General features: G+C 49.9%; 2 protein-coding genes and 1 long non-coding RNA gene across 10 annotated transcripts in view; 1 reads left to right on the top strand and 2 right to left on the bottom strand.

The window, feature by feature from the left end:
* Positions 1-2,679: 2,679 nt before the first annotated feature.
* On the top strand, positions 2,680-27,582 carry Mmp17 (matrix metallopeptidase 17). 2 transcript variants are annotated; one of them, NM_001105925.1, is given in 10 exon segments: positions 2,680-2,958; positions 12,576-12,708; positions 12,992-13,121; positions 13,450-13,733; positions 14,335-14,511; positions 16,460-16,559; positions 20,956-21,038; positions 21,126-21,278; positions 24,933-25,190; positions 25,672-27,582. In NM_001105925.1, coding segments are annotated over 10 exon segments (1,764 nt in total). In that variant the 5' UTR covers positions 2,680-2,802; the 3' UTR covers positions 25,962-27,582.
* On the bottom strand, positions 22,932-24,797 carry LOC120095935 (uncharacterized). Of its 2 annotated transcripts, none has more exons than XR_015634779.1 (3): positions 24,645-24,797; positions 24,285-24,428; positions 22,932-23,073 (listed from the first exon to the last, which is right to left on the bottom strand). It is a non-coding gene; the product is annotated as an uncharacterized LOC120095935 (long non-coding RNA). The 2 variants fall into 2 exon arrangements; XR_015634780.1 differs by having other exon boundaries at positions 22,941-23,073; positions 24,285-24,424.
* Positions 27,583-61,054: 33,472 nt separating the features above from the next.
* Positions 61,055-62,745, bottom strand: part of Zfp11 (zinc finger protein 11) — a 12,786-nt gene continuing 11,095 nt past the window's right edge. For all 6 annotated transcript variants that reach the window (XM_087577470.1, XM_087577472.1, XM_087577473.1 and 3 more), the window contains 1 exon segment: positions 61,055-62,745. This exon segment is cut by the window's right edge. In XM_087577470.1, the coding sequence (XP_087433596.1) occupies positions 61,981-62,745 (765 nt within the window). In that variant the 3' untranslated portion in view covers positions 61,055-61,980.

The raw sequence follows: 62,745 nt of genomic DNA, 5'->3' as shown, positions 1-62,745 counted from the left end.
TAGAGAAGGACAGAAAGAAAGAGAGCCTGGCCAGGAACACGTGAGAACAGAGAGAGAGAGAGAGAGAGAGAGAGAGAGAGAGAGAGAGAGAGAGAGGAAAAAGAGGAGGAGGAGGAAGAGGAAGGGGAGGAGGAGGAGGAGTTAGAAGCAGGGAGAGAGAGAGCGAAGAGGGCTGGAGTATTTCTCTTATATCCTGCCAGGTGATGACGCCCAGGTGATGACCTAATCTGTTGCTAGGTCCTCGGGAGGAGTCTAGCGAAACTGTCTGTAAGCCAACCAACTCTCCTGTGGCATCTCTCCTGTTCTTTTGTTTGCTTGCTTGGAATTTTGTTAAAAACATTTTCAAAACTCTATAGCCAACTTGGCCTGCAGTTCCCCATCCTCCTGCCTCCCTCTGCCTCCTCAAAATGCTGGGATTTCAAACCCCTGCTACTGTGCTCTGCTTTGATCAAAACACTTGACAGCGGGTGTGGGGGTCACCCAGACAAGCCCCAGCGAGCTCCATCTCAAGGGATTTAACTCCGTTATAACTACAAGGACTCCTGTCCAAGCTGGCCGTGGGAGAACACAGCTGAATCCCAGCACTCAGGGGCTGAGGCAGGACACAATTCTAAACAAACAGAAAAGAGATTACTGTCCAACTTAAGAGTTTATCTGTAGTGTCAAGTAGACGCTTGCCATACTGTATGAGACCTGGAAGAAACTCCCAGAGCCAGACAGGCAAGGGCAGGACACCTTGGGAGACGTACCAATTAGAGTTGACACTGTCCTGAGGACAAGTGTCTGAAACCAGAGCCCTAGAGCCATCCATGCCTGAAGCCGTTTGGGGTTGTTGTTGTTGTTGTTTTGAGGTTTTTTTTTTTTGTTGTTGTTGTTGTGTTTTTGGGTTTTTTGGGGGAGTGTTTTGGGATTTTTTTTTTGTTTTGTTTTTTTGGTTTTGTTTTTTGCCCCATTTGTTCTGTATTTCTCTGAGGTTCCTTCCCACACAGGGACAGCATTCAGGAGAGGCCCAGAGACCTTAGCACAGACAGAAGATGAGGCCACCCGAGCTCGGAAGCTGATCTCAGAGTGCCTACAGATGCAGTGTTCCCTCTCTTCTAGCATGTGAGCATCGAGCTTCTCAATAGGGACTGAGCTTTCTTCTAATGCCTCGTGATACTAATGTCACGAGTTAATACTGTAAACCTGACAGGATCTAGGATCACCTAGGAGACAAGCCTCCCAGCACACCTGTGAGAGATTATCTAGATTAGGTTAGCCTCTGGGCAGGCCTTGATGGGATTATCCAGATGAGGCTATTGAGGTAGGAAGACCCAATTTTTAACCACGGGTTGATAGGGAGTCTGTCCCACTTAGCTAAGCACTGCGATGTTAGTCTCGTGGATGGATGGCTGGTCACTCTCTGGACCCTCCAAGGCCTTCTTGTGTCAAAGTTCTAAAACCCCAACACACACACGCAAGCACGCACACACAGTGTCTGTGCTGGACCGAGCTCCAGTTGTTAGTACAAGCACATGCCGAATCTAACTTTCTCCCCAACCCACCCAGACCCTGACAGCATCAGGGACCAGATAGGCATCAGCTGGGAGTTGAGGGAGGGAACTCTGCCTTCAAAGCAGGAAGCCACCCTCCTCTTTATGGACATCACCTGAACTTCAGTTTCCCTGTGCAAAATCAATAAATAAGACTGTAATCCAAACGACACCAAGTGTCTAGAGAGAGACTCATGGGGAAGGGGTTGGAGACCAAGCCGCTCCTCAAGGTGATGGGAGGCTAAACTGGGACCCGGTGGAGCGTGGGAATGGGGTGGGGGTGGCGCTGGTTTTGAACTCCGCCCCCTGACCCAGCCAGTTTCCAATCCATCACCCCACGTTGAGCCCTGCGTAGGGATTATTTTCTCTGGACCTCAGTTTCTTTGTGTACAAATTGGAAACTATGGTTTCCACCTCTTAAGGGTTGTGAAAAAGAAATTTTCATCTGTAAAGTGCCGAGCGGGTGCCAGATCCCAGCTAATGTTTGCTATTCATAGCTTCCCTTTCTGTCGCGGCTCAGAGAGATAGAATGGGTCCAGCCCGCCGGAAGTCTGGGGGTTCACTCCCTGCCCCTCAAAACAAATTCTCACACCTGCTGCATACCCTCAGCATCGAAGGACAGGTGCTTCCTGGCGGACTAGGGGGAAAAGGTGCTCTGGGCCCAGTGCTCCATTCAGGACTCAGGTGTGCTCCCGTCCTACGCCCCTACTCCCTCCCACTCTCACCCATCCCATCCCACCCCACGCCTCCGCTCCCTCCTACGCTCTCTTGTATCACACTAACCCCCTCCCCCACCTCCGATCACTCCGCATGGGGGGGTGCTCACTCCCACTCGCCCCAAGACTCCGTGGCCCGCGGGCTCCCCCGTGTGCCCATCATGCGCGCTGCGGCGGTCTGCTGGTCCTGAGTGACCGGAAACTAGACCAAGAGCTATAGCAGGCGACCAGGGAGCGCGTCCAGAAGACCGCGGGGAACTCTAAAACACTCGCACCCCGATTCGCTGGCTCCTCGCCTGCAGCAGTGCTCCAGCCTTTGGGGAGTGCAAACCTTTCCAGCACATTACACGGCCCAGCCCGCGCGGGGGTCCCCTTTAAGGGAGTGGGCGTGGCTATATCTTATTAGCATACATTAGCATGGCCCTGCCCCGGAGGCGGGCGGGCGCGCGGCTCAGTCCCGCGGAGCGGAGCGGTGCGGGCGCGGAGCCGAGCGAGGCGCGGAGCTAGCTGCTGGCTAGTGCGGAGACCCTCGCCACCCGGCCTGGGATAGCGGGATGGGACGCCGCCCGCGGGGACCTGGATCCCCCCGGGGACCTGGCCCTCCACGACCCGGGCCCGGGTTGCCGCCGCTGTTGCTTATGCTGGCGCTGGCGGCCCATGGGGGCTGCGCAGCGCCCGCGCCCCGCGCGGAGGACCTCAGCCTTGGGGTGGTGAGTGCGGGACGCGGGCACGGGACCCTGGACGCCCGGGAGCCGGGTCCGCGGGCGTTCACGAGGTGCAAGGGAGAAGGGAGACTCTCCCTTGTTCTTGGAGAGGTGCGCGAATCCGGGGCGAGGCGGAGGGCGACCCATTTCCAAGACAGAGAAACTGAGACTGGGGCTCAGGCTGAGTGGGGCGCACGATTGAAGATCTAGGAGGACACCGGTCCCTTTCCCGTTCCGTGCGGTCGTGCGCCGCAGCCGCGGGAGCCCCGGGGAGGTGGTCGCCCAGCCGGAGCCCGGTCTCTGGTTAAAAGCAGCTCCACAGAGACCTCTGGCGGGGTGACCGGTGTCACAGACGCCCGGAGAGGTGCGCCCCGCGAGCTTCGCGGCCGGAGTGGGAGGTCAGGGGCGCGCACCCCAGGCCGGGGACGCGCCTGTGGGCGTCCGGAAAACCTGGGGTTCCCGAGTTTGCCCCGCTGAGGACGTTGGAAGAGCTTTCTGCACAGCGTGCGTGCCGCGACCCGGTCTCCTTCCTCCTCCGCCGGAGCGATCGGCCTTGTCCCGCCGGTGCGGGTGACAACCTCTGCCGTGTCAAACCCGCTGCCGTCCCCATCCCGCCAACTCCCACTGCCAGAGCTTAGCTGGGCACCCCTGCTTGGGGGCTGGGGGACCGGGGCGCCGGCATCTTCCCACCTCTCGTCCGTCCACCCTCCTGACTGAAGTCGGGTTTAGAAACCCGCAGGAGACCCGGAAGGTTTCGATCAGACTTTATGGCTCCGCAGGCCCGCGAAGCCCTCTGCAAAGGCGCGCGTGGTGGATAGAGCCCGCTTTCGAGGAGGAGGAGGCCCGGTCTAGGCTCCCAAGATCTGGAGACCCGGCCAGGGGCGGCTTCCTGACTGGCCCAAGCCAGCCAATATCCTAATGGGGTCCTGGCAGAGTCCGCTCTCCACGGGCGGTTGGCAGTGAGGACTCCTACACCCTCAGGTCTAGGCAAGGTGTCATGGAGATTTCATGCTGGAGGAGACACTGGGGAAGGAGCAACCTCCTGTTTGCCAACACTTGCCCCAGGATCTAAGAGAGGGGCTAACTAAGAGAGGTGGCCCCAGGCATCTGAGGTGGCAGTGGCCCCGTGTTTTCTCTGCCCATTGCAGATATCTGAGGGTCCCCTGAGGTGGCTTCCTCCCACTCCAATGGCCTCTAAAATAGGAGTTCCTCACATTCCTGCTCCTAAGCTTTCATAGCTGACTCCCCGATGCTATGAGCGTTGGGACATCCAGACGTGGTTCTGGGTGGGTGACAACAGAGCCCAGACCCTTCAAGCTCTCGGAGTGTCTCAAAGGGGCCTGGTTAGGGGACATTGAGGCGGAGTCTGGGAGAGGGTGCCCCTGCCCATCCACGTCCTTAAATCAGGCTCAGTGCACTTGGGAAGTTTGCAGCAGCTGGACCTCGGTGGTTGGGGTGGGGTTGGCTCCTCCTCCTGGCACCTGTGGGCCTCATCCGACTTTTCCCCTCCCCTACCGAGTTCCTGAGCACCCCAGGATCACCAGTCTACCCGCACCCTGAAGACCTCACTAACCGAGGTGCGTAACTCCAGGCTTGCCAGAGGCCGCAAAACCCTGTGGTCCAATCCTGGGTAAGGTGGGAGGGTGCAGCAGGTAGCCCCCTGCCCAGGACAATACCCTCCCGGGTGTGGGAACCCGGTCCTGCTCGCCTCTCCTGTGGTGGTGGTGGTGGTGGTGGGGGCGCCCTCTGGTGGCTCTCTAGGGGATGGCACCTAAGAGCTTGGGGCTCAGGGGTACTGAGCTGCAAAAGATGGGCGGGCTTTGGGTGGGAGCTTTCTGATGCCCCTCAGACCGCCCTCTGCGGGCTGTTGAGCGTATTCAGGTCTGGATGCCTCTGAGGAGAAGGACGCCTTTGTGTTTGTGATCAGTCGCTGCCAGACACTGCTGAACCCACGACTGGGCTGGGAGGGACGAACGCCCGTGAATAAAGCCAAGAAGAGGCCCCCAGGCCCCCTAGAAGGATACTCAGGATGTGGTTCCTCACAGCTCAGTGGGTCTTGTTTTGTTACTCCGTTTCTTAAGTGGTTGCACACAGCAAAGTGTGCAATCCCAGGGAAGGTTCTGGAGAGTGACGTCCTGGCCGCCTTTTCAGTGTCCAGCTGGGTAGCCATGGGGAAGTGGACAGTTTTCAGACAGTCAGATCAGGCCCTGGGTCGCACTCCCTGCGGTTTTCACTCACCACCTGTCTTGGAGAATCTTTCATTCGCTGCCTGGCTCTGCGGCTTCTTGCGGTCCCCGTCCCCCCCTCATATTTCATTTACAAATGTCATACCACTCATCTCGGCCTGGCTCCGTAGTGGTTACCGTGTATCAGCAGCACCAAGCAGTCGTGGCATCTGATGGCCCATGGCTGCTAGGGGTCTGCTTGAGAGCCCCCTTCATGCTGGCTGCTACGCAAATGATCCCAGCAAGTTTCTACTCGGAAGCCTGTTACAGTAGCAAAATCTCTCCCACGGCTGGCACCACACAGCAGGGCAGGTTCAGATCTTCACTGATCTAGGCACTCATTATGGCTGCACAGAAACTGAGGCAGGAGGAATGTATTAAGACCAGCATGGGTTATATAGAGTGAGACTCTTAAAAAAGTGGAAAGAGGGCTTAGAGGTGTATATATAGTCCAGTTGCTTGCCTAGCATGCACAGAACACTGGCTCTCAGCCTTAGTACCACCCACTTAACCAGACATGGTGGCACACACCATGATCCCAGTACTGAGGAACAGAGGGAAGAGATACGGTGTCATCTTTCGTCATCTTTGGTCATCTTTGGTCATCTTTGGCTACATAGAGCACAAGGCTAGCCTAAGCAACCTGAGACTACTTCTTTAAAAGGACCAGTTCTGGGTATGGTGGTGTATGTACCTTTAATCCTAGAATCCCAGCACTCAGGAGGCAGAGGTGGATCTTAAAGAGTCGAAGACCTGGTCTATGTAGGGAGTTCTAGGCCAGCCATGGCACCTAGCGAGACACTTGTCTCAAGAAAATAGAGGTGAGGCTGTGTGTTAGTTTTAGTTGGTCTTAGTTCAGTGGTTCTCAACCTGTGGGTGGAGCCCCCTCGGGGATCAAACGACCCTTTCACAGGGGTAGCATATCAGACATCCTGCATATCAGATATTTACACTGCGGTTCATAACAGTAGCAAAATTACCCTTATGACGTAACAACGAAAATAATTTTATGGTTGGGGGACTCTCCACGACGTAAGGAATTGTATTAAAGGGTGACAGCATTAGGAAGGTTGAGAACCACTGAATTAGTTATGTTTTTATTGCTGTGACCAAGGTAACTTGGAAATCAAAGTGTTTATTGACCAGAGCGGTAGGGGTGACAATAGCAAGGTTGAAGACTGGGGTTACCAGGACAGCTGGGTGCTCGTGTCATCAGGTGGCAAAGAACACACTAGGGATGACCATTCTTTTGACACTTGAAGCTAGGCCCTCTGGGCCACACCTTCTAATCCTCCCCAGACAGCCTTACCAACCGGAGACGGAGTGTTCATACGCGTGAGCCTGGTGTAGGGTGGTCACTTTCATCCAAACCCCTACAGAGGTCATTTGTCTAGTATATGAAGGGCCCTGAGTTCTGTACTAGTGTGTGTGTGTGTTGTGTGTATGCATGCGTGTGCACGCGTGGGTGAAAACAGGTCTCAATGTCACATGCTTCGAGCTTCACTTTGAGACAGGGTCTTGCTGTATAGCCTTGGCTAACCCGGAACTCACAGAGGTCTGCCTGCCTCTGCTTCTTGTCCTGAGTGCTAGGCTTAAAGGTGTGTCACTTAACCTGGCCACCCTGTGGGACCCTTTTACCTAGACCCAGGCTGGGTCCCACACTGCTGCTTACCTGCTATGTGACCCAACAGATCCCAGGGCATCAGTCTTCCTTCCTTTTAGATGGGCCCATAGGAACAGGTTGTGCTTAGGGAGGGGAAGCTAGGGACGGCCAGGAAGCTTGCAGAGCGTTCTCCAGTGAGGACACTGCTGGGGGCTTCTAGGGTGTGGTAAATGCTTTCGGCCTTAACTGTAAACATGGAGCTTTTTAGTAACTCTTGGCTCTGGATCTGCTACTGGCCAGTTTTGCCGGCACATGAAGGAGAAACAGCTGAAGCACGTTGGGCACCTGGCTCGCAGAAAAGATGGGATGCACAGCCTGGCCTCCCCTCATAGGTCCAAGTCTCACTCTGGGCCTGTCCCCACACCCTTGACGCATTGATGTCCTTGTCTTTCCTAGACTCTGGTGCTTAGCTACTTTTCAAATCAAAGCCTCAGACCTACTCTTCCCAGCATGAATGTTCTTCCCAGGGCTCCTTACCTGGACAATCCCGTGTCTACCCAGAACAACTTCCCTGGGCGTCCATCTAACTGTCCCCTCTGTCACATCCCTCCCTTCCCTTGCAGTGGTTACCGGATAAGCTCAGGAACCAGGTGGATCCAGCCCCAGTTCTGCACTCACGTGCTGTGTGACTGGGTCTGTGTCCTGACCTCTCTGTGCTTCTCTTTCCTTGTTTGTAAAATGGGGGGTCATGGTAGCGCACCCTTCATCAGGCTGACTTGCACAGTGCCCACCCTGCTCACAGGAGAGCCCAGAAAACAAAACCAGCACCTGCCATCCTTCCCACATCCTGGGGTTTGTGTGGTGCTTCTGCAATAGGAAACAGTCAGCGATCACTGGTGCAGTTGTCGCCAGGAACAAAGTAGCCCGTGACGCTATGCGCATGGTCTTCCTCCATTGCCCCCTCCACTCTGCCCACTTCTGGACAGATCTGCCCTGGTCTGTTTCACAAGCTTCACAACCAGCCCTAGGCATGGGATCCCTCCGGCTACCTGCTAGGATCTGTCTTTCTAAAAGGGCCATGCAGGGGCTGCAGAGAGGTTCACCTGGTAAAGTGCTTGCCGTGCAAGCACGAGGACCCAAGTTCAAGCCCCAGAACCCGTGTTTACAGAGCTGGTCATGGGCTCAACGAGATGGCCCAGTAGTTAAGAGCGTGCACCTAAGACCCACACTTGATTCCCAATACCCACGACAGGTGACTCACAATCGCCTGTAACTCTTAGCTCCTGGGGATCAGATACCTCTGGCCTCCTTGGGCACCACCCACAAACACAGCAAGAAATATATATTTATATGTAAATATAAATTTGGCATGGTGGGAGATACTTGTATTCCTGGCACAGATGAGACAGAACTGGGGGACAGTGGGTCCTTGGAGCTTTCTGCCTCTTTGGTGAACTCCAGGCCGGTGAGAGACTGTGTCTCAAACGAGCTGAACAGTGGTCCCGGGGGTAACACCCAAAGTGGTTCTCTGGCTTCCGTATGCACCACATACTCATTAATAAATGAATGAGTCGTGTATCCTGTGTGCTTGTGTAACTGTGGGCAGGCAGGTTATCCAGCTCATCTGGGCCTCAGTTTCCTCCCCTGTAACTGGGGCTTCCATCAGTGCTCTGTCTAGGGTCTGGCGGGGAGGGGGGTTGATGGAAAAAGGATAGTAGGTGTGAGGAGTGGGTAGCCAAAGGTGGCCCTGCCCATGGACTGTGGTACCTATACTCATTTATATATTAGTAACTATTGACAATTACACACACACACACACACACACACACACACACACACACACACACACACACACACCAGGAGCTGGCCCTGCTTCTGGCACTGGTCAGAAGGACAAGAATCTGAATTCAGCTTCTGGGCCTCAGTTTCCCTACCTATGAGATGTGGCTGGTGTATCTGTTTGCCTCCAGCTGGTGGGTCCAATTAGAGAGGGATGAGGAGTGGCTGTCAGCTTCATAGCAATAGCCTGGGTCCCAGGCAAGCTCTGCAGGCTCCTGGGGGCCACAGATGGCTCCTGACCGAGGCTGTGGGCAGAGCTGCCCAGGTTCCAAGAGACACTTGGGTAAAGTCAGCACCAGGGGCTTGGGCGGCGGCTGCACTCTATAAATTTGCAAAAAAAAAAAAATCATCTGAAGGATTTTAACGCTGTATATATCATGCCTCGTTAGAGCTGTAAAAAGATGCACATTGTGTCAAATGGTGATAAACGCAACAGCAAGATGGGAAAGAGGAGGGGGGTACCCCCGGCACTCACTGACTGACTGCGTGTTTACATCTGTGCAGGAATCCCTGACTGCCCAACCAGCTGGCTCTACTGGTCTGCAGTAATGGCCCCGTTCTCTGACTGGGCTAAGAGGAAAGGGTATCCGCCCTTGGGGGTGGGACTCCCCTTCTCCTGGCCCCACCCCCTCCCCAGTGGCCTTCTGGAAGGTTCACCCTGAGCCTCACAGCACCCGCCTGCTGCAGCCTCCGTTGCCCTGGAGACAGCGGTCTGTCTCCGTGGCGACAGTGGAAGGAGGACCAGGCAGGCAAGCAGGAAGCTGGCGGCCCAGGACAGGGTGTGTGGTCCGGGCTCTCTAGGTTTTAGGAGACAGGGGAGAAAAAGCGAAGAGGTCCTATCTTTGGCCACCCTGTTGTGGACGTCGAGGTGGGGAGGGGCTTGTACACCTTCAAGGGTAAGAGGGGGTCAGGTGAGGTGATAAGGGACTGGCTCTTTGCTAGCTGCAAGGTGTTGGTCAAGGCTTTCTCTTCTGCAGAAATCTTGTCCTCTAGGTGGCTTTTGTCAGCCTAGGCAGCCCTAAGTCCCCTAGGCTAACCGACACCTCAGTGGCCGGTTATCCTCATTGGACATTTACTACTCACTAGTCCCAGCTGATAATGGGGACCTCTGGGTATTTGGGGGTTTACCTGCCTAGAGATGGGTGAGCCCGGGGATTCCATATCCCTGTACTCTGTGATAAGGGAATGTTGTCAGTGTCTGCCTCATGTGAGTCCACCTGAGACCAGCACTGACCATCACCCACCTCCCCGAACCAAAGCCCACTGCAGTCGGCCCCTTCCCAGGACTTAGGGCTGTGAGAAACGCCTTGGTTGGATACAGGAAGGGGGGGGGGCTACCAACAGGCAAAAGTTGAGCTTTCTCTTGGTGGGGGCTGGGCATCTGAGACTGCAGGTACAGTGTTGCCAGTTCCCGATTATATTCTGTTCTACACAGGATAGCACCAGATCCCATCCCAGTTTAGGGGGCTAGGAATGACCCTCCCAGGGGTTCCCCGTTCATGTTTACTCTTGGAAGATGGACCCCTTCCCCCTGAAGTGTTCATGTCAGGGCTGAGGAAGCTCGGGGGTGGGGTGTGGGGTGGGTGGCTTCCTGCAGTCATGAGGCCTTGCTGTGAGCTTGTTAGGGAGTCTTGAAATTGTGTCTGTTGATGTGTGTGTGTGTGTGTGTGTGTGTGTGTGTGTGTGTGTGTGTGTGTGTTTGTTCTCTTGACAATTACCAAAAGAAATTTAAAAAAAAGTTGAGAGAAGTCAAAGCAGGATCTTACCCAAGCTGGCCTCAAACAGAATCCAAAATGGGACAGTAGACAGATCTGGGCCTGCACCCAGGGGTGTGGCTCTTACTTCTAAGCTGCTATGGAGAATGTTACCCTGTCCTTGATGGTCCTGCCCTTCAGCATTAGAAGCAGGTCTCTGGCATCCCATATACATGGGCAGCTTCCTGCCTGGCTGCCTGGAGGGTTGGAGGGGGATGAATTTGAAACAGAGAAACCCCAGCAGGGGTACATGTATCTGGGGAGGGGACCTGGGAGGCACACTGTATACAAATTACATCATCCGGGCTGAACCTCCCAGCCGTGGTAGCTTGCCTCTGATTAAGGCCCCGAGGGATCCTAGGGAGATGAAGGCCAGTTCTCCACTGGGCTCCCAAGCCACAGCCGTCAGTCAGCATCAACAGCTGGCCCAGGAGACAGAGCCTGAGACGCATCCTCAGAACCAGGGAAGGACATGAACGGGTTGATTTTTTTTCTTTAAGTGTCCATCATAAAAGAAGCAGGTTACTGGATGTGACAGCACACAACTTTAATGCCAGCACTGGGGAGGCAGAGACTGGAGGATCTCTGTAAGTTCAGGGCCAACACCTACATAACAAGTTACAGGGCAACCAGGCGTACGTGGTGATACAGTGTCTCAAAAGGCGGGGGTGGGGGACATGGGGGGATGGGGATGGGAGTGAGCTTCTGGATCCATGGTTGAGGTCATTAGTTCCTATTACAGAAGACCTGGGTTCAATTCCCAGTAGTTGCGGAAGGGAGGGAAAGGGGGCATTTGAGACCAGCCATTGCTTCAGTTCTGGGTGTCTGATGCTCTCTTCTGACCTCCATGGGTAACCAACATGCATGTGGCCACACATAGCCATGCAGGCAAGACATGCCTCACACAAAATAAACCATTCGATTCTAATTTAGAATAAATTTTTTAAAAGATTTATTTATTTCATGTATGTGAGTACACCGTCACTGTCTTCAGCCACACCAGAAGAGGGCATTGGATCCCATTACAGATGGTGGTGAGCCACCATGTGGTTGCTGGGATTTGAACTCAGGACCTTTAGAAGAGCAGTCTATGCTCTTAACCACTGAGCCATCGCTCAAGCCCCTAGACTAATTTTTATTTAAAAAACAAAAGAGTACTTACTGCTCTTGGAGAAGACTCTAATTGGGCTCTCAGCACCCACATTGGCTGGAGATTTTTAGCTTCAGCTCCAAGGTGCTTTTGGCCTCTGAGGTCACCTCCATTCATGTGTAGAGACATACAGAACTCCATAATTACACTTTTTTGTTGTCTTTTTTTTTTTTTGTAAGTCAAGATCTCTATGTAGCCCCAGCTGTTCTGGAACGTTCTCTGTGTGGACCAGGCTAGCCTCGAAATTTCAGAGATCTGCCTGCTTCTGCTTCCCAAGTGCTAGGATTAAAGATATGCACCACCACACCTGGGTAATTCAACATTAAGAAAAAAAAAAACTTGAGGACAGCGCTTGCTTGCATAGCACACACAAAGCTACGGGTTCTAGCCCTAACACTACATGAAGCAGGCTTGGTAATATATACCTGTAATCCCATCCCTTGGATAGTGGAAGCAAGAGAGTCCAGAGTTCAAGGTCACTTTGGGCTATAAGGTAAGTTTGAAGCCAGATTCGACTCTGTGAAACCCTGTCTCAAAAGACAGGGGTAGCTGGGTATGGTGGCAGACACATTTAATCCCAGTACATGGAAGGCAGAAGCAGACTCTGGCATTTTAAGACGTACATAGCCAACCAAGACTATATACAGTAAGACCCTGTTTCAAAGTGTGCGCGTGCGTGTTTAGAAGATATGGAAGGAAATTAGTCTTTAGGGTTGGGCCTCTCGTTTGTGCCTTTCTTGAAAAGGAGGGTGACTTTGGCTCAGAGCACCCCGCCCTACACAACCTTCTGGGTCAGCTGGAACCTGCCAGAGGAGAGCCTCGGGCAGGATGGTTGTCACAATCGGCACGTGGACTCCAGCGCCATCTGGTGGTTGCTGGCAAATATTGCGCCTGCACATGCTCACCCGAATCTCAGGCTTCCTATGGACAGGGATGTGGTAGGGGTGGCCAGGGCTCAAGAGGCATTTCCCCTGCAACAGTCATGAGCTTAGGCAGTTCCTCCTCAAGTGGGCTCTTCCCCAATAACCTCTCCCTCTGTTCTGTGTCCCCAGGAGTGGCTAAGCAAGTTTGGCTACCTCCCACCTGCAGACCCGGCGACAGGGCAGCTACAGACACAGGAGGAACTGTCCAAGGCTATTACTGCCATGCAACAGTTTGGCGGTCTGGAGACCACTGGCATCCTGGGTTAGTTCTCTGGGAGGCACCAGGAGGCTCCTTGGTTCCATCAGGGTTGTGCTAGTCTGGTCGTACCATTCCTCGATGCCCAGAGCCCTGAAATTAGCCACTGAGGACTCAGAGTGACTAGAGCCATGAACTTGAATGCTGGCTTAACCTGGCTGGGGATGAGAGGTGGGGGTAGGGGGCTTGAGCACACCTGGCCTTGGAGCCAGCAGCCCTGAGGGAGCTCTGGGGTCTTCACTGGAATGGTGGAATCAGGCCTACTTGCTGACCCACGTATACTGTACAGATGAGGCCACTCTGGCACTGATGAAGACCCCTCGCTGCTCCCTTCCGGACCTGCCCCTTGGGGCCCAATCGAGAAGGAGGCGTCAGACTCCGCTACCCACCAAATGGAGCAAGAGGAACCTTTCTTGGAGGTGCGTGGCCGGGGTGGGGGCGCCCCAGGTTTGCATCTCTCTCTGTCCTTCTGCCGTTCCTGGGGCCAGACCAGGTCAGTGAGAATCCCACCCCTGTGTAGCCTAGAGGGTGGGGAATGACCCGAGAAATCGGCCACCCAGGTCATCTGGAAAGCTGATATTTGCTTGTTACCCCCGGGCCTCACATGCATTCATCTCCTAGAGACTTCAAAAAAAAAAAGTCAGACAATAGGGGACACTCATGTCCAGGAGAGGCAACACTTCACCCCAGTGGGAGGTCCAGAAAGGCCTCAGGGGCAGCTGGCCTCCACTCTGACCCTGACCCTAGGGTCCGGACATTCCCACGGGACTCACCCCTGGGCCGGGATACTGTGCGTGCACTCATGTACTACGCCCTCAAAGTCTGGAGTGACATCACACCCTTGAACTTCCACGAGGTAGCGGGCAACATGGCAGATATCCAGATCGACTTCTCCAAGGCTGACCACAACGACGGCTACCCCTTCGATGGCCCCGGTGGCACAGTGGCCCATGCATTCTTCCCTGGTGACCACCACACAGCAGGGGACACCCACTTTGATGACGATGAGGCGTGGACCTTCCGCTCCTCAGGTGTGTGGGGGACCTAAGTAGATGGGACCCTGGGCCTGGGCAGTCCCTGCGAGCCCTGCAGACCCAGAGTAGCAGCCTGAACCTATAAAAGGTAGATGCAGCTGTGGCCCCCCAGAACGAGTCCCCTGTCAGGCTTTTAAAGAGCTCAACCCTATTCCACTCCTAAGTTAGCCACTAAGACCCACTGGGCTCTTCTCATGGCACCGGTCCATGAGGTGTCTGCAGTCAGCTTGGCAAACCCGGCTAGTTCCCTGCCCAGGGCACAGGAGCCCAAACCTCTCACATAGTGTGTAGGGGTTGACACCCACTGTATTTGAGCCTGGAAAATCCTCCTGATCCTGGGATGTCTCCATTATGGTCTGGCCCTAAAAGAGCTGGCTTCTATAGCATGAAATCGTAAGATAGCCCTGGGAAACTCCTTCCAGCCACACAGGGCCTCATAGGAGCTCAGCACAGCCTCGCATAGCCTCGGCACGAATATGACTAATTTGAGCCCCCCAGCCCAGCCAGGATGCAGACACCCACTGAGCTCTGTATTCCAGCGCCATCATCGGCAAGGGGGTCCTACCCTCCCTTGCTCATGCAGTTTCTGCGTCCTCAGATGCCCACGGGATGGACCTGTTTGCAGTGGCTGTCCACGAGTTCGGTCATGCCATCGGTCTGAGCCATGTCGCTGCCCCAAGCTCCATCATGCAGCCATACTACCAGGGCCCCGTGGGTGACCCGCTACGCTATGGGCTTCCCTACGAGGACAGGGTGCGTGTCTGGCAGTTGTACGGTGAGTGTCCCCAAAGCCCAGTATGGATCACAGGGAGGGTAGGGCTAGGAACAGGCGCCCCAGATAGTTGGTTCTGCTCATAGCTGTGACCTCTTAGATTAGAATACTGTGGGCACATGAGGTCTACTGGGGATGGAACAGAGGAGAGAGGAGAGGAACACGGGGTGTGGGACACAGTGCTTTCTAGTACTGATGCCTCTGGTACTTAGAGCTCTGGGGATTTCATATGTGTTCCTCAAAAGATTGAAGGGTTTTGGCAACAGTGAAAATGGACCCAGCCCTATTGGGCATGTGCTAAGATAACCATCTACTCTTTATAACTAAGGGAGGAACAGTAGCTGTGGGGTTGGCCCAAGTCAAGCAGCTAGTCCTAGATAGCTCATAAGCTTGAATAGCCCTTCAGGATCAAGGAGGAGCATTTTGCCCAGGATAGCCCTTACGAGTGCGAAGATATCCCTATAGGACCAAAATTCAGGCACTTTGCCCAGAGTAGCCCCCAGAACCTGGAGGCGAGGAAGCATGCCAGGGTAGAGCCGTGGCAGCGAGAGGCAGTCAGCTTGCCTAGAACAGTTCCATAGGAATGTAGACAGCCAAAATGGGAGCAGAGTCTGGCCCAGGGCTAGTCCCAAGACACATCAGGAAGTAAAGAGAGGTGTCTCTGTCCCGGTGCCCATCTGGAAGATGATTCCCTGGGAGGGAGGGAGGGAGGATATTTGGTATACAGAAACATCATTCTGCCCTAGTAGAGCAAACCTATCACCAGCCTCCAGTCTTACCCTGCACCTCCCTAACCTTGTTCCAAGCCCCTCACCCCATTTGAGTGGGGTCATTGTTTTGTTTTGTTTTTTTTATGGTGGTGATGTTTTTGTTTGCTTTTGCAGAATTGCCTCTTTTAAAAAAAAATTTGTATGTGCCTGAAAATACGTATGTGCACCACATGCCTGCAGGAGGTCCCCCACAGAGGTCAGACGAGGGCTCCAGAGCCCCTGGAAACTAGAGTTACAGGCAGTTTGTAAGCCACCGTGTGGATGCTGGGACCCTAACCCAGGCCCTTTGCAAGAGTAGAGGAGCAAGCACCCTTTTCCAACAAGCTAGCTCTCCAGCCTTTGTGTGATTTTCTTTTTATGTGTGAGAATTTCCTGCCTGAATGCATGTATACGCCCCACATGTATACCTGGTGCCTGCGGGTGTCAGGAGAGGGCATTAGATCCCCTGGAACTAGAATTAGCAGTTGTGAGATGTGTGGGTGCTGGGAACCAAACCTGGGTCCTTTGCGAGAGCAGTCAGTGTACTTAAGAGCTGAGCCATCTCTCCAGCCTTTGTGTTGTTTGTAATGCAGTGTCTCTGGGGGTGCACACATGTTAAGTTGGCACTGTCACAGGGTTCTGCAAGCACCCCCCTATCTAACTCCAAAACTCTCACTACCTTAAACTCGCCCCCGAGGAGAGGTGTCTCTGAGGATTGCCTGAAGTGAGACATTTTGGGGGAAACAGAGCCGTACAGAATGAGGCCTTCTGGGGTTTTCGTTGTTTTTGGTTCCCCACCAAGTGTGGTGTTTGCAAGGTCTCTCCCTCACAGGAGTCAGATTAGGTCCCTTTTTCATGACTAAACGAGCCCAGCACTGAACACTGGGTCACTTCCCGGTCGGGCTCTTGTGACCAGCACTGTGGACATTGCCGCAGAGTTCTTGCAGCTCTCCTGGCTTCCATCTATCCATGGTGTCCACCTGGGTGTGTGATGGTTAGGGACGCTGATGTCCTGGACAAGCTCTTGGACATAGCATAGTTCACAGGCATGCTGTGGTGGTCTGCCCCACCCCGACAGCCATTCAGCCGAATGGAAATGGCGGGAAATCACCTGCCAGTCTCACAGCCCAAGCCCCACGCCTAGGGTGAAAGGCAGGGTGGACCAAGGCCCTCAATTGAACGAAGTCTTTCTATTTCCACAGGTGTGCGGGAGTCCGTGTCCCCTACTGCCCAGCTGGATACCCCAGAACCTGAGGAACCACCCCTCCTGCCAGAGCCCCCCAACAATCGGTCTAGCACTCCGTGAGTCATGTCCTTTGTCACTATACCTTGGCCAGCCTGTCCTTGTCCAATGCTTCCCCTTCTGGGCACATAGCACCCAGTATAGCCCAGGGTCCTGGGGAAGGCACTGTTGTATGTGCTGACTGGTTCTGGGGGACACTTTCTTCTTCTTCTTCTTCTTCTTCTTCTTCTTCTTCTTCTTCTTCTTCTTCTTCTTCTTCTTCTTCTTCTTCTTCCTCCTCCTCCTCCTCCTCCTCCTCCTCCTCCTCCTCCTCCTCCCCCTCCTCCTCTTCTTCCTCCTCTTCCTCCTCCTCTTCTTCTCTCTCTCTCTCTGTCTCTCTCTCTCTCTCCCCCTCCCTCCCTCTCCCCCCTCCTCTCTCTCCTCTCTCTCCTCTCTCTGTCTTTTTTTTTTTTTTTTTTTTTTTTTTTTCAGAGCTGGGGACCTAACCCAGGGCCTTGCGCTTCCTAGGCAAGCGCTCTACCACTGCGCTAAATCCCCAACCCCTCCTCTCTCTGTCTTTAAAGATGCATTTATTACTATATGTAAGTACACTGTTGCTGTCTTCAGACGCACAAGAAGAGGGCATCAGATCTCATTACAGATGGTTGTGAGCCACCATGTGGTTGCTGGGAATTGAACTCAGGACCTCTAGAAGACTCTTAACCACTGAGCCATCTCTCCAGCACAATCACTTCTTCTCTTAAACGTCTCAGTAGGAGATGGGGGGAGGGGAGAGGAGTTGTTACCCCAGGGAGCTACGGTGAATCTCAAATTGTTCCTCTCCTATAGCCTGGTTTACTAAGCCTTGCTCTTGCGACACGGTGACAGGTCTGTCACCAGCGTTTGCTTGGGGTATGGAGGACTCAGGGTTTTACATTAGTTGTCAGTCCCTCTGCATTTTGAGAGCTGAGCTTATCCAGTCAGTCTCCTGTCCCCTGTCCTCCATGCCGTGTGTTCCCCCACCGCCCCCTTGCACACATCCATACCCTGTCCCTGTGACCAGGGCTATCAGCACAGCAGCTATGTTCCCTGATAGAAGGACACTGTTGAGAGTTCCCACAGACACAGTCTTTTGTTATTCAACCTGTCCCTTCTCTTCCATGACGCCACACCCTGCACCCGGCACCCCGTACCCCACACTCTGGCCTCCTTGCTGTGCCCACACACATTTTGGGCTTCTGTCTCTTGTTTCTGTGATGGATGGCGCTACACTTGGCTTAGCTGCACACCGTGAACAATTTTACAATCAAGATACTGCTCTGCTTGTTCTGGGTTGGTTGGTTGGTTGGTCTGGTTTGGTTTTGGGGGGACGATGTCTTTGTCTGTAGCCCAGGCTAGCCCTGAACTCCTACAATTTTTCTTACTTAGCCTCCAAGGGCTGGGATGGTAGACACGAGTAAATATGCTCAACCTACCATTATTTCCTATCTGTCCAAGTTTTTTGTTTTGTTTTTTTTTTTGTTTTGTATGTGTAGGTGTGTGTGTATTTCTTGTGTTGGGGCCCCTTGTGCCTGCAAGGTTAAGTGTACTGAGCTCTACCCCCAAACCCCATGTTGTGTTGTTTGGTTGGTACTTTCTGTTTGGTTCGGATTTGAGGTAGAGTCACATCTATCCCAGGTTGGCTTCAAACTGTCTATGTGGCTAAGGATGAAGACCACCTCCCACTTCCGGCCTCTGTTTTCCAAGTGTCAGGATTACAGCGTGTGAGAATCGAATCCTGGGCTTTGTGCATGCAAATATTCAACAGCCTGAGATGGTTATGTGTGTGTGTATGTATATATGTACATATGTACACACATATATTAGCATTCATATGCATATACATTCATGTTTATATGTATACAAACATATACATATACATATGTATGTGTGCATGTATATAGTATACACACATATATATTAATGTATGTATGTATATATGTGTATACACATGCATATATTAGTGTATGTATATATGTATACAAACACATACATACATATACATATGTGTGTATGTATATAGTATACATACATATATAATAGTGTAATGTGTATCTATATATATACACATATATGTATATATGTATATACACATACATATATTTATGTACATATAGAAACATACATGCATATACATATGTAGATACATAATAGAATATATTAGTGTAGTGTGTGTATCTATATGTATACACACACATATATGTATATATCTTTAGCGTGATTACGGGCTGTGAGCACACACATACCACAGTGTATGCAGGGGTCAGAGGATAGCTCGTAGGACTAAGTTCTCTCCTTCTATCATATGGACTCTAGAGACTGAATTCTCGCTATTAGGCATGACAGCAAGTACTTTAATGAACTGACCCACCTCACCCCATGCTGGTGTTTTCAGATAGGGGTTCTTTCTTTAATTGATATTGAACCCTGGAATTTGCATGTTTTGGATATTCTTTTCTTTTTTTTTTTTTCAGAGCTGGGGACCGAACCCAGCGCTCTACCACTGAGCTAAATCCCCAACCCCTTGTTTTGGACATTCTATAACTGAGCTATATCCCCTCTGGAGTCATTTTTCTCCTCCCAGCCCCTCCCATGCAGTCCTCTAGGTAGGTGGGAGTGCATGTGTGACCCCTGCCCTGGGGTTCTGCCCCTTGTTGGAGCCTGAGTCTCCTTGTGAATGGGCCCACTGCCGTGGGGCTCAGCAGGTCTTTCCTGGGAAGCCCTCTGTGGCAGTGCCTGAGGACAGGTAGGCTGCCTCAGCAAATGCCCTCAGGTCTCCATCAGGGTGCCCTGTACTGTCGATCACCACCAGCTCCTACCCACAGCTCTCCTCTCAGTCCCCTTCATATAAGCCAGAGCTCTGGAGATCCATGCTTGCACACTTAGCACTGTGGTAGACAGGACCCACTCAGCCTCTGAAGTGTGACACTGTCTCATTTGCAGCGTGCACAAGCTAACATTCACACCCTGACCCCTACCCACCAGGCTCTACATGCTGAGACCTGGGAGACTGAGAAGGTGTTCTTACTCCCTGGCTATTATTTTAAGGGTTTTTTTTTTTTAAAAAAAAACCTGTCTCTTTGTAAATATGTATATTACAGAGACTGGGGGTGGGGTAGGGACGGACATCTGCTGGAGCTGGAGTAGCAGGCTGTTCTGGGCCACCTGATATGGGTGCTAGGAACTGACCTGGGTCCTCTGCCAGAGCAGAAAATACTTGTTGGTTTTGAGACAGGATTTTACTATGTAGTTCTGGCTGTCCTGGAATTCACTATGTACACCAGGCTGGCCTTGAACCCACAGAGATCTGCTTCTGTTTCCTGAGTTGCTAGGATCAAAGGCATGTGCCCCCATGCTCAGGTAGCAGAAATGCCCTTAAACACTGTGCCATTTCCCTCGTGCATGGGGCACTCTGTTGTATGTGGCTCTGTGGGTAGTTTCCTGGGAAGTCCTACTTTGAATAAGGTCTAACTGAAGCCTAGTTTATATGACTTCCTAGGGAGTTATAGAAACATTTCTTCATTCTACATAGGGCCCCATAGCAGACCAGAGAGAGGATTCTAGTCTAGCCTCCTGAACCAGTGAGTTTTCTGGGGCTACTCAGAGGTTTGAGGGTAAGGATTACTTACAAGAGGATGGTTGATACGAAGGCAGCTGCATTATTGAAAAGCCCACCCCAGCCTTGGTGATAACTCAAAACAGCATCCTTGGAACTGTGTAATTGGCAGGTAGCTTAGCCATTTGGAGAGGCTTCTTTTTCCCAGACATCTTCTATAACTTTGGGAAGGGACCCTCTCAATCTTGTAAGTTTCAGGAACTTCTTGTGACTTGGAAGTTTTCCCTTCTAAATAGCAAGGCTCATCCCTCTTAGGAAGAATTTGTAAGTTTCAGGAACTTCTTGTGACTTGGAAGTTTTCCCTTCTAAATAGCAAGGGTCATCCCTTCTAGGAAGAATTTGAGTGCTTCATTCCCAGGCCATTGCAACCTAACACCCAAGCTGACTAGGACATGGTAATCTTCCTGTCTCAAACTCCAGAGAAAAGGATTATGGGCATGATGTGTCCACAAACCTGAGTTAAGCTCATATTCTTTGCTTTTGTCTTTTAATCATTGTCGTTGGTTTGTTTCGGGGCGTTGATGTTGTCTGGTGTTTCATACTTGGGGGAGTTGGCTTTGGTGTTTTGAGCAAGTCTCATATAGCCTAGGCTAGCCCCAGACTCATAAAGTAACTTATAGCCTTCTTGGGCCTTATTTTTTTTCTTGGGCCTTAATTTTAACTGACCCTGTTTGCCTGGTAGGCACTGGCTACCTCATGGACACAGGTTTGTTGTGGGTCCTTCCAGGATGCTCACCCCCATGATTCTGGCAAGAGTAGCTCACCCAGCTGCTTGGGTTGGGTGTTCTCCCTCTCAGCTATTCTCACATTCTGCCCTGCAGGCCACAGAAGGATGTGCCTCACAGGTGCACTGCTCACTTCGATGCTGTGGCCCAGATTCGTGGTGAAGCATTCTTCTTCAAAGGTAACCCTGGGGGGTCCCGTGGAATGGACGGATGGATCCCTATAGCCACAGCAGGCTGTGGTAGCCACCTTCCCTTTCCTCACCCAGGCAAGTATTTCTGGAGGCTGACCCGGGACAGGCACTTGGTGTCCCTGCAGCCCGCTCAAATGCATCGCTTCTGGCGGGGTCTGCCGCTGCACCTGGACAGTGTGGACGCGGTGTATGAGCGTACCAGTGACCACAAGATTGTCTTCTTCAAAGGTGAGTGGACTGCCTCCCTGTGCGTGCCACAGCTTGCCCTGGCCTCCCTCGGTGTTGTCTGACCCACCTCAGCTTCCCCTGCACCCTGCCAACCTCCAGCCACCAGTCTGAGAACAGCTGTACTCTTTGGATGATGTGTGTATTGTTGCCTCCTGGCGGCTCGTCCTGTAGAGGGCGCTGTAGACACACAGTAAGCTAAAAAAATAGGAAAATCTCTTCCCAGGGGTGCAGGTGGACATTTGATGCTGGGAGGGATGAATATTTCTACATGGAGGAAGGAGTTTATTTGAAGCAGCATTAGAGGTGATGGAGAGAGCAAACTAAGACAGGCGAAGCCTATCTAGGGCCCTGCCATTGAGCAAAAACCCAGGTTTACAACTAAAGTGGAGACCCCCGAGGCAGAGACAGCCCCTCTGAATACAGAGAAGTAAGAAAGCAGTCGGGGCCTCAGCCATGAAATGCAAGGGGGATGTGAGGCCACAGCCCATGGGAGTACCCTTTGTCCAGGCTACTCCACCCTGTCCCTAACCCTGAAGAAAGGCCCCTAACCTTCAATGCTAGACTTAGACCGAATGTATCTCTCTCTTTTTTTTTTTAAAGATTTATTTATTTATTATATATAAGTACACGCTGTAGCTGTCTTCAGATACACCAGAAGAGGGCATCGGATCTCTTTACAGATGGCTGTGAGCCACCATGTGGTTGCTGGGAATTGAACTCATAACCTCTGGAAGAGCAGTCAGGTGCTCTTAACCGCTGAGCCATCTCTCCAGCCCCGAATGTATCTCTTATATCCATGTCTATGCCATAAGGAGGGAAGTACATTCCTATAATCCCAGCACTCAGGAAACTGAGGAAGGATGATTGTTCCAAATTCCCAGCCAGCCTGGGTTCCGTACTGAGACTGTCTCCCAAAATTCAGGGGGCCAGGGGACTAGGAATATGATTTCATTGATTAAGCCCATGCGTAGTGCACACAAAGCCCTAGGTTTGCACCTCAGCACTGCATGACCCAACGCTAGAGGCAGGAGGTTTGTCAGTTCCAGGTCATCCTTGGCCACAGAGCAAGTTGGAGACCAGCGTAAATAGGAAAGAGGAAGCCAGAGAGAGGAGATGAGCGTGCCGAAGTGAGAGCCTCCTGGGCCCATGCATGGGTAGAAATGGAACTCTTCCTGTCCTAGCTGTGGGACAGAAACCTGGGGTTGATATAAGCAAGTGGCCTTCCCTTGGCTCAGAGATGCCGGGGCCTCTCCATTTGAAAGTGGTACCAGTTCCAGGTCATCTTCCCTGCTCAGCTCAGGGCTCTATGAGGACACCAGGCTGCTGAGCCAGCATGGCCTCATGTATTCTCTGTGCTTCAACAGATTACCAGACAAAAGCAACTTAGGGAAAAAAGGTTGGCTCCCAGTTTTAAGGCACTCAGTCTATGATGGCTCCCGGTTCTAGGGCACCCGGTCCATTGTGTTAGGGAAGGTATGATGGTGGGAGGATGAGACAGCTGGTTACATTGTAGCCTCCGTCAGGGGAGATGGATGCTCTCAGCTCTCTTTCTCCTTTTTATTCAGACCAGAATCCCAGCCCATGGAGGTGGTGCTGCCCACCTCAACCCAATCTAAAATATCCCTCCCACGCACGACCGGAGGCTCGATTCTTCACACCATCAAGTTGACAATGTTAACTATTTATTGTGTTGCCTTTTTTCCCCAGACAGGGTCTGAGTGTGTAGCTCACTGGCCTAGATTTGCTGCGTATCCTCAGGCTGGCCAGTTTTTTTCTCAGTTGAAACTGAGCTGTGCTGAAAAAAAAAAAAAAATTAAATCCCGACCTGGAGCTTCTAACCTGCCTTTGGTTTTTGAGCTCCTGGATAAAACACATACACACACACAAACAAACATGCCTTTATATTTTTAATAAACCTTAAGCAACATAATACCCGGGCAGCTGTCTGCCCTCTATGCCGTCAGAATCTATTTCCCTATCAATAACCCCAAGTTATTACTTACTATTTACTGTGTTCCGTCTGGGCTGCTTTTTTTTCTTTTCTTTTTTTCCGGGGCTGGGGACCAAACCCAGGGCCTTGCACATGCTAGGCAAGCGCTCTACCACTGAGCTAAATCCCCAACCCCCATCTGGGCTGCTTTTAATGGTCTTCTAATTGGGTATCCCTCGGGGCCACGTTCTCTTGACCCTTAACCCACAGCGGTGGCTCTCGAAACCTAAACTCCACCTACATCTCTTCTGCTCAGCTATTGGCTGTCAGCATCCTTATTTACCGATCACAGTCAACTGGGGGCAAGGTCACTTAGCTGGAGTCTATGTGTGGACTTCCTCATCTCTGGGGCAACCAGTTTTGGGGGTCCACATTAGCATTAGAATGCAAGCAGCATCGGGCCAACCCACTACAGGGCCGGGAAGCCCAAGATTAGTTGTTCTTTTTTTTTTTTTTTTTTTTTTGGTTCTTTTTTTTCCGGAGCTGGGGACCGAACCCAGGGCCTTGCGCTTCCTAGGCAAGCACTCTACCACTGAGCTAAATCCCCAGCCCCAAGATTAGTTGTTCTTAAGCACTGGCCCCCGAGCCAATGAATCCACAGCACAGCGACTGTACATTTCGTCCATAAACATCCACTCTGTGTCTTTTGGTCTCCAATCTAGAACATTCCTTTGGGCCTTCAGCATCTACCACTCCAGGCTCCCTCCCTCTTGTGTCATGTTTCCTGTAGATTAGAAATATCACCCACAGGTATCCTGACCCATTCCACTTGGTGGTGGTCTGGCTATGGTATAGACACAGAATTCTTTTTTATGTTACCATCTCTACCTTATAGTTACCGGGAAGCCCTGAAAATAGCCAAGAGCTGACCGAGCATCTTGCGCTGGGTCTGTCCCATACACTGGTACCCCCGAGTGGAGCCTGCCTGCTCGCCCGATGCTGCCTTGCTCCAGCCAGCATCTGTCTTTGTTCCCACTGAGCCCAAGGTTCTTCAGCGATCTAGTTCAGTGTCTCACCTGCATCTCACTCGTAATAGGGTACGGTGCTCCAGGCTTTTAACCGTAGTGCTCAGGTAAGGGAGGCTGGCGGACCAGGAGTCCAAGGTCATCCTTGGGCTACGTAGTGAGTTTGAGACTAGCCTGGGTCACATGAAACCCTGTCTTAAGAAGGGTTTAGGATGTATTATTTGATTTAAAGATAGGTTATTTGATTAAGATATATATTTAAGGTATATACACATATACATATATATACACACATATCACATACACATATACATATATATGCACACACATACACACAATACACATATATACATACACACACACATATATATGTATGATATATATATATCAATTGAGCAGGGTAACAGATACCTTGGTTCCTTGTCTCTAAGTGGCTGTCAGAAGAGGACCTGATTCTCAGGCACTGGTTATCTGACCAGCACCAAGCGTATAGTAGGTGCTCAATTAGTGTCAGACACAGCTTCCCCTCGACGTGATGATATGGGGTCACCAGCATCTGGGTACCTGTGGGCAGATCCTGAGTGTGACTAGCCTTGTCCTGCTACCTGGGTGAAGATGGGGGGTGGGGGAGGGGCATTGGGAGAGAAGTTAAGACGGGAGCTTTTTGCCTCAGCCCATGGCTCTTTCTCTCACCACCAGGAGACAGATACTGGGTGTTTAAGGACAACAATGTAGAGGAAGGGTACCCACGACCCGTCTCCGACTTCAGCCTCCCGCCAGGTGGCATCGACGCCGTCTTCTCCTGGGCCCACAATGACAGGACTTATTTCTTTAAGGACCAGCTGTACTGGCGCTATGACGACCACACACGGCGCATGGACCCTGGCTACCCTGCCCAGGGCCCCCTGTGGAGAGGTGTCCCCAGCGTGCTGGATGATGCCATGCGCTGGTCTGACGGTGAGCACCAGGCGCGGGGGGACAGTGCTGTCCGGCATGTTCCTCGTCTGTAGATGGGGGTCTGAGGATGGGATTCCCCGGACCACTGTATACCCCACACGTACCTGTGTGTGAGCTCTGAGGGATCTGGGTCCTCACCTCTCTGGCTTTGCTCCCCTCCCTCCCCTCTGCCCACATCAGCCTGCCTGTAGGACTGGCCTGCCAGCCTTTGTGTGTTTCCCTCCACCCAATACTAAAAGAGACGCTCACAGAACGGATGCTAGGTAAACTCTGGCAAAGAAGAGTGGAAGTTGACAGTCCATCCCCAGTGTCCCACAGTCTCCTCCAGCAGGTGTGGCCCACACAGCCTGTCTAAGCTGCCCTAAGCCTGCTCCCCCTGACTCAAACCCCGACCCGAGCTCTATACTCAGCCACGGTGTCCCCTGTGTGTAGCCCCGTTGTGATTGAGCCAGCAGCTCAGCCTCCCTCCTCCCTCCTGCAGGTGCATCCTATTTCTTCCGAGGCCAGGAGTACTGGAAAGTGCTGGATGGTGAGCTAGAGGCAGCCCCTGGGTACCCTCAGTCTACAGCCCGGGACTGGCTGGTATGTGGTGAGCAGCTGGCGGATGCGGAGGACGTAGGCCCCGGACCGCAAGGCCGCAGCGGGGCCCAGGATGGTCTGGCAGTATGTTCCTGCACTTCAGACGCACACAGGTCTGCACTGCCACCTCTGCTGCTGCTGCCACCACTGCTGTGGGGCCTATGGACCTCAGTCTCCAGCACGGCATCCTGAGGGCAGTGCTAGCCTTGCGGATCAAGGAGCCAAGGGGGGCAGGGACACACTGGCCAGTAGTCAGCAGGACTTGTGCTCCAAGCCCCCGGTCCCTCGCTCCTTCCTTCCTTCCTTCCACTAAACCCAGGGGTGCTGTGCCATCTGCTGGAGTGGTCTCCAGCTGGGACAGGCCGTCCTACCAAACGGCATCCATGCACCTTTCCTACCCGGAGCAGCCATAGGCAGGCGCTCCTTCCCTCTTCTGCACATCATGCTGCTTCGTTGCACCTCGCCGGGCTACCCACGCCCAGCTGTCACAACCCCAGGATGCCTTGTCTGCACCTGAGCGGCTCTGACTGGCATCTGCACTTGGGCTGATGGGGACAAATGGGGGGGGACAGTTCCTCGTGGTGTCCATAGGGGCCACCGTGCCTGTTTCACAAGTGAGAGAGGTGAAGCCCCCCCCCCCCGATGGGGAACGTGGTCGGAGAAGGGCACCTACCCAGAAGTCTGATCCACTGTCGTTTGCAGCAGCCATATCTGCTGGTACAGGGGACCAGTCACACTCAGGATCTGCCCACAGGTACCCAGATGCTGGTGGCCAGGGATCCCGGTCCAACCATCAGGAGTACAGCCCCCTCTCCTCATCCTAGACAGGCTAGACGTGGAGGCTGTGTCCTGTTATCTTCCTCACTGTGGCCAGGAGAGCACTGTGGGTCTCCCTCGGGTGCTGTTGATTGGGAGAGGGGGTGCCCATGAAGACTTCTCTTCATCCATCAGTACCTATTGCTTCAGCAGGATGCCCTGTGGGTATAGTTCTGGACTCAGACCCCACAGCTCAGACTCAGAGCTATCCCCTCCCCAGCTGTGGAGGGGCTTTAACACCTGGAATATAAAAGTGGGTGTTCAGTTAGGGAAGAAGGATCATTGGGGGAGGACAGGGATAACAGTGTCAGGGCCCTTGGGGGTCACAACAGTGTCACCGCCGGACTTGGAGATGTGGGAATACGAATTGCTGCTCTGGGTGCCAAACCTCCATGGTCCAGAAAGGGCTAGATGGGGTGATGAACTCCAGGGAGGAACCGCCAAGTTCAAAGGTTCTGGGATGAGATGGGTCTAAGGAACAGGGCCACGGGTGTAGGCTTGGCTGCAGGGTGAGCAGTTTCTGTCATTGGGCACGAGATGAAAATTAGTGATCACACTTACATATACACACACACCCCCTCCCCACTGGCCCTGTCCCATCTCAGGTAAAAAAAAAAAAAAAATAGGCTTCTACATACCCCAGGCCAGGTTTGAGTGTTGTCAGGATGAGCGGCAGCCAACAGGGCCTGGGTTTCTACCCTTCTCCCTCTCCCAAGCCTGGCCACAGCATCCACGCACCTGTCAGACTAGGCAGGACAGAGTTGGGGGTGGGGGGGTCTGAGGTTTCCATCATGGAAGCCACTCTGCCCTCACATCAAAGCACGTTCCTAAGATGTCCCATGCTGTCCACCAGCTGTCCTGTACGGTAACAGGGAAGACCCTAAGAGTCTTTGTCACGTAGCGCTGAAAGCCAGGCCCGCAGGCTGGAGCTGTCTAGATGCTGGTGTCTCACTCATTTTAAAACCCAAACTCTTAATAAAAATTTTCTACACTGGAGACAGGTTGACAGCTCGGTGGTAAGGCTTTGGGTTTGCTCTCCTGTACAACATCCCCACCACCACCAAAAAAGTTCCCTATATCTCTGGTCTTGTGTGAAATGGTTAATGGCAACAGAGTTCTCTGAACCACCCTCCCATGCATTCCCTGCTGGACTCCACTGCTGCAGTCAGGGCTCTCCCAGGGAGAGCAGAGCAGGTTGGGTGCTAACAATATGCGGGCTCCTGCAGGCTGGGCTCTGCAGCTGGAGAGGATGCTCGGCTGGGGCCCCTGTGTTTTATGAATTTGCTGCACACCCCCTACAGAAGCTTCAGAAAGAGAGTAAGGCCATCTTGCTCCACCCCCAGATGGTTGGCTATGACGCAGTCTCTGGGCATGTACTGTCCCATGCTGCCTATAGGACATGATTCCCCCTGAGGGCATGCTGTCCGGAAAACTTGGGGACTACCAGGCCATCGTATTTTGAGGCTCCCTCTTCGTCTTTATGTGTCCCAATCATATTCTCTCCAGGCAAAAAGCTAACCCAGTGCCACGTTTCCCCACTCTGCCGCCTCCTACCGGGTCTCTCCCAACCCGTGCACATCCTGGTCGACCTACCTGAAGATTCCTGAGACCACCTCCAGCTCTTGTCCTGCGGCAGCGTCTGTCGTGACACCACGTGGCGTCCCTTTCTGCTAAACCCATGCTTCTCTGTCATTCTGACGTCTGTGCTCTGTGAGTCCTGTGGCCACCGTGAAACTCCAGGAAAGAGGTCTGAGGACTCACACCGCCCGGGGAGGGCCTAGCACCCAGCAAGGGTAGTCATGGGCTCTTGAGCCTTATAAGCAAACGTGTGTGTTCGGTGTATGGGAAGATGATCAAGGAATCCCTATGTGGCTTCAAGGACCAAGTCACGGCCATTTTACAAGGCATAGCATCTTTACCTCACCTGGCTGTTTTCCATGTTGCTGGCGGCTGGGAGTCTAGTCAGGGCCTGCGTTCAGAGTTCTCTCAACCGCCCTCCCATACCCTGCCTGAGGTACGGGCAGCCAGGGGTCTCCCAGGGAGCGCAGAGCGGGTAGGTGCAAATGCGTGGCCTCCTGCAGGCTGGGCTCTGCTGAGGCCCCTGTGGTTTATGGTGCTGCCGCATGCCTCTCTGTGCAGGCCAGGCAGGATGTACCGTGAGTCCTTCAGCGTACCACCCTGGGCTGGCAAGATGGTTCAGGGTGTAAAAGGACCTGACACCAAGCCTGAGGACTTTTAGTTCGGGACCCCTATGATGGAGGGAGAGAGCCAACTCCGCCATAATAACCTAGGACCTTCATACATGTTGTCACGTGGGGCACATAGCCACACCTACACAAATTTTTTTCTTGTTAAAAGGTTCCGTCCTGGGGGTTGGGGATTTAGCTCAGTGGTAGAGCGCTTGCCTAGCAAGTGCAAGGCCCTGGGTTCGGTCCCCAGCTCCGAAAAAAAAAATAAATAAAGGAAAAAAAGTTCCGTCCTGCAGGGCATCATGGCGCATGCTCAGTACTTGGAAGCAGAGGCAGGTGGCTCTCTGTGAGCTCTGAGCCAACGCTGGCTGCAGAGTGAGTTCCGGTTCAGCCAGGGCTACATAGTGAGACCCTATCTTCAAAACAAAACACCCCCCAAAATGTCCGCCATCCTGCGGGCCGTGTTTCCCGTTCTCTTCTAGCCATAAACGATCCCAGCCTATTACCTTGGGATCAATATGCCAGCTCGAAGGGGCTGGAGTAGCACAATGCAGTCCTTAATATACAGGAAGGTAAGCTTCCATGCCCAGCCAAGCAAAAGCAGCAGGGACAAGACCAGGGCCCCTCTGCCTGGGTCACCCCAAGACCGGCCACAGTTAACAGCTTGCACGCTTGAGGCGCTGCAAAGACATAACTCACCTGAATCCCGGAGCAACCCCGAAGACAGTAGCGGCAGCTGCCTCCTGTTCCAGATGAGGGAACTGAGAGCCAAGGGGCAGTGTGTTTCTAAAACCTGGCACACAGCAGACGCCTGACCTGCAGGCACAGGTCTCTCTCCCTGCTGCCCAGGTCCCTGGCAGGTTAGATCTTGAGTGAGAGCATACCATGCTGTACTGGTACAGCATCTCCCAGAGCCTCCTCCCAACCCCAGGGTCTCCGCTGTGCCCAGAGTGTCCTCTACGGCCCTGTGTCTCTCCTGTTGCTGCCACTGTTGTCTTTCGTCTTTCTCCATTTCTGTCTTAGGACCTCCTGCACATTGGTGTCTAGACCAGTGGTTTTCAACCTTCCTGACAACCCCCCCCCCCACCGCAAGCATAAAATTATTTTCGTTGCTACTTCATAACTGTACTTTTGCTACTGTTAAGGGTCATAACGTAAATATCTGATATGCAGGATATCTGATCTACCATCCCCAGAGGGGTCTCGACCCACAGGTTGAGAACCACTGGTCTAGACAGTGGTAGAGCTGGTACTTCTGATTACTGTCTTCATTGACTTCTCTGTACTGGAGCCCCTATTTGTCCTGGGCATCCTATAGCTCTCCCAGCATTCAGTTCTTCACTCAACAAACACCACTAAAACCAGGCAGAATAGAATAAGTAAAAGCATGTATAATTCCTGAGCTAATTAAACGAGGCTTTTTTTTTTAACCCAACGAAGCAGCTGAGATTACCTTCCAGCTCTGTCAGACCCCAACTCTTGACTGCCCAGGGATTGGAAGCTGGACCGAGGGGCCCAGAAGCTTATAGCTACAAGCTCTGAGAAGCCTATGGTTCCCATTGCCAAAGCCAAACTACTCACGGCTCCCTTTAGCTGGGAGGCTATTGCTCCGCTTTAACCAGTGGCCCCAGCAGATGGAGTAAGGGGCAGTAGGCGGGTGAGCAGCTCCTGAATGAGAGCTTCGGCTACCGTGACAACTCCTGTCGCAGCTTGCAGCAGCTAGCGTGGTCACAAGTCTCTCTCTGGCCTAGGATGGTTCTTTCAGCTTGATGCTCCCAGGAAGTCTTGGCAGCAGTTGTTCCTCTCTGGTCTTTCTCATAATCTTCAGCCTCCGCTCTCCGCCCTCTCTTGCCCCAGCTCCCTCGTTTGGGTTAGCAGCCCAACCTACCATAGAGCTTGTTCCCAAGGCCAGTGGGGGCTGTCTGGAGTGGGTCATGACTGGAGCACGTCTTCAGTTTACAGCTGCTTGGATATTTGCACAGAGGGTCCAGGTTCCAAAAACAGCCGGCTGCCATGAAGGTGGTGTGGCTGACTGCCCATAGGGTCCAGATGACAAACCAACGTTTGCGTCCTTCAAAGTTTCCCCTTTGGGAACCAATGAGTCTATGGGACTTAGAGAGTGTGCGTGGAGGATTATGGGTAGGAGCACAAGGAACCCCAAACAGCTGTTCCGGAAGGTCTGTACCCAGTATGGACTTAACGCCCTCTAGTCTATGAACTCTGGTCTTCATAGACACAAAAGCCCCATAAAATTAGGGCAGCACTGTACACAAATGGCTAGAAAGAATGGCAGGATATTCCAGCAAGACTCCAATGATGTCCTCCAACCACACCCTGTTCAGTAGGGAGTGTCAACAGTCTGCACAGCCAGCTGTGATGGTCTTTCACACAGCTGGTCCTATGAAGACGGGGTTTCTGTTCTGGGACAGATAGTACTGTATGATGCCTGCTCTGAGATATATATATATATATATATATATATATATATATATATATATATATACATACATACATATACACATACATGCATATACACATACATGCATATACATATACATAGATATACATATACATACACACATATACATATACATACACACACACACACACACATATATATATAAATCTCAGAGGACAGCTTGCAAAAGTCAGTTCTCTCCTTCCACCATGTGGGGACGGGGATGGGACTCAGGCTGCCAAGCCTGGCGCCTTTACTGTGAGAGCCATCTAATCTGCCCCTCTTGTGTTTTTGTTTTTGTTTTTGTTTTTGTTTTTGTTTTTGTTTTTGTTTTTTATTAACTTGAGTATTTCTTATATACATTTCGAGTGTTATTCCTTTTCCCGGTTTCCGGGCAAACATCCCTCTAATCCCTCCCCCTCCCCTTCTTTATCCCCTCCCCATCCTCCCCCCATTGCCACCCTCCCCCCAACAATCACGTTCAGTCTTAGCAGGACCCAGGGCTTCCCCTTCCACTGGTGCTCTTACTAGGATATTCATTGCTACCTATGGGGTCAGAGTCCAGGGTCAGTCCATGTATAGTCTTTAGGTAGTGGCTTAGTCCCTGGAAGCTCTGGTTGCTTGGCATTGTTGTACATATGGGGTCTCGAGCCCCTTCAAGCTCTTCCAGTTCTTTCTCTGATTCCTTCAACGGGGGTCCTATTCTCAGTTCAGTGGTTTGCTGCTGGCATTCGCCTCTGTATTTGCTGTATTCTGGCTGTGTCTCTCAGGAGCGATCTACATCCGGCTCCTGTCGGCCTGCACTTCTTTGCTTCATCCATCTTGTCTAATTGGATGGCTGTATATGTATGGGCCACCTGTGGGGCAGGCTCTCCCTCTTGTGTTTTTATTTCTAAACTTAACGCATCATCACTGTGGGCATGATGGGTGTACATGTGTCACAGCATGGATGTGGGGATCAGAGGACAAGTTGGTGCAGTTCACTGTTTATCTGAGTTCCGGGAATTGGGCTCAGGTTGTCAGCCTTGCACGGCAAGCCCATGACCTGCTGGTCCATCTTACCTGTCCAGTGTCTTGGGCATTTTTGGTGGGCAATTGAAGATTTGGTTTTTTGGGGTTTTGTTGTTTGCTAACTTAGTTTTGTGTGTTTATATCTAGGTGTGTGTGCATGCCTGTGTGTGTAAATGCAAGTGCCTGTGTGTGTATGTGTGCATGGGGAGGCCAGGGGTCCACCTCAGATGTCATTCCTGAGATCCACTTTGGTTTTTGAGGCAGGGGCTCTCCCTGATTAGGTTAGGTTAACACCCAGGGTACCTCACAGATACTTTTATCTGTGCCTTCCCAACAGTGAAATTCCAAGCACACACTCTCGGGACTTCATGCTTCTGGTGCAAACCCTTTGCCAGTTGAGCATCTCCCCAGCCCAGCCGCTTGCTTTCTTTGCACACAGGGTCTTGCTCTCTTGGCCAGGTAGGCTTCAGATTTGCTGCAATCCTCCTGTCTCTGCTTCCAAGTGCTGAGATTATAGTATTAACTGTGGCACCCAACTCATGCCCAGAAAGCACGTTTATAGGAAGGACTTAGGGAAAGCTTAAGGCAGAGGTGACAGCTCTAACGGCCTTTACCAGCACAGTATAGTCCCAGCCCTCTGGAGACTGAGGCAGGAGGACTGCTGTAAGTTTGAGCCTGGTCTACAGAATGAATTGCAGGCCAGTCCAGGGTGTAGTATGAGACTTGTCTCAAAGGAAACAAACAAACAAAATAGCTTTTAAAACGTCTTCTAGGGCTAGTGAGATGGCTCAGCAGTCAAGACAACTTAGTCTCTCGGAAGACTTGGATTCCCAGCACCAGCACAACAGCTCACAACCATCTATAACTCCAGGTCAAGGGATCTGAGGCCTTTTTCTGACTTCCAAGGGCACCAGGTATACACATGGTGCACAGAAATACATGCAGCAAAATAGTCACACATATAAAATTAAATAAGGAAAAAAAGTAAATCTAATCAGTGTAGCTGAAGAGAGGTTGGCCCCCTGCCTTTCACAAGCACCTAGCTATGGCCTCTTAACAATTACAAAAACCTTGTGGTCAACATCTATGGTCCACAGAGTTGGTGGAATAGTCAAGAAACTCAGAATAGAGCCTGAGGCTGGGCCTGGTGACCAAAGTTCAGCTGAGACCATCCAGCCTAGAATCTGAGCTGGTCACAACCAGGTAGTGCAGCCTTGAGCCAAGATTAGGACATCATCTGGGGAATCCAGAGAAGAAGCCTGGAGAGATTGCTAGGACAGTGGTTCTCAACCTATGGGTTGCAGCCTCTTCAGAGGTTGCATATCAGACATCCTGCAAATCAGAGATTTACATTACAAAACATAACAGCAGCAAAATGACAGTTATGAGGAAGCAATGACGATAATGTTATGGTTGGGGATCAGCACAGCGTGAGGAACTGTATTAAAGGGCCACAGTGTTAGGAAGGTTGAAGACCACAGAGCTAGGATAAACCCAATATACTCTACTCCCAACTTGCAATCCTTGCTCTGGTCCTCTTAGACTCAGGCTTCCTAGGCTCCAGCTGCAGTGGCCTCCTGGTGTGTGCAATACACACACACACACACACACACACACACACACACAATATATACACATACAATACACACACATACATACATACACACAATACATACACATGCACAGTACGTATATACAAACATACATACACATACACACAATACGTACACATACAATACACACACATACATGCACACAATACATACATACACACATGCACAGTACATATATACAAACACACACTCACACAATACATACACATACAATACACACATACATACACACAATACATAATACACACATGCACGGTACATATATACAAACATACACACACACACACACACACACACACACACACACACACACACCCTTCTTCTTTCAGTTTCTACAGAAACATATGCTCAGCTCAGCTCTACCCTGAACTTGCTGGGTGGTGCCTGTCTTTGGGCCTCCCTTCCTGTCTGGAAGGGGGAAAGAAAAGACTGAGGGAGATCCCCAGCCAGCCAGCCATCCTCTCCTGACTGCGATTCTTTGAACGTGTGTACTTCCTGCCTGCCTGCCTTCCTAGACTGTCAGCCTCACACTCAACTCAGGCAGTCCCGTCTCAGCATCCTAAACGCTGGTACCAGGGGGTGTGGCATCAAATACAGCGTAGACTGACTGGTTTTGTGTGTTTGTTGAGACAGCGCCTCAGGTGTCCAGGAAGAGCTTTGATGCTCCATGTATAGCCCAGGCTAGCCCTGAACTGATCACCCTGCATCTTCTTCCCAAGTACCACCATGACAGATTGGCAGCCGATGCTTACTAACTTCTGCACTTTCTCTTTGCGTCATTTTGCTTGCTTTGTTTTCTCTCACTTTTTGTTTTGTTGTTGTTTCGAGCTGTGGCTTTGGCTGCCTTGAAACTCATCATTGGCCTGGTGCTCTCTCACACTTAACAATGTGGTTCGGGTAGGGTCTGCTTGTCTATAAGGAGGGTGACAACGTTATCCAGACATGGTAGTGTATAGCCCTGGCATGGATAGCTGTTCCTGTCACTGAGTCTGGAATGCATATCTTCTCACATAAAATTAGGACGTGTGGCAGCCTTAGTGACTCACACCATAATCCCAGCACTCGGGAGGCTGCGGCAGGAGGAGTAGCATGTGTTCCAGAAACCTATTCTAAAAGCCCAAACTACCCAGGCAGTGGTGGCACAAACCTCTAATCCCACCTCTTGGCAGACAGATCTCTGAGTTCGAGGCCAGCCTGATCTATGGAATGAGATCCAGGATAGCCAGAGCTACATGGAGAAACCTGTCTCAGGGGGAAAAGAAAGAAAGAAAAAGAGAAGCCTATTTAGACAAAATTGCAGTTTGAGAGATGCCTCAGAGGTTCAGAGTGTACACTGCTTTTGCCGGGACACACATTTGGTTCTTGGCACATACACCAGGCAGCTGTTAACTCCTGTAACACTAGATCCAAGGGAGCTTCTGCCCTTTGGCTTCCTTGGGCACTGCACACATGTGGTACATATAACCTCACACAGGGACACACACATAAACAAAAATGGTAATCTTTAAAAGAAAAAGGGAGGGGAGGAGGTTAGTGGGGGAAGGTCAGGATAAGAGAAGGCTGGCTTGGAAGGAACACAGCCTCGGAAGCCACTCTGATTGGTTCAACCCCAGAGCCCTAACACAATCCAAGGTCACTGGAGTGCTCCCTGCATATCCAAGCATTCAGTAGAGGCTCATGGTTGGCGCTGGTGCTAATAGAGTACCAAACCCATCTGTACTGGCTGGCTTTGTGTGTCAACTTGACCCAAGCTGGAGTTATCACAGAGAAAAGAGCCTCCCTTGAGGAAAGGCCTCCATGAGATCCAGCTGTAGGGCATTTTCTCAATTAGTGATCACGAGGGGAGGGCCTCTTATGGGTGGTGCCATCCCTGGACTGGTAGTCTTGGGTTCTATAAGAAAGCAAACTGAACAAGCCAGTGAGTAACATCCCTCCATGGCCTCTGCATCAGCTCCTGCTTCCTGCCCTGTGTGAGTTCCAGTCCTGACTTCCTTTGGTGATGAAGAGCAATGTGGAAGTGTGAGCTGAATAAACCCTTTCCTCCCCAACTTGCTTCTTGGTCATGATGTCTGTACAGGACTAGAAACCCTGACTAAGACACCATTCCAGGCACAATTCAACCTATAGAATACCAAACGCACAGGCTCGCACACAAGACGGCTCACAGGCAGGTGGCTCCTATTCCATGCTGGCCTCCTGGATGGCAGGAAGAGAGGAAATAGTTCAATGGTAAAAAGTGGTACCCAGGGGTTGGGAATTTAGCTCAGTGGTAGAGCCTTTGCCTAGCAAACACAAGGCCCTGGGTTCAGATCCTCAGTTCTGAAAAAAAAAAAAGTGGTACCCAGGCCTGAGTCCTAAGGAGATGTATGAAAGGTGTGCTTTAAGCCATGATGCCCTGATGGAGGGGAGAAGTGTCACGATGGTAAGTGCCTAGTATACATAAGGTCCCCTGCAGCAAATACTCAGTGTCCTGCCTGGCTCCAGTGCAATAGGGTGTGGGCTCTGGGCAGCGACTGGGTTATTTAGTGAAGTCCACAGTAGCCTAGGTTACCCAGCAAGACCCTATCTTTACCCTTGTCAAGTTTTATTACATTTTCTTTATTTTGTGTGCATGGTTGTGTGCCTGTCCCAGCATGCTTATGGAGGTCAGAGGACAACTTCGAGAGTCAGTGCTCTCCTTCCACCGTGTGGGTCCCAAAGACCGAACTCAGGTCACTGGACTGGATGCCAGGTAGCTTTGTGACTTTACCAATGGAGCTGTCTCACCCTCCCAAGACCCCGCCTGTCTTAAGCAAGGGCTGATGAGATGGCCAAGTGGGTAAAGGCGCTTGCTGCCTAAGCCTGAATTCCGTCCCTGGTGGATAGAGAGAAAACCCAATAAAGCCATCCTCGCACCTACACACACACACACACACACACACACACACACAGACACACACACACACCACCGCCACCATCATTGTGAACAAAAAGGAATAATGAAGAAATACTTCTTTTAAATGAAATAAGATTTAAGCAGTGCCGAATTGTGAAGACGAAGAGAGAATATTGAATGCAGACATGAGGAACTTAGAAAGTTGAGGTGGCAAGATTGTAGACCGTTCAAGGGAGCCTGGATAAGGGTGGTAGGTCACACCCATAACTAGGACCGCGTAGCTGGAGGCTAAAGGGTCAGTCTTGAGTTCAAAGTCACCCTGGGCTACATAGCCAGCCCGAATTTTGAAGACAAATAGATGAAAACATAAAGACAAAAGAAAGATTAAAAGACACAAAGTTCGGGGCTGGGGATTTAGCTCAGTGGTAGAGCGCTTACCTAGGAAGCGCAAGGCCCTGGGTTCGGTCCCCAGCTCCGAAAAAAAGAACCAAAAAAAAAAAAAAATTCATGGTAAGTATTTTGCCTTGTCCGTTCTATCACTTCCCTTGCCGCAATTTTTTTTTTCCTTTTCGGCAACTTTAGAACAAGATATAGTACTCTGCATACCTCTCTGAGAATGGGGACATCTTCCCACATGATTATCACGACCGCTCCTCTCAGAGACTCCCTAATATCCGTGTCTGTCCAGATTCAGAGCGGCGTACCTGGCTGTAACAGACCTAAGTAAGCCCCCAGACCTTAGCACAACTGACTCCATAATGGAAGTCCATTCAGGCTGTAAGACTCAGCCTGGAGACAGCACCACCTGCCAAAAAAATAAAACAAAAGCAACAACCCCCCCCCCCCAAAACAACCCCACAAATACCTAATCCACAAAGTCGATCATTCTGGGAAGATCTCTAAATGACTAGCCTCGCTTCCGTAGTTCCGCTTTTGGCCAGCTGTGCTTGTGAACTGAAGTATGTCAACTTGGAACATGGTTTTTGTGCTTAAAAGCTCACCCTGAGAAAGGCTCAGAGCTAACCCTGGGATCCCAAACGCCCAATATAATGGCCAGCCAGCTAATAAGTACTTTCTATTGGCTTAAACTCACATCTGAGCAGTCTTCTCTGATGAATACCCTACATTTCTAGAGGTTCCCACGGAGATCCCCAGAGACCAGGCCCTGAGACAATGGAGGTCTTGGAACCTCTTGGAGTAGGGAAGACTGTGGTTGTCATGATCTGAAGTATACCAGGTCCTCAAGACTCCCTTAGACCAATCACTGCTTAATGCTTTGGAGGTTTCTTGCTACTTCCCCAAAAGAAACAAATTATAAAGTCATCTCTCAAGGTAAGTCTATTTAAAGACCCTTCCCTTTGGACTCAGGAGCACTTGAATGCAGCGGCTGATCCAGTGTCCAGGATCCACGCGAGATGTCACCAGATTCCTCCTTGCTTGTTCAGGTGCATGAATGTGTGGTGGCCGCCCCTGGCAGTCTTCACTGGGTGTCTCTGGGTTTCTGTCAGTTCTGTTTCCTGTATTGACCAGTGGCTTTCTTTGGAGACACACACACACACACACACACACACACACACACACACACACACACACGCCACCCCTGCTTAACAATTGGCCCCTCTTGTTGGCCCTGTCAGGTCACCCAGAGAAACAAATCAAAGACAACATCAACGAACCCTCCACCTTTCCCTCTCCCCGAGAGCTTGCCCGGCTTGTTGCTTGACTCCTGCTCATGGTCCTGTCCCAGTCAGTCCCTGCGTGGAGGGAGGGAGGGAGGGAGGGATGGAGGAAGGGAGGGAGGGGCTGGGCCTCTCACCCAGGGCCATCAAAGCACAGTGCACACAGGGATGAGAAAACAGTTCCCTGCATACTCTATGCTCTCCCACTTGCTCCAGTCCGTCCCAGGGGAGGGGATAAAGGAAGTCCCACCCTCTCCTCTCCTGTGGATTATGTCTCCTTTTCAACCAATGATCTGTACAAGTAGAAAACCCAAAACCCTCCAATCACTGACAAAAGTAGAAAATAGGCCCCAGACCAGGCAGGGGAATCCGGACAGTGCAGCCTGGACAAAACAGATTGCCCCTTTTATCCAACACAGACTAAGGAGATTTTAAACGTTTTTGCTAAGTCCTTTTTAGAAGGGTAAAAGACAAGCTGCTAAGCAGATTTCCTCTGTCACCCGGTCAGCCATGGATATTAGGGGGAAAAGTTATAATGGGTTAAAAATAGGTCCCAGTTGCTAGGGGTAGCTTAACGGTACTTAACAATGGAGAATTAATTGAGAGACAAGAACTTTTGCATAAACTGAAAGCCTCCACCACCTCTGATGATGAAATATAGTTAGACTCACAAATACCCAGCAGTAATTGCTGTCTTGCCCTCTATCCGAAGACTTATCTCGGGCTGGAGAGATGGCTCAGTGGTTAAAAGCAGTCTTCCCTTCTAGGGGTCCTGAGTTCAAATCCCAGCAACCACATGGTGGCTCACAACCATCTGAAATGAGATCTGATGCCCTCTTCTGGTGTGTCTGAGGACAGTGACAGTGTACTCGTATATATAAAATAAATGAATATTAAAAAAAGAAAAAGAAGACTTATCTCCTAGCTGAAGTGCTGACCCCAATCAAAAAAATGCAGTTGGACAATCTTTCAGATTGGCCACAAAGATTCCAGGGGGTACGGGCAGAGCCCAGGACTGGCCCAACACCAAGTTCCTAGAAGTTCAACTAACCGTTTCAGCCAACCCCATCCAGATTAAAAAATACCCAGTGAGCCTGGAAACACAAAGGGAAATTGAAGTCTGTATGGCCTAGTTTAGAGAGACAGGCATCCGGGTGGCCTGCCAGGCACCCTGGAATCTCTCTCTCCTGTCTCTGAAGAAACCTGGGACCTCTGATTCTCATGAGTCTGATTCCTCCAGGGAAGCAGTTCTCAACCTGCCAGCCACAACCCCTTTGGAAACTCTCCACCTCCAAAAATAGTTACATTATAATTCTTACCAGCACGAGTTATGGTAATGAAGGAGCAACAATGGTTGGGAGTCCCCACAGCCTGAGGGATTGTATTAAAGGATCTCACTGGGAAGAAGGCTAAGAACCACCACCTTGGAGAAACATCAATTTTCCATCATGGACCTGAAAGATGTATTCTTCAGCCTCACACTGGCAGAGGCGAGTCAACCCATCATTGCTTTCAAGACCCAGAGGGAGGTCACAGTGGGCAATTTACCTGAACCAGCTTGCCCCAGAAATTTAAAAATTCTCCAGCCCTGTTTGATGAGACACTAAATGCTGCTGACCTCCTGCCTGGCCATCAGAGTGGTGGTTCTCAATCTGTAGGTTGCGACCCCTTTGGGGTTGACATCTGGAATATCGGTTATTTACGTTATGATTTGAACAGTAGCAAAATTACGGTTATGAGGTAGCAACAAAATAATTGTATGGTTGGGGGGTCCCCACAACATGAGGAGCTGTATTAAAGGGTCGTGGCATTGAGAACCACTCCATCAGAGGTTTCCTGGGACGATCTCCTCTTAGCCACTAAGCCTAAAATAAACTGTAAAAAGCCCATTGCGGGACCGCTGCAAGAGTTACAGGCCTTGGGCTACAAGATGTTGGGTAAGGAAGCCAAACTTCGTAAATCAGAGGCTACCTATCTTGGCTACTGGCTGAGTGGAGGCAAAGGGTCCCACTTCAGAGTAGGACGGCTGCCGTTCTTCAAGTCCCATCTCCCAAGACTATGAGGCAGGTTTGAGAGGTCCCAGATGTGGCATCGTCACCTCTGGATACCAGAATTTTCAGAACTAGCAAGGTCGCTATACACCAGCACAAAAGGGGTCTGACAAAGGGGATCACTGAGCCCCTAATCTGGACTGCAACTAAACCAAAGGCATTGAGGTTTTAAAATCAGCTCTGACTTCCGCTGTGGCCCTAGCACTTCCAGATGTCTCAAAACCTTTACATCTGTCCGGGAAACAAGAAACATTACAGAGAGGGTTTTAACCCAAACTTTGGGGCCATACCTACCCCAACAACTGGACCCTGCAGCCACAGTGGCCCACCTATCTAAGAGCTTTGGCGGTTATTTCTAGTCTACTGAAAACAGACAAGTTTACTCTGGTCAGCATCTTATAGTAACAGCACCCCACGCCACTGAGGCCCTCCTCTGAGGAACACCACAATACTGACCATCTAATGCCCGTGTGACCCAGTACCAGGCCATACCCCTTCACCACCCTCGAGTCTGGTTTGAGAAACCCACCACCATCAATCTGGCTGCCCTCCTGCCTGATGATGACCCACAGGTGCTCATCCATGAGTGTCACGAGATGAAAGGTGAAATCGGTTATGTGGGGGCTACAGTGGTTACTGCTCCTGAAGTGATCTGGGACCAAGCCCAGAGAGTAGAACTTACCAATCTGACCCAGGCTCTCAGACAGGGGAAATGAAAGTGGACTGTATACACGGACAGTGACTGTGTATACCAACCGTGGCCACAGTTTCTCTATAAAGAAAAAGGGCTTCTCACCATAGAGGGAAAAGGATATCAGCTTGGCCCGTGTAAAGGATATTTGACATTCCCAATGAATTGCTATCCTCCGCCATTGGCCATATCCGAAAGGCAATGCCCCTAGGACAAGAAGTAACCAGCCACTGACCTGGCTACCTGACCCATGGTGCTGAGATCATGAGTCCTCTTGATGCTTGAAGACAAAACCCTGACCTGGTCCTGACTGAGACCCCCATGGTACAAGTGAGAGGAAACAGGGATGCAGGAAACATGCATCCGGTGCAGTAAGAATGGACAGCTCAAACCTATGGGCTGGTGAGGGTGCCACAAAGACATCATTCTCCCAGAAACAACAGCAAGGCTCTGGTAACCGACTTCCTCTAAGCTACGCATCCGGGGTCCACAAAACCTGAGTTGCTCAGACCAAGTTAAGTTATACCTGGAGCAGACAGACGGGCGCAGGATGTCTCCTCAAATGCCAAGACTTGTGCTCAAGTAAATCAAAAACAGAGGGCTCTTTCCCAGAAAGGGGTTCAAATGAGAGACCAACACCCTGGCCAACACTGGGAACCTGAGTTTACTGAGATCTGGCCTGCCGGGGAAGTTTTTATAGTTGCTAGTTTTTATGGACACCTTTTCCGGGTGGGTAGAAATGTTCCCCCACCCAGAGTAAATCTGCTCAAATAGTAGTTCAAAAGCTCCTCCAGAAACTGCTGGCCCAATTTGACCCCTACCTAGCAATGGGAGTCCAACAATAGGCCGCCTTTCATAGCCAAAAACCTCTCAACTAATAATAAAATCTTTAGGGATAGATTGGAAATTTTATTGTGCATATAAAGCTCTGGGTAGGTAGAAAAAATTAATAGGACATCAAAAGAAACTGCAACAAACCTCTGTCGTTAGAGACCAGTGGAGGGTGGTGTCCTTCCTTTGCTTTGCCTGGGCCTGCTCTGTAAATAATAAAAAAGGACATGGGGTACCAGGCACCATCCCACGCTACCTCCTGCTACTCTCTGTTCCCAGTGGTCTCTCCGTTCCATGGCTAGCCCCATCAGCGGGCATCTGTCTTGAGGTCTTTGCTAAAGGACTCTGATCATATTCCCAGCATCCGCCCCCCGTCCCCCCCCCCCGTGGTTATAGTCACAACTCCCAGTAACCTGTTAAAATGAAAACTCTAGAAGCTTGTAATTTATCAATCAGATTTGTATCAGTAAATTCTCGCCCCACAAAACGTCCACACAATGAACTCAGAGCCAGTCGATATTGATATAAGCTGTCCACCTAGATTGTACAAATTATCCTGTAATAATCCATCTCTTATAAGATAGTCATAGCTACCTGTGGCTAATTAAAGCCACACAGAGGGGGGTCATCCTTCTTCTCCCCCATCTTCTCTTTGTCTTCCTATCTCTCCTGCCTTACGAAAACTCTGACCCCGCCTTTTGTTTCACTGCCCAATCACAGGCTTTGCCTTACCCTGTGTCTGCCTTCACCTGCGTATAGACATCAATCCCCACCGCTCCACCCCAGAAAGGGAGGGATTCACTCCCTGTGAGATTATGTTTGAGAGACCTCCCCCAATGCTTCCCCAACTCAGAGACCACCAGTTGGAAAAACTCTCTAACCATTCCTTTCGCAAGTCACTACAGACACCGCGGTCCTCCATAAAGCCTACCATCGGACTATCTGAGAGACCCGGCTGACTTCTGAGTGTTCAAGTCCAGTGATACGGTCTGCGTCAGGCAGGTAGCCAAGGGGTCACTGAAACCAACTAGAAATGGGCTACATGGTGATGACTGCTGTGAAAGTAGCTGGCTTTATACCGTGCATCCACCACACCCAGGTCAAGGGAGCAGAAGCCGCCAATGAAGACACCATTAAGGGTTCATCAGGGCCCATGCCCTTCTACTCCCTGAAGACAGACACCAGGAAGGAGGAAGGTATTAGCTAGCATGACTGCAGACCAGCAGCCCAGATTCCTCTCGACCTCTCCTCACTGATGTGTACTGTAAATGTCTGGTTGTATTGATGAGAGGAAAGACGTGGGAGTTTATCTTTTCAGATAAAGGTACAGAGTTTACAATTCTGTGCATGCCCTGTGGCTTGGTCCTCCCTTGTTGCCAGGATGAGGGAGTTTCCTTTGCAAAAATTGAAACTGTAAAACAGAGGTTTCCTGAACACACACAGACAAATACAGAAAGCTCCCTCCCAAGAAATACATGATAGAAACATGTGATCCAAAGGTCAAAAATTGAAAAGTCTGGCGATTCAGTAAGAAAGATTCTAGCCTTTGGGAAAATAGGAAAAACCTGGGAAATTAGACTTTATGCTACAGAATGGGAGCTTGGGGTTAGAGTTACAGTCTCAGTCAGGTATCAGCAAGGCCTCTGGCCATCATACTGTATCTGGATAGGAACTAACTAGACCATCAGCCCACTGACTGACAAAATTCACTGCAATGCGGGGGAGGCAGTCCAACTTAATGTTAGAGGGCTCTAAAGAACTGAAATGTTAGCCTAGGTACTTCCCCTTATTCTGATGCCTGCTAGTCTCTGGTACAGGTTAATTCATATAGATAATAACAATATTCCTGGGCCCCTCAGACTACTCGATCCACACGTACTAATAGTTTGACTAAATGTGCCTCTTCTGGGGGGTTTCCAAACTGAGAAGACAGGTCGATCAGGAGCTAGAGGTAATAAAGGTTTTGGTTTCTAAATTAAAACAGCAGTTAGATTCTCCTGCAGAAATGGCCCTGCACGATTGGAGAGGCTTAGATGTCTCGTTAGATAAAGGATATTATGTCTGGAGTTGGGAGAAACCTGCTGTTTCTATGCTAATTGATTGGGAGTAATTAGAGAAAATCTTGACACGGTTAGGGAAAACTTCAAAAGAGAAAGAAACAAAGACATAAATCAAAGTATTGATGTCAGTCTCCAGTCTCTGGTCCCCCTGGCTAATTACTCGGCTATCAGCACTGTCTGGGCTTTTAGTCCTCATTCTGATTGGAACAGTGGGGCCCTGCCTCTTAAACTATATGGCTGGTTATCTATCAGTCCAATAAGAATGAATGGTACTTAGGACCAACCACATCACTTCAGAGCAGGATGAGTCTGAGACATGACTTACTCACTAAGACCAGTGAGGAATATAGCAGGGCCCCCAAACCTTAGCACAACTGACTCCATGATACCATCCAGGCCATAAAATCCAGCACTTAAACAGCACCATCAGCCAAAACAAAACCAAAGACCTAATCCATCAAAGTCCCTAGTTCTGGGAGAGTCTCTAAATGACCGGCCTTGCTTTTTGGCTTCTGTAGTTCTATCTCTGGTTAACTGTTCATGTTAAATGAAATATGTCAGCCCAGGATGTAGCCTTAGTGCTTAAAAGCTTTCTCTGAGAAGGCTCTGTGCTACAACTGGGATTAGACACCCAGTGCAGCCAGCCAGCTAATAAAGACTTCCTATTGGCTTAACTCCATCCAAGCAGCCTTCTCCAGTGGATACCCCACACGTCCTAGGGTCTTCTCAGTGCTCCTGATACAGAACCATATGCTGTATTTGAAAGGCACCCAATGCTATCAAGAGTCATTGCCCACTCTTCCGCTTTTCCCAGGCTTTTACTTCGTGAACTGCCAAAGCCAGTGGACTGCTGATAGGTACTTTAAATCAACTAGAAACAAGGTAAAAAGATAACAGCTGAACAACGTGTCCGGGGAGCACGTCCGAATCAGGAAACATCTGGACTAAATCCCAACATACTTTAAAAAACCAGCCCTGCAAAGCTCTGGGGAAAGCATGGCCAGCAGATGAGAGGCCCATGCCTGGTAACTCCGGATGCGGGTGATGGAGGCCAGCGTGGGTGGGGCTGGGAGCAAGTAAGGATGGTTAGGAAGTCACAGTACCAACCCAACAGGATAATGGATGGGTGGGTAGGTGAAGGAACAAAACTCACCCAGATGTTCTCGTTGGGTGACTGAATGGTCCAAGCCCCAATCAGGGCAAAGAACCTTTGCTCCTGTCTCCAGAGGCTGGAATGAGCCCTAGACCCTTGTTCTCCAGTGCACATCTTCTATCCTAGGCACAGTACATCCCCAGGAGGCATCATAATAGGCAGGTGAGACTCTGCCATGTCTGCTAGTCCCTTCCTCTTCCGTGGGTCCTCTCTGATTTATGATCTTGGCTGAATTCAGGCCTGAGGAATACTTCCTGGAGCCCAGGAAGCCTGCTGTCTGTGTCCTGCTTTCCCAGACTCTGGTAGCCACCCTCCACATGTCAAGCCATGCCCCCTTCTCAGGAGAATTGAATTTATGTTTTGTTTTGTGTTGTATTATTGCTTTAGAAAGCTCTTGCCTTGTAGCCCAGGATGGCCAGATGACCTTGATCTCCTATCCTCCTTCCTCTACCCCCTAAGTCTGTGGTTCTCAACCTATGGGGAGGGACCCCATTAGGGGTCAAAAGACCCTTTCACAGGGATCACCCAAGACCACCACAAAACATGGATATTTGTGATTCTAAGAGTAGCACAATTACAGTTAGGAAGTAGCAATGAAAATAACGTTAAGGTTGGGTGTCACCACAACCAAAGGAACTGCATTAAAGGGTCGCAGCATTAGGAAGACTGAGAGCCACTGTTATAATTGACAGGCCTTCTGATGTGCCCAGTTTATGCTGTGCTGGGGATAGAGGCCAGGGCATCATGGCTATTAGACGAACACCGTTCCAATTGAACTACACCCCCAGCCTCTCCAAGTTATTTCCTACAGAAGGCAGGTTGACAACCATGCAAATCACTGACTGATCACAGCTGGTAAAGCCTGGAGGCAGTAAACAAGGAGGCAGGGGAGCCTCATTGTCAAACCAGTTTCAACTGCCCTGTCCGGGGACTTTTGAGGTTATCACTCTAACCAGATCCTAACTTCCAGGAAGGACAAGTCGCCAACTGTCTCAGCCTGGTGACACCTCTCTGACCTTTAACACGTTCTGTTCAGGGGCTTGGTACAAGGGACAGTGTGGGAACGGAAAGGACTCTGTGACTGCAGAGCTGTGGGTGTGCTTGACCCCGTGGTCGTGGTGGTACACGCCTGCACTCCCAGTACTTGGGAGTTAAAGGCAGGAGCATCAAGTGTTCAAGGCCAGGGACCTAGAGAGATGGCTCAGCAGTTAGAGCATGCGCTGCTCTTGCAGAGGGGTCAGAATTCGGCTCCTAGCAGGCAGGAGTCAATGCGCCATCCCATCAGCCTCTGCTGAGATTAAACATAGAACCTAGCCTGCTAGATCAGGTTAGGGATGGACCTCTGCAAGTCCAGATTGTCCTTTAGTCAGAACAATATAAAGGTACCAGCCTCCCTGCATGAGCAGGACTCGGGCAGCTGGGGCAAGGGCAAAGGGTGTGTGTATAGGGTGGACGAGGGAACTTCTGCGGAGGAAGTTTTCTACCTGTATTTACTTTACACTGTGTCCACTGCTTCCTCTCCTCCCAGTCCTCTCCTAACCCAACCATTCATTCCTCCTTTCTCTTTGGGAAGAGGGGAGGCCTCCTCTGGCGATCAACCAGCTTTGGCATATCAAGTTCCAGTAAGACGAGACGCCATCTTCTCCTATTGAGGCTAGAGTAGGCAGCCCAGTAGTGGGGAAAGGGTCCTAACGTCAGGCAACGGGGTCAGAGACGGCCCCGCTCCCGATGTTATGAGTCCTACATGAAGACCAAGCGACACAACTGTTACATAGTTGCTGAGGGCCTTGGGCAAGTCCCATGCACGCTTTTTGGCTGGTGGGGCTCTGTGAGCCCCTATAGGATGGAGGAAGATATTTTATCAGTAGACATACGAGTTCAGCGGATGCCGTCTCTGCAGTGTTGGCTTTCTAGAAAGGCAGGTGTTCCTAACATTATGCTGAGTTGGGAATTTCTCAGATCCTCTGAGGTTCCATGTTTTAGGTCATTAACCCTTCACGGCCTAGGCTAGGGAAGCCTTTTGTTGCTGAAAGTCTTCATCCCAGCCCTCAACTGCATGCCTGCTGCCCCTGAGATACGGAGTCTCGTTGAGTGGCCCTACTTAGGCTGGAATGCTCTATGTAGACCAGGCTAGCCTGAGCACGACTGTGCCCTTCCTCCTGAGTACTAGGATTACAGATTTAAACCACCATGCCTGGCTGCTTCATTTTTTTTCTCTTATTATCTTATTATGCCTTTTTGTGTGTATGGATGTCTGTCCACCACTTATGTGCTTAGTGCCAAGGGAAGCCAGAAAAGCAGTTGGATCCCTGGAAGTGAGTTGTAGACAGTTGGGCACCGCCATGTGGGTGCTGGGAATCAAACCCAGGTTCTCTGAAGAGGAGTCAGTGCTCTTAACCACCGAGTCATCTCTCCACCACCACAACCACCCCCTTTAATTTTTATTCTTTTTTATGAAATCTGCATTTTGACAAAGACCAGGTCAGTACAAAGGCCCTGTGGCTGCTAGGTAGAGGCTGTGGAAATGGAAGACTAACTATCCTGTCTTAGTCATGAGACCCTGGGCTGGTTCAGGTGACAATCAATAGTGACTAGAGGTGCACTAGAGATACCTGTGAAGATGGAGGACAAAATTAGGGTAGGAACTCAGAGGGTTGGCTGACTGGCTAGGTCCTGGGGAAGGAAGGGGCTCATGAGAACTGCCTGGGTGTGGTCCAAGCTATTGCAGTCTGCTAGGTGAGAAAGCAAAATGTCTGTAGGTTTCCACCTTGAAGCCAGGGACCTGGAGGGCTATGATGTGCTCCGTCTCAGTCTGCTCCAGACTCTAACTCAACAGCACTGGATTTGGGAAGGTCTGCCTGCCCTTGACCACTCTGCAGGCCTTCAGGACATCTCACAAGGCTTGCGACTCTCCATCCCATGAACCGGAGATAGCTACTACTTAGGTTGGGCTGAGTCCATCAGAAAGAAGCAGAGGCCTGAGATACCTATGACAGCTGACACCTGTGATGACACCTGTGACAGCTGGGACAACAGCTATGACACCTGGGACGGACACCTGACACCTGTGATGACAGCTATGACACCTGTGACACCTACACCTGTAATGACAGCTATGACACCTGTGACACCTGACACCTGTGACAGCTGCAGGCTCACAGTCAGCTTAGGACCCACAAAGGAGCTGCTAATACCTGTAGGTGGCAGTCCTCCAGGGCCAGAAGATACAGGTAATACTAGGGCCCCTGAAACCCTCTCTCAGTCTCCCTTCAGGCCACAACATGCATCACCTTTGGCAGGGAGCTCCTCACAGAGCACCCTTAGCTGAAAGCTTTGCCCAAAGTTTGTCCTTCTCTTTCAGGGACTCAAGCTTTTATTATTTCCCTCCCAAAACAGGCTTTCTCTGTGTTGCCCTGGCTGTCCTGGAACTCACTCTGTAGACCAGGCTGGCCTTAAACTCACAGAGATCTGCCTGCCAATGTCTCCTGAGTTGAGGTTAAAGGTGTGTCCACCACTGCCTGCCAGACTGAGCCCCATGCTTTTTGATGGCAGTGAATTTAGATGAGGGAACGTGAAGGAGTCGGAGCATGGCATAGTACTGGGCCAACCACTGTCCAGTCCCCAAGCATCCCATCACCCCCAGGAAACCCATGACTAGGGCTAAGGCAGAGGGGATTGACCACACCCTTATATTCTTTCTAATACCTTTCTGTAAAACACTAATCTAACATGTGTCCACCATGAGACCCAATAGGACAATAAAATTAATTTCTAAATCGTTTGCCTTATGTCCTATGTAAATACCTTCACTTACTATGTTCGCTAATTTTATGTGAACTTGACGTAAGCTAGTGTCGTCCGAGAGGAGAGAATGTCGGTTGAGAAAATGCTTCCATAAGCTCTGACTGTAGGCAAGCCTCCAGGGCATTGCCTTTCTTTTTTAAATACTTTTTTTAAATGTCTATGAGCACTCTGTTTTCATGCACACCAGAAGAGTGAATCGGATCCCATTACCGATGGTTGTGTGTGAGCCACCATGTGGTTTCGGGGAATTAAACCCCAGGACCTTTGGAAGAGCAGCCAATGTTCTTAACCTCTGAGTCATCTCTCTAACCCTAGGGTATTTCCTTAACTAGTGTTTGATGTGGGAGGACCCAGGCCATTGTGTCTAGTGACACATGTGAGTTGGTGGCCATGGATGATATAAGAAGGTTGAGCAAGTCACAAGGAGCAGGCCAGTCAGCAGCATCCCTCCATGGCCTCCATCAGCTCCTGTCTCCAGGCTCCTGCCCTGAGTTCCTACCCTGACTTCCTCTGATGATGAACAGTAATGGGAAGGGTAGGCCAAATGAACCCTTTCCTCCCCAAGGTCATGCAGCAGCAATAGAAACCCTAACTAATAAAAGAAAAAAAGTCTTCTAGGGGTTGGGGATTTAGCTCAGTGGTAGAGCGCTTGCCTAGCAAGCGCAAGGCCCTGGGTTCGGTCCCCTGCTCCGAAAAAAGAAAAATAAAAAGTCTTCTAAACTTAGAGGCACCTACCTTCTAAGCCCAGAAAACTCTAAGTTCAGACATCGCTTCCTTCTTAAGCCTCAGAATATACGGAATCTCCTTTGTTCTTCTGCTTCCGGTAGATCTCCATAGTCCAGCTTCACACATACACCCCCAACCCCTGCCAACCACCACTGTCAGTGGCTGGCCTAATTAAAGGGCCTGGTTGCCCAAAATCTATCTCAATACATGTCTACAGAACCAGTAAAGAATCTTTGTTGATTAAAATTGATCGGTCTTTCCCCCCTGCTCTAGAAATCATTCACAAGACCCAACACCAGCCAAGCATTGTAAGAGGCACATTCTTGGCCAGGATACCAGAAGCAGGACGTAGGCCCACAAAATTTCTTTGCTTGTGTTTTTGTTTTGAGGCAGGGTGTGACTCTCAGAGCTCAGACTGGCTAAGGACTCACTATAAAGCCCTGGTTAATCTTGAACATAGCAATCCTCCTGCCTCAGCTTCCCAGGGGGCTTTTAGTTGTTTGTTTTGAGGCAGGGTCTCAGGGTCTGAGAATTCACAGTCAATCATTGGGCCTCACCCTCCACAGTATCAGGATTACAGGTGTGTACCACCATACCCAAGCTCATAAAATTTACTGGCCCGAGGCAGTCAGGACGTTATACAGACTAAAAGAAGTGGGAAGTTTGGGGAACAGTGACCCGCACCTGAAATCCCAACACTCTAGAGGCAAGACCGAGAGTTCAGGAGCAGACTAGGGTTTGCAGTGAGACCCTGTCTCAAAACACAAAATAGAGGGTGGGAGAGATGGCTCAGTGATTAAGAGCACTAACTGCTCTCCCAAAGGTCCTGAGTTCAATTCCCAGCAACCACATGGTGGCTCACAACCATCTGGAATGGGGTCCGATGTCCTCTTCTGGTGTGTCTGAAGACAGGGACAGTGTACTCATATACATAAAATAAATAATAAAAAAAACACAAAATAGGGAGGGAGACAGATGGCTCAGTGGTTCAGAAGGCACACACCACTTCCAGTTTGTTCTCTCTGCTTCGTGCTCACAGTTCAAAGTGTGAGCTCTCAGCTGTTCCCACTGACAGCCTGACTGACACCTGTCGCCTCTCCACAGCATCACCCATAGATCCCAACCATCCGGAAATGAAAGCCAACATAGAGAACTCTCTTACATCAGCTGTCTCAGTCGCGGTGTTTTCTATCACAGCGACAGAAGGGTACGTCATACAATCTGGAAGGGCACTGTCATGATGCTCAATTTTATTCCGGTGCAGCCTTCCCCCATCACTGTAGTATAAATGTCACCCCCCATCGCTATAATAGAAATGTCATCACAAAGATCCACTATGCCCTCACAGCCCTGGGTTAGCCATGGTGACAATGTATCGTACTATTCACAACACTGAATTATAACTCTACAGTGGTCCTGCATGCTGCTCCAGTACCACATCGAGGCAATGGATGTATTGTGATGTCACAGGGCACACTTGTATCATAGCAATTAGAATTATGGTATTACAGTGTTCAATGTTCACATCATAATGCCCCATTCTGACATCAAAATTTCCCATTGTGTCATCGCAAACTTCCAAGATGGCATCGAAGTGCCCCATTGTGTCATGACAGTTCTCAATTGTAAATAGCCATCTTCACTGTGTGTGACATCACAAAGGACAATTTGGATAAGTCCATGCTCTGAGGCTGTATCCTAATGCTTCAGTGTGTCATCATATTGGTTTGTGACATCACATCACCCACTAGTGCTATTAGAATATGAAGTATGACATCACAGCGCTCCACTTTTATATCAAATGCTCCATTGTTACATCACAGTTGCTTCATTGTCACATCAGAGTGTTGTATTGTTACATCACAATACACCATTGTTACATCACAATGCACCATTGTTACATCACAATGTACCATTGGGTCATCACAATGCAGCATTGTTACATCACAAAGCTATGTTGTTATATCACAGTGCTCCATTGTTACATCACAATGTACCATTGGGTCATCACAATGCAGCATTGTTACATCACAATGCACCATTGTTACATCACAATGCACCACTGTTACATCACAATGCACCACTGTTACATCACAATGCACCATTAGGTCATTATGCACCACTGGGTCATCACAGTGCACATTTTGACATCACAATACTTCATTATGCCAACACAATGTGGCATAATAAGGGACATTGTTTTGTGACATAATATAATTGTGACATTACAATTCTCTGTGGTGACACCATCATATCTCAGTGTGACATCACAAGCCCCATTATGTGCTCACAATGCCTCATTGTGATAGCAGAACGCCCAGTGTTGACATCCCTTTTTCCTTTGTGATATCACAGTTCTCTGTTGTGACATCCCGGTGCCAATTGTGACATGACAGTGATCCGTTCTGACTTTTAAAAGATGAATGGTTGTCCTAGTCAGGGTTACTGTCATTGTGATGAAACGCCATGGCCAAAAGCACCTTGGGGAGGAAAGGTTCATTTGGCCACATTTCCACACCACAGTCCATCATTAGATGAAGTCAGGGCAGGAACTCAGACAGGGCAAGAGCCTGAGAGCAGGAGCTGACACAGAAGCCATGGAGGAGGGCTGCTCACTCACTGGCCTGCTTTCTTATAGCTCCCAGGACCTCTTTCCATGGGTGGCCCCATCTACAATGGGCTAGGCCCTCACCCATCAGTCACTAATTAAGAAAATGCCTTACAGCTAGATCTTAGGGAGGCATTTTCTCAGGGAGGCTCCCTCCTCTCCAGTGACCTTAGCTTGTGTCACATTGACATGATACCAGCCAGCACAACTGACCCCTTGTCAACTTGACACAAACACCACTACTGGACCACAACCTTTCCTGCCCTATCCACCTCGAAGATCTCGCATCGACAGAAACAATATAAAATATTCCAAATTTTATAAGTCCCACAGTCTTCAAAACACCTAAAATTTCAGTCAGTCCCTCTCCCTCTCCCTCTCCCTCTCCCTCTCCCTCTCCCTCTCCCTCTCCCCCCCCCCCCTCTCTCAAAAAGTCAATCTCAGCTGGACAAGGTGGCATGTGCCTTTCATCCTATCACTCTCTGAGTTCTCGGCCAGCCTCATCTACAGAGCCATACAGGACCCCAACCCCCCAGTTTAAGAAGACGGGCTGTCATTTATGCGATGAGACTACGTCTTCTGTATAACAAAAACAAAGAAGTTGCCCTCCAAACGATCTTTCACCGATTCCAGCTGCTTGAAAAGTTAAAGGAGCAGAATCTTGGACAGAGGTCAGCCTGAGAATCTTGGCAGGTTTTGTCTATCATTTTGTTTTCAAGACAGGGTTTCTTGGTGTAGCCCTGGCTGTCCTGAAACTCACTCTGTAGACCAGGCTGACTGAGAACTCAAGAGTCATCTGCCTCTGCCTCTGCCTCTGCCTCTGCCTCCTGAGTGCTGGGATTAAAGGCACGCACCACCCCCTCCTGGCGAGACCTTGTCTAAAATAATAAAAACAAAACAAAACAAAAAAACGTTTCTAGCTCAAGTTTTTATCCCTTCTAACCTGCTACGATGTAGCCTGAAGCTTTCTGACAGGTGGAATTATTTATAATACTCAATGTTACTTCTGTCTTCAAAGGCACAGCCTTTTTCTTGTCACTTTTCAGCGCAGCTCCTACAGGCTCCCTTGTTATTTCCCATCAATGCTCGCCACCCTGCCTCCCCCCCCCCCCACATACTCTTTCCAGAACTAAATCTTCAGAGTTCCCGCCACTTACTGAGCCAACCTGTCCTCTTCCTGAGACCTGCTCCTGCCTCCCCGACTTCCTCATCCTTATCTTTAACGTCTGAGTTCCAAGACAGTCCAGGACTACACAGACACCCTGCCTTGAAAAAAAATAAAAGGGGTTGGGGGTTTGGCTCAGTGGTAGAGCGCTTGCCTAGCAAGCACAAGGCCCTGGGTTCGGTCCCCAGCTCCGAAAAAAAAAAAAGAGAGAGAAAAAAAATAAAAGTCTTTTAAAATCAAAAGCTTTTTAAAATCCAAAGACTTTCAACTGTGGGCTCCTATTAACTAAAAAGAAAAGTAACTAAGTGCTTTTACTTCGAGAGGGAAGAACCAGGGTACTACCGCAATCTGATCAAAGCATCGCCAAACTCCCAAGCCGTAAATAACTTAGTGTAGGACTATCAGGGATTGACTCACCATCTTCGAGGCTCCTCCAAGGGGCTTGGGTCACTTCTCCTCGGCTCTGCTCTCTGTAGCAAGCACAGCTTGTCTGTTAGGCTTCGGCAGGCTCTGTTCCCCACTTCGGCTGTTCATGGCAGTCATCCCATGGTACTGGCATCTCCAACATGCTGGGGGCTTCTGCTGCAACTGGGCTGCACTTTCACCAATAGCCTCTCCTGGGCTCTCTTCATGGTGCCAAGCCTCAATTTCTCAGTAGGACCCCTTCAATCCTGGGCCCTCAGCTGCCACTGAGGCTGCTGCCCCTTCACCCATGGCCTCTCCTGGCCTCTCTCAGTGCTAAGCCTCAGCTGCTCTCCATAACCCAGTTCTAAAACTGTTCAGAAACAGTCCCACCTGGGTGACTGTCACACTACCAAGTTCTTATACCAGCATGACGTACAACCTTGGTCACCGCTGGAACACAGCTTCTATGGGCTGACTCTAAGAAACACTTCCCAGAAGATTTCACCTCAGTGATGCTGGTCTCTTCTTAGTCACTGTTAATATCTCGGCTCCAGCCGGCCAGCATCAATTGTCCCAGAAAAGCAAAGCTTTTACTTCAGCAGTGCCGGTCTCTTGTTAATCACAGCTGATTCTTCAGTTCCAGCTGACCAGAACCTCAGATGCTTCACACAAATGACCTGGTAGAGCCTTTGCATCCCTCTGAAACCTCACAAGTCAGGCCTCTGACGTCTGCACGGCTCTCAACATTCTGATCCTACAGAGCCGTTCACTGAGCTCTCAACACTCCATTGCCCCAACCCGCAGGGCAGTCGACCAGGGTCTGGGGTCCACCTAGGAGAGAATGGGGGACAAGAGACGCAAAGAATGGACAGCAAGTCAAGAAGTCTGATCAAGCTGACAATTTTTAATTTTTCTCAGGCTGAAGATACACTGGTAGAAGCAAAATGTGGGGAGGGGTTGGGTGACCACAAAAGAATGGGCCTGGCTTGATAACCAGAATATTGGCTGGGTAAATCGGCCAAGCGGGGGAACAGCAGGGTGGGTTGCTTAGTGACCTGACCACCAGTGCCTGACCACCGGTACTCAGTGATCTGACACCTAGATTTATGCTATCTATTGAATTTATGTAGAGCTGCAGGTGCTGCTTTGATCTAACCTAAGGCTATTGCTTTTTGTTCTATCATAAGGTTAAAATACAATTGGTTTCTCTCTCTCTCTCTCTCTCTTTTTTTTTTTTTTTCGGAGCTGGGGACCGAACCCAGGGCCTTGTGCTTGCTGCGCTCTACCACTGAGCTAAATCCCCAACTCCTACAATTGCTTTTTAACCTGAAGACTATTGCTTATTATTCTATCATAAGGCTAGAACCCAATTGCTTTTTAACTTGAAGGCTGCTTTCGCCATCTCAAGGCTGCTCCCAACACTCCATGGCTCTTCTAGCCCAAAGTTCCAAAGTCCTTCCACAGTTCTCCCCAAAACATAGGCAGGCCCGTCACAACAATACCCCACTACCCTGGTACCAACTTGTCATAGGGTCGCTATTGCTTTGACGGAACACTATGGACAAAAGCAAGTTGTGGTGGGGAAAGGGTTTATTTGGCTTACACATCCATGTCACTGTTCATCACCAAAGGAAGTAAGGACAGGAACTCAAAGAGAGCAGGAACCTGGAGGCAGGAGCTGATGCAGTGACCATGGAGGGGAGCTGCTTCCTGGTTTGCTTAGCTGGATTCTTACAGCACCCAGGACCGCCAGCTCAGGGATGGCCCCACCCACAATGGGCTGGACCCTCCTACATCAATCACTAATGAAGAAGATGCCCTACAGGCTTGCGTGGAGCCCAATCTTCTTGAGGAATTTTCTCGGTTGAGGCCCCCTCCTCTCCAGGGACTCTAGCTTGTGACAAGTTGATGTAAAATGCTCATTCATTAACTGCTAGAGTATTCCACCACGATACCCCAACACACCACCGTTATGTCCCTTTATTCCAACGCTCCCATGTGACACAGTGCATCACTGCTGTATTACACTACTGTGCGGTGTGCTGGCTAGTTTTATGTCAACTGGCATGAGCTAGAGTCATCAGAGAGGAGGGAGCCTAAGTTAAGAAACTACCTCTGCATTAGTGCCTGCCTCCAGGTTCCTGTCCTGTTTGAGTTCCTGTCCCCACTTCCTTTGATGATGAACTGTGACCTGGAAGTGTAAGCCAAATAAACCCTTTCCTCCCCCAAGTTGCTTTGGTCTCGATGTTTCAGCACAGCAATAGTGACCCTGACTAAGCCACGCTGTGGCCGTACAGGGGTCAATCGTGCTAACCCAACGCTCTGTTTTACCTCCACAATGTTATGATATCACTGTGATGGATTTTGACATCACTTACCCACAGAGTGCTTCGCAATGTTCTACCTCGCCACCTTTGGCGACCGCGGCGCTCCATCATGTCATAATGCTGAATTGTGACATCATAATGCTTCACCGTGTCATCGCTGTGCTAAATCACTCCATATCAATGCTCTTTTGTGCTAATACTTAATGATGGTGGAACACAAGAGTGCCTTGTTCTACTGCAACGCTGAACTTGGACATCCTAATCCTACATTATGTCTTCACAAGCCTGGATTTTGACATCCGTGCTACAGTCGGCTGTCACGATACTGCATTGTGTCATCACCATCCACAAGTCACACGACTCTCTAACCAGGCCGCATGTTGCTATCACAACGGTAACTGGGTGACGTCCAAGTGTTTCGCTGTGACATCGCTAATCTGTAGGGCCACCACAGTGCTACATTGCAATGTTGTGTTGCTGAATTCCAGCATCAAGATGTCTTATGGCGTTTAATTGGGTCACCGCAATCCTTGCTTGTGACGTGACAACTTTCCATAAAATGACAGTCCTTTGGTGTAATGTTAAATTGTCCAAAGCCCCATTGTGATATCAGAATGTTGAATTTTGACACTGCAATGACCAATCGAGATAACATATGCTGAGTCGTGCCTCAGTTATGCTATACCGTGCTGCCAGGATGCTGAATTTTGATGACATAGTGTTGAATTGTAAAGATCTCAATGCTGTATTTGATCCCAGTGTCTCATCGTACCATGAACATGCCCTTTGGGTCAGTACATGTGAGAGAGAACAAGAACACAACTTAGAGACACTTGCACCCCCACCAGAATAGTACCCCCACCCCCATGAATGCCTGCTCAGCTTGAACGTCACCCTTTCCTGTGACTAACAGTTTCATCTTCCCAAGTCAATGCCCTAAGTCAACACCACTGTCCATTCCCGCACATTCTACTTAGTGCTAACAGCACCTGGATGAAGTGGACCTCCACCCTTTTCCATCCCAATCCCCAGCCCTGACAAAACCCCAGCCTGAAAGAGGAGTTTTGACTCTCGCATCGATGAGAAGAACCCTTTTCAGGTCTATTCCAAAGTAAACCTGTCTTCACTGTCAAGCCATCTCGGCCTTTCGTTTCCTCCTCCACCTGTCCCATCGCAATGCTGTTTTGTGACATGGTGACATAGTACCTCACTCTGCATAACTGCTGCCTTATGAGATAACAAAACTACATTGTAGCCAGCAGCAGTGGCGCACTCCTTTAATCCCAGGGCTTGAGAGGTAGAGGCAAGTGGATCTCTGAGTTCAAGGCCAGCCTAGTCTACAGAATGAGTTCCAGGATAGCCAGGGATACACAGAGAAACCCTGTCTTGAACCCCACTCCACCCCCAAACAAAACCAATGCTGCATGGCGACATTGTCATTCTGAATTGTGGCTTCACATTGCTCCTTTTCTTCACGAAAACATGTTGAAATCTGACATCACAGTGCTGCTACATTGTGACATGACAGCAGTCCATCATGACACCACGACATTCCATTGTGACATCACAACATTCCATTGTGACATCACAACATTCCATTGTGACATCACCGGAGTATGTTTCCATAATAAAGGTCTAAGGTGACATCACAGTGCTCCACCATTGTCATGCAAATGTCCAACTACACCAAAATTCTGAGTTGTGCCACTACAAAGAATCATTGTGACATTACAATGTTTCCCTGAGCCATCACCACGTTGAACCGTAACATCTCAGTGTTGCATTGCCACGCAACAGCTTTCCATTGTGACGTCGAATTTTCCACTGGTGCAGTGTCCCACTGTGATAATGCTGAGTTTGGGTTCACAGTGGTCCACTAGGGGTGGTGTGCCGGTGTGACGTCATAAGGCCACAATTTCATATCACAATGCTCCTCTTTCGCATGACAATTCTCTTTGTCTTTGCACTGCCTTAGGGTTTTATTGTTGTTAAAGAGACACCATGACCACAACAACTCTTACAAAAGGAATCATTTAAATGAGGCTGGCTTACAGTTTCAGAGGTTTAGTCCTTTATCATCATGGCGGGAAGCATGGCAGCATGAAAGTTCTCCATCTTGATTGAAAGGCAACCAGCAGGAGACTCTCCTCTGCACTGGGTGGAGCCTGAGCCTAGGAAATCTCAGAGCCTACCCCCACAGTGGACAAACTTCCTCCAACAAGACCACACACCTCCTAATAGCGCACTGTGTATGGCCAAGCATTCAAACACATGAGTCTGTGGAAGCCAAACCTATTCAAACCCACAAGCACAGAATGAGGAATTACAGAACTCCATTGTGAATGATAAAGTTTCACTGTGTTGTTACAATGCTCTGTCAGATTACACCTCATTGCTGCTAGTGAAGAACTTAATCCCTTTTGTTGGTGTGTCGTGTTTAAAGGAATGTGGAAGACTTCAGAACTTCGGATTAGAAAATCTGTTGAGTGCTGTATGAAGGATTCACCAGTTTGTGTGAAAGACAGAAGTGCTAATTATAACACCGACAGTGAAGACTCAGCTCACAGCAGGGAGTGGGGACTCTATTGGCTGCCATGTGTGTGATACCTTGGCAAAGAATCTGACTATGCTGTCCATGCCCTGATCATCTCCCTGAATCTCAACTCAAGAGGAATGGCCCAACATCTTTTGCAGAGGAAATTCCAAGACATGGCATTGAGGCTGTGGTGTGGTCATTACTGGTTACTCTTATCCAAGTCTACGGTGAAAAGGGGCAACACATGGGCTGAAATGAATACAAAGTGTGCCGCTTGGAGAGGCAGGGAGCACGAGGAAGCTTCAGAGTGCAGTGAAGCCATGTGCTAAGAAAGAGGCAGTGACCATTAGAGATTAGGATCACTAGATGTGACCTGCTCTGCATCAGACAGACAGGAAGATATCGGGGAGATCACCCAGCTCCAATCTGTGAAAGGAGCGAGCCGAAGGACTTTTCTGATCCTAGAAAGCGTAGGAAAACAGATTCGATTGTAGGCAGAGTGATGAGGAGCCCACCCAAGCTGAAGGCTGCACCAAGCAGTGTCGCCCATGGGGCAGTGTTCTTGGAGACTGGAGCTGCAACATTATGAAAATAACTCACATTCCTAAAGGCTGGAACTTTTGCTGGACCCCACAGCCAGAGTTAATGACACCCCTGGAAGCCCTGTTAGACTGCTGGTCTACCATGAACTCAAAGTGTTTGCCTAACCTGCCTTTAAGAGAAAAGTGGAACGATCACCCGTACTAACCCTGGATTTCCTATATAATCAATGTTTACAACACAAGCTAAAGGCACAGCTGTAATTTTTAAAGTATATACTCTCCTAAGGCCCTGACACAGATAATGCATGTGCCTCATTTGCTAAAAGCAGCAGATACAGAGGCCAAAAGCAACTTCCTATAATCTACCAGAAAGGTTGGAAGCCATCTCTTATGCACACCGGTGGAACGGAACACAGGCATCGATCCAGAGGCCATGCATGGAAGAGTGTTGCTTTTCAGCTTGTGCCCCCCCCCACACACACACACAGCTTGCTTTCTTATAGCATCTCAGATCACCATCCCAGGGCTGGTGGCACTGCCAGTGTGCTATCTCCTCCTATATGAAACATCAATCAAGAAAAGGCCAATCTAGTGGGGGTGTTTTCTCAACTGAGGTTCCCTCTCTCCAACTGACTCTAACTGGTGTCACGTTGACATAAAACTGGCCAACACTGATCTAATCCTTCAACTGCTCTTAATGCTTCTCCAAACCATCAGGGAGGACCGCACCCATCAAGCAGGTGTGCGACTCCACACCACCTCCAAGAAGACTGCCATTCTGATGGCTCCCGCCCAGGAAATCTCCCTTAGTTACATGTCTCACTACCCTCTGCACTGTTCATGCCCCGCCACTGTACCCATGATCTGTACACATTTTCACCGCATGCGCGCACGCACGTGCACACACACGCGCGCGCGCGCTCGCCCATGCTCATGCACAACTTCACTCTGGTTGTCTCGTCCCCCCTGCCAGGCACACCACCATTACTCTACCCAAAAGCAACCCTGGTCTTGTTATATTCTGCCAACTACACCAAGTGTTGCCAAAATTCCTTCTGAGGGTCGGATATAAACATCTACCTCTTCTCGTAAAGCCCCAACAACAATCAGAGGCATGTGTCCCCCCGAGTTCACTCTGGGGGAACAGTGAGTTTACTGGGCTTCCTTATAGAACCTAGGTAAGGGGTTACTTACGGTGTGGGTGTTTCCCCCTACCAAAGGCTACCCCAGAAAGCACAACGGCTTTCCCACAGCAACAAACCCCGCTGGGCTGATGCTTTGCAAGCAGACTCAGCTGAACTGAAGTTTGTGGTTGATTGGCTCAGAGGATAACCATGACCGACAAATGGTCACATAAACAGTCATAAACTGTTTAACTCATGCACATGCCCTTATGATTAACAGACATAGAATCAGGAAGTCACTATTCTAAACAGAGAACCATGAAGTTGTTTAAATGAGTGCCATTTAGACAAAATAGATTTTGTTCCCCCCAAGCACAAGGGTTCTACCTTGCCTTAAATTATCAACTCCCTTAAAATTATTTTTGGTCTTTCTATTTTCCTCTTAGTCTTAATCATTATCCATAAACATGGAACTGCTTCTGTAGTTCTACTCCTAAGGTTTACCACTGGACTGTGATTTGTACATCTCAGTCAACACAAACGAATACCAACATTTCTGTGTTCTTTGTATGTATCCAAAGGAGTGGACATAAACCATATGACAAAGAAATGAACAAGTGATTTAAGATTCAGAAAGCTAGAACACTTTATTACACTTTCACATCCTTTGTAATTTCTGGGTTAAGTGCAAAAAGGATGGATTAAAATATCACATACAAAAACATCTCCAAATCCATACATCTGTTGGAGGGATAAAGACAAGGGGAACAAGAACCGCCAGTCATTCAGTATTCTTCAATGATATAGTACTAAGATCTCTTCTGTGCATGCTACAGTAAGGTGGTTTAATCTCTGTGACAAAAATAACAGGTCCAACAACACATACCAGAGAGGACAAACGAAGAACCATTCACTCCGTGTATGTACTAAAATAGAATCTCTACATAATACACAGTTTTTCAACTGCCTATGATAATTCTTTATACACGTCAATTTTTGAGGTATGGGCTGGGCACGGGGATGCCAGCCTTTCGTCCCAGTGCTCTGGATGCAGAGACAGAAAGATCTCTGTGAGTCTGAGGCCAGCCTGGTCTACAAAGTGAGTTCCAGGGCTATTACAGAGACCCTGTCTTTAAAAAAAAAGGATTTGCTGATGTATTAGTGAAAGCTATATTAATCTTTTCATTTTATGAGGGGCTTTACAGTATAGTATTGGAGTGTTCTAGGGGTTAGACATAGGACAATAATACTCTTTCCAATATGAATTTCCCATTGTCCAACAAAGAAGGGCTTTGATCAAAGGTCAGGCCACATTATCACATCTGTAACAGTTCTGAAACAGTGCCATGCACCTTTTAAAGGTTTTGCCGCATCCCTTATACCTGCATTGTCTCCGCTCATATATGGGCCTCTTGGTGCAAACGGAAGATTCAGCAATTTTTAAAGACAGTAAGTGCATGAACGAGTTTTCCTCCTTTATGAGACACCCAGTAACAACTCTCTTCCCATTAAGGCGTCGCTTCTACACATATACACATACACCAATTCTAGACGTGGCTCGGTTTCAGGAGCGTGTGAGTCTCCTGGTGTCGCTTAAGGCTGGAGGAAGTAATGAAGGCCTTGCCACATTCTTTACATCGATAGGGCTTCTCTCTGGTATGAGTCCTCTGATGTCGCGTGAGCTGTGAGGAAAAGTAGTAGGCCTTGCCGCACTCCCTACACTTGTAGGACCTGTCTCCGGTGTGAACCCTCTGGTGTTTAGTAAGGTATGAGGAACAGTTAAAAGCCTTGCCACACTCCTTACACACATAGGGCTTTTCTACAATGTGGATTCGCTGATGCTTCTGAAGGTAGGAAGAACAGTTGAAGGCCTTGCCACACTCCTGACACACGTAGGGTTTCTCCCCGGTGTGAATTCTCTGATGCCGATTGAGCTGGGAGGAAAAGTAATAGGCTTTGCCGCACTCCTTACATTTATAGAGTCTGTCTCCAAGATGAATCCTCTGATGTTTGGAGAGATAGGAAGAACAGTTGAAGGCCTTGCCACACTCCTGACACACATAGGGCTTCTCCCCGGTGTGGGTCCTCTGATGCTTGGTAAGGTATGAGGTACAGTTGAAGGCCTTGCCGCATTCCTTACATATATAGGGTTTCTCTCCGCTGTGGATCCTCTGGTGTCGGATAAGCTGGGAAGAACACTTAAAGGGCTTACCACACTCTTTACATCTGTAGGGAATCTCTTCAAAATGAATCTTCATGTGCTGGATCAAGTAGGAGGAGCAGTAAAAGGCCCTGCCGCACTCCTGACACTT

The sequence above is a fragment of the Rattus norvegicus genome, chromosome 12 (assembly GCF_021556685.1).
Source record: "Rattus norvegicus strain SHRSP/BbbUtx chromosome 12, alternate assembly SHRSP_T2T, whole genome shotgun sequence".
NCBI classification, from domain to species: domain Eukaryota; kingdom Metazoa; phylum Chordata; class Mammalia; order Rodentia; family Muridae; genus Rattus; species Rattus norvegicus.
This window is presented reverse-complemented; position numbering and strand designations above follow the sequence as displayed.